The following is a 72,089-nucleotide window of genomic DNA, read 5'->3' on the forward strand; positions in this document are numbered from 1 at the left end:
GTAAAGGCTTGAAGAAGACGACTATCCCAGCATGAGAAACACCCAAAGCTTCTGAAAAAGAAAAACTCTGACCTGGAGCAGTTTGTCGCCCGATTTGAATCCAGTAGGACAACTTTGGGATGGGAGGAGGACACAGCAACACAACTGTCTGGGAGAGGATTGAGTCTGTCATCAAAAATCAAGATGGACACAAGATGTATTAAATTAAACATAAGAATCTCAGTGATTAAAGATTTACTGACTCTTTGAGTTCTTATTGTGGGGCCTGTGTTTTTGTTATAGCAATCGAAACCATTCATTTTTGATTCTATATAAGAACACATATCCTCCTGCTCAACTCAGAAGAAGTGTAACTACAGCGAGGTGACACAGTTTTGAATTATTTGACATTTAGGTGATGTTGCACTCTCTTCCGTTGCATGTATTTGTAACTCTGGGGACCATTTCACGAGTCTCCTGGCAGCTCCGATTTATACTCAGTTTTTATCTGCAAACATCTACCGCTGGAAAACAAACGCAGCTGCTGGAGGACCAGAGGCGAGCCGAGCTGATGGAGATGCTGCAGTGAGATAAAGTGATGCTGAGTTTGTCGCCTCGGTCTGGACGGCTGCCACAACCTCAGCTTCCCAAACTGTCGCTGTGTGCAGCGTTCAGCCAATCAGAGGCTCAGCGGCTGAAACATGAGCAGCCCCGACAAACATCTCATCCCCGCTGGAACACAGACTTCATGCTCTGCAGAACAATCCTGCTGAAAGTCCTTACCTCCTCTCCATTCGTCACTCTTTTGTGCGATACCTCTGTGTCTGTGCATTAAACTAAACAGTTGGAGTCGTTACCTAACAGGCTGCAGCAGTCATCAGTAACTCCAGCCATGACTGATGTTACATCTCTGCTATTTGTTCAAGTCATACCAAAGCAGTGACTCTATCTGGCGCCGATCTTCTGTTATTTATTTAATCAAGACCTGCATTTGACATTTTGCAGTAAAGCAAACAAGCACCTAATGATGGCATCATTATTTAAATCCATGTGATTACACAGCTAGGCCGAAGCACATCGACAACAGGCCCGAGAGCATCATTAATAACGATGCACGACTGCACCAATAGTGGCTCGTGGAACACATTTGGCCTTTTAGCAAAATATTTAACCTTCTATGAAACATAACTTGAGTTTCACTTTCTTATGCTGGTGGAGTTTTTTTCCACAAATGTACAGAAATGTCAACAGAAGACTCGTGTAAATACACAAAAGATGAGATTAAAACGTCTGACGCTGTTGACTGTGCGGTCTCAGAGCGATGCAGAAATGTTTTTTTTTACCAGAGAAACGGGTGTGTCGCTGCATCTCCATCAGTTCTCGTGCTAAAAATACAATCTGACGTCAGCGTTATGAATCTAATTTATTCTTTAATTAACCCTCTGAACTCCAAACCGTTCGAAAGCCATTTAGGCTCTAAAATACTGCCAAAGTTGGAGCAATTATGAGCGTCATAAACCATAAAAATAGAACAAATTATCGGATTTTTAGCTTTTCAGCAGCCTCTGAATGCATCAAGGACCTTCAGGAAACCATAAAAATAATAGAAAACCAGGTGAACAGTAGCATACAGGTATTAAAGAGGCAAATCAGTAGAATAGAAAATAAATGAATCAAGTGTAGATAAAGCAAATAAGTTAAAAACCGAGATTAAAAATGAGTCCAAGTGGACAAACATTAAAAGACGGAAATGGAGGCAAGTAAGGGGGTAAAAATTTAAAAAATCAACAGCAATGGCTTTCTAAATAAATCAAACATCATGTATTTCAGGCCTTCAGAGGGTCAGAGGGTCTCGTATTATAATATATAATCTTAAAGACTTTAGAGCCACAGCTGATGCATGTGTGTATAAAATGTCAGAACTGATAGAAAAGCTGCCGAAACCTTTTTTTTTTTTTTGTCTTAATTTGCTCACGTCTGCTTCTGAATCCAGTTAATCACATTACAGTTAGAGATCATCCTGAGACTGTTATGACCGCAAGAAAAGACAGATTGCATGTAAAACATTCCTTCTCTGCTTGTTTAATAAAAAATACAAGCGCGATATCTTGGTTTTTGTTGGATGACTTCCTCGTGGAGTCTGTAAATCCCACCTGACGTGATGCTGAGTTCTGTCAGAGAACCAGATAAAGACGACTCCGATAACGTGTGCTCCATGTCGAACCTCAGAAACTCAAATTATCAGCATTTAAAGGGAAAACAGCGTCAACTGACAAAGCCGGTTTCAATGAGCTGATAACTCTGAATGCAGAAAACAAACTGTTTTTACCTGCTTTTGTCATTCTGAGCACTAAAAAATATCATCATGCGTCATATTAAAGTTGATTTCTAGAAAGTGTTTCCAAAACGACGCTCCTTTAAAACTAAACCGCATTTTTACTTGTATTTAGAATATATGCATTAAAGTTTAGGATTTCAGCTTCATGTTTGAACTTGTTTGGTGTTTGTAATGTTCATTTTATTTCTCTACTGGAAAGCAGTTTAAATCTTTGTCTGTTGTTTTAGATGTCAAGACAGTTTTATTGATAAATTTAAAACAACAAGCTTTGAACCAAAGTGCTGAACGAGGATGAACAGCAACCAGGAAGACGAACCAGGTGTTATTTTATGTGTTGTTGGTTAGTTTATCCCCTTATATCTGTATTTCCTCTTTTCTCTGTTTCCAGTTTTTCATTTCATTTGACATAATAACACATAAAGCAGGTATTTGTATGTTGAATCTCATGAACTCAGCCGAGAGGTTTGAAGAAAGCATACTTTTTTTTTTTTAGTGCTTTTGTTAAAATTGCAAGAAATTGCCTTGACCTCGGTGGAGGATTTGCACCTTCCACCCAGAAAACAACTTTCTGACGTGATTTTTTTCAAGATATAATATTTGTTAAAAGGAAAATGATCTTGATTTGAAGGCAGACGTGTGAACCTGAATCAAACAGCAGTATAAATGGACACTGAATGAAAGAGTTCTTGCTGGTTTTTAGGAGCTGAAGGATCCTTTGTGCTGTTGTGGTTTGATTCTTTATTATGAGGAAGCTGTAGCAGGACTCTTTTCTGTCTTTTCTCTCTTTTTATGATCATTTTTTTCTCGTCCTGTTGACTTTTTCTTCATAATGTCACGGTTTAGTTTGACTTCAGCTTCCTGCAGATCTTTAACTTCACTGATGTCTGATAAATCCTGGACTTGTTTCCTCAGATTCACACCTTCAGTCCTGAGTGATGCTGCTCTCTGCTGGACGCAACAGAAAAACACACTCACAGATAGACGCTGAAGCTCACTTCAGCTTTGACTACAGCTGCAACTAAAACCATTGACTCACATGCTGCAGTGAAGCACAGTTTAAAAACTGCTTCACATTTCCTTGTTACGCCTCTTTATTCTTTAACTACGACATTTTAAAGGGAATCAATCTTCTTTTATTCCTCTTTATTTATTTGGAAGCGTTTTCCAAATTAAGACTTTTCTGTTGCTCGACAGTGAATCTGAGTAGAGCTGAAGCTGGATTGATAATTAAATGTTATTTTTCTTGCAAGAAGATCACAAATTTCAAAGTCCAGCATCAGTTTGTTCACTTTAACTTTAATTGATTTGATGGTTTTAAGAGATTGTTTGCTCTGAGAGAACGCCAGCAGAAAGTAGCATGAAATAGAGAAGTACAAGTACTTTTCTGTGGAGTAAAAGTACTTAATTACTCTCTGCTGCTGTCGTTAGAAGAGGAGTCATGGATAAATCTGTTTCTGTTGAGTTTGTTGATTGAATATTTAGCTCATAGGTTGATCTGTGAGCGTCTCTGTTGGTGTTTATAGGCAACAAAAATCCAGAGTCTTCATTTATTTGGAGATGAATTTTCACATTTTAAGTAGCAAAGTGCTTCAAAACGCAGCAAAAACAAAACACGAGGTTTTAAAAGGCAGATAAAAAAAAAAGACCAAAAACAGCCAGCAGAGTGGATTTTCAGTTGAAATCAAAACTGCGGAAGTGATGAGGAGTTTAATCAGCATCACGCAGAGGCCTCATTGATCCTGTAACGTACTCTCTGGTCCTAACGAGGCCTGAAGCTGTGAATAAATTACTCCCGTCACAGTGTCACGCACATCGGCTGAACTGGGTGAAACACTGACACACAAAAACCAAACTACTAAAGCTGGCAGACGCCCCCGATCAGAAAGAGCCGCGTAAACCCGCGATAACGACGATTGTTCTGCAAAAACAACGACTCAGATAACGTGTGCACGGTGTCAAACCTGAGAAACTTAAATAGAATAGAATAAAACTTTATTGATCCCTTTGGTATAAAACCTCAGAGAAATTGTTAAATAAATAAAATATCAGCATTTAAAGTGAAAACTGTGAACAGATGAAGCCGGTTTTAATCCACAACATTGACTGCAGGAAAAATTATTAGCACTTTAATTCTTGGCACTCAGCCAGTTTCACTCCTGTCACATTTCTCCTCACCGGCGGCTCGTTAGCATCATAAACCTCTGTGGAAACAGGACGACCACGAAGAAGGAGAGAGAACTCAGAAACGTCTTCACTGCAGTACAATCAAATTAAAATTCCATAAATCATTAAAAAAAAGTACTTGGATTGTTTGCTTTTGAAAAAATTGGGGGTAAAAAATGGACTCACCATGTACGACGTTCTCCTGAGTGTCCACAGGTGTTACCAACACTGGAATAAAAATGCTTTGGCTCTACATGTTAGAGATATTTTACTATTTCTTTTTCTATGCCTCTATAAATGTGATATTTTTCCTCTTTTCTCTGCACATCTCCTGTAGTGGGCTGCAGGGTGGTGCAGTTGGTAGCACTGTTGCCTCGCAGCAAGAAGGTCGCCGGTTCGCGTCCCGGTGAGGACACCTGGGAGTCTCCATGTTCTCCCCGTGCAGTGTGGGTTCTCTCCGGGTTCTCCGGCTTCCTCCCACAGTCCAGAAACATGTTGAGGTTAATTGGTGATTGTAAATTGTCCGTAGGTGTGAATGTGAGTGTGCTTGGTTGTCTGTCTCTAAGTGTAGCCCTGTGATAGACTGGTTACCTGTCCAGGTGAACCTGCCTTCACCCTGAGTCAGCTGGGATAGACTCCAGCCCCCCACGACCCTCGTGAGGATTAAGGTGTAGAGATGATGGATGGATGGATGGTTTGTGGAAACGGTTTGATTTTGGCGATTTTCTAAATGAGAAAAGTGATTTTAATGAAATATGATTATCAGCTCATTTCATAGGAACAGCTTGTCCCCGTGGTTAGTTCAAGGACTGTGTAAAAAGTGAAAAATCTGATGATTGTTTTACTTTTCACAGACACTGGCTGGGATGTTATTTTGGTGTTTTTTTGTTTTTAATGAAATCAGTGGAAATCAGGTCAATGATTTAAGCCACAAAAACTCATTTCTGTTGATCAAAGTAACATATTTAACCTGAAAATGTCTGTTGCTGCCTTCAGAACTTACAGATCTACGAAGTCCCCGCCTCGCTCTCTAAACCTGCCCGTCTTCACTCGCTGCAGCTCGAGCACACCAGCTCACCTACAGCTCCGTCCAAACATGATAAAACTAGTCTAATGGCAGGTTGGAATATTGGAGTAAATCAGCCTTTAAGATGTATTCCTAGAAGTTTCCTCCTTTTAGTCAATTGAATTTTCCTTTTTTTTTGACAAGACTTTACAAACACAGTCTTTCAGGTCAACATGAGACAGATTTCCTCAAAGTCATGTCAGTTTCTGACATTTAAAGGTACTGAACATGTTCAAACTGGGATCCAGAATAATGATAAATAAAGTCCCGACCTGCTCACTGACAGGATCGGTTCTTTATATTTGTTACTGATGAATGACAGAAGTCTGAATCTTTTCAGGCTGTTGCTGCAGTTTGAAGGTGGACATACTTGGTGTTGGCAGATCGTTTTGCTCATGTGTCACCCAGCATATAAAAAAACCAGCATATTTACATGTTGATGAGGTTCACGAGTTAAATAACTTCTTTATTTGATTGGATAAATTTGTCTGTTTCAAGCTTAAATGGATTAATTGTGAACACAGCTGAAGTTAATTAGAAAGGTTGGAAGCTTGTTGTTCCTCGAAGCATTTCAGGAAGAAAACATCTCCAGAAATGACGACGTTCTTCTTGTTTGACAAAGGAGCTGATAAGATGCCTCCAGTTTGTTTCTCAGAGGTCACTCACAGTTTTTCTTTTGTACTGTGAATTTCTCGCCTAAAAACCTGTGATTGGACCAAACGACAGTGTTTTTCCTCCTGAACATCCAGCTGCCGCCCTCCAGCCTCAGCTGTCGAGGCTCCCACAGGCTCCTCAGCGGATCAATGCCGCCCAGCCGGCTGATACCCTGGGATAGGAAAGTCAGGATCATGGAAATAACCTCGGCCTGTTTCCACCCACCGATCGATGGCGGTGGGCCGGATGTGGCGAGGAGAAGAATCTGTCCCACATTCAGACACCTCGTCGTCTGCAGAGAGGCAGCAGGATCCAGAGGCAGCAGGATCCAGAGGCAGCAGGCGAGATGCTGAAAGTGGCCGTTCGCGTTTGGATGCTGTTTGTGGCCGTGTGGCTTCAGCTGGAGGCTGCTGCTGCTGCTGCAGGTGAGTCAGCTGCAGACGCACCTGTAAAGAGAAAGCTTAGTGCATCTAAAGGGCTGATGCTAGCAGCGTTCAGAGGAGGGACTCTCCTAAAGAAATGTGATTAAAGAGGGAAGAAAGTGCCAGAAAAGGGAAAAGAAGGGAAGTTTTGCCCTTTTTCTTGACTGAAAGGAGGCTCGTTTACGTACATTTAAGTTTCTCTGCAGTGTATTTAAGACCTGCCCTCTTTTCTGTTCATCTGACGGCATCTAAACGTGTCGACTTCATCTCTGAATGAACATCCTGCTCACTTATCTGACCATGATCTTACAAAAGAGCATTTCCGTATCACTTTCAATACGACAGGAGGCGAAGCTGCGTGCTGCTGCAAGATAATGATGTACTTTGTGCAGCGTGAAGGGATTCATGGATTTGTCAGCATTTCACTGACATATCTATAAAAATGTCAGAGTCAGTAGCTGTAATTCGTTGCTTCCAGTTGTTCAGGAGTCTTTCCTCTGAGTTTATTAAATTCCCTTTGGCATCAGACAACCGGAGGATCCACATGAGAGGGAGCTGCTCACATTTATGCATCATTTTATGAATTCTTTCAAATCATAAACAATCCCTGACTTGGAGACTCTATGAGGCTCTATGAGGATCTACCAGCAGGTCACACTGTTGGTAAAGCAGATTATCATCACACATGGACAGACTGTCAGTGTTCTTAGTTATTTACACTGTTTAATAAGCAGCTTGTTTATTTGTGCGTTAATCTGCATGACTTGATGTTCTGTCCAGTATCGCATAAATTACGTCTAGTGCAACGTGTGCTACGCTACGTGAGACAGTAGTTACGTCATTTCAAATGGGTTTTATTATTTTCATTGAATTACCAGCTAACAGAAGCAAAATGTCAGTTTTAAAAAGAGAAAGTGGCAGAAATACTCAACAAATTGTTAAATTTGTGGCATCAGAAGCTACAGAGCAGCTAAAAAATTGAATCTTGTGGTTCAAAAGTGCAACACAATATTCAGTCATTTGTATACAGTTCTGAAGAAAGTGGCCGAGGCTTCATGTTCGCTGACAGACTGCTGCTGTTTGGTATAAAACTCACCAAACGCGTCTTCTTTGGACGACGTTTGGAGCCTCTGGACTGTTTTTCCTGCAGCTTGTTGACTGATTTAAGAGTTCACGTCGCTGTGTTTGCATCGGAGCTGGAAAGGAAGTGTCAAATATTTATGGAGAATCAAAAAAGAGGAAGTTTTCTGGTTTGAATCGAAGCTCACATCCCTGCCGTTACAGTAGCAGAGAGGAGGAGGAGGAGGAGGAGGAGGAGGAGGAAGCTTTAATTAAACATGACCCACAATCCCTCATTATCCAGACAGCAGCTGTTCTGATCAATGTCATGGATCTGCACCACGCTGCTCCTCTATCTGCCCCAGTAAACTCTCAGGCAACTCGGTTTTGTTTGTCTGCAGCGTTTCGGTTTATTCACTGAGATGCATTTTCAGTACACTGTAAAAAAAACAAAAAAAAAAACATGTTTTTTTTTTAACCAGTTTTTAACTGTAATTGTTTTGGTTTAGTTGGCAGTTTTCCAAAATTACAGATTATATTTACTAAAATCACAAAAAAATATTAGTTATGCATTGAACACATTTATATAAACACACACACACACACACACACACACACAAAAACAGGCCAAAACTGTAAATAAAGTCTAAAAAAAAATCTGTATTTTTTACAAATTTTAATTCTTTCTTTTACAACATTTGATCAGAAAATGAAACTATTTTTACAGGATATAAAACAGCAGAAATATCACAGTTTTACAGATTTTTGCTTGTTTTTAAAAATAGAAAATAAAGATGGTGTATATTTAAGATTTTAAAATACAAAACGAATTTTAATGATTATTTTACACATAAAAAAACATAAATGTACACATTGACTGAAAAAAACAGGTTTAAAAAAAGGTCACAGTAAAAATATGTATTTTTACAAATAGTAATTTGTTCGTTTAGAAAATTACAACAGTATAAAATATAATCATTTTACAGATATTTACCATTATTTAAAAAAAAAAAAAGTGTATTAAGGTTTTGTTTTTTTATATGTATTGTTAACATTTATTTTTCCAATTTTACTGTTTTGTTAGATTATAGGCAAGAACTAGAAATTATGTGCAAATAATGTGCATGTTAAAAAAAAAATAAAAAAATCAGTATTTACTTGTATTTACAACAGAAAATAAACACAATTTTACAGATATTGGACAAATTTTGAGAGAAATAACCAGGAAAAAAATTACATGTTAAATATTAAAATAAAAAGAATTTACATTGTGTTTTAAACATCACTGAATATTACAACAGTCCTTCTTTATTCAGGTGTTTTTGCTGCCACACATGCTTCCTGTTTATATATATATATATATATGTTTCCCTTTACAGTGTACGTGTGTCTTTATTTTAATTCTGATTATTTATTTATTATTTTATTTTTCCTTTATTTAACCAGGTAGGTTAATTGAGAACAGATTCTCATTTACAATAACGACCTGGCCATTCTGTATCCATTATTCTGTAGGCATGCTGAAGGTCGACGGGTCGCAGGACGGTGGCGGTGGCGGCAGCGACACCATCAGCCACTCCCTGATCCTGGTGCAGCGTCTGGAGGCTCTGCTGGCTCAAGGCAACGGCAGCGACGTGTCCCTGCGGGTGGAGACGCCCAACGCCGACGAGGTGAAGGTGATCCAGGTCCACTCGTTGGTTCTGTCCCTGCAGAGCTCCGTGTTCGAGGAGATGCTGCTGAACCGCAACACCAGCGTGATGGTGCTGAGGGAAAACTCCGACTGCGCCGCCGTGTTCGACAGGTTCATCAGGTGAGAAAATCAAGTTCATTGGGTGAGAAAATCCCTCCAGACTGAAGGGAACACACTGACGAGTCCATTAGACGGGCTGATGGACTCGTGATGCCCTCTAGAGGTTTGAACTGTGCAGCTGCAGCTTCACATCTGGGACAAACAATCAATGCAGAGTTCAACATGAAACACGCTGCCGGTGGCTCAATAGCAGCTCCTGTGGAGTTTCAGCAAAAACAGTGAGGAGCTGCAGCAGAAATCAATAACAAGCTCTATTTTTATCTCACATTCTAACAAGGTTAATCAAAAACTGAGCTGCAGCAGATAAACTGACAAACTGCTCAGGGCCTTTTCTCACAGTGACTTGTAAAGAGCTGCTTTGACATTAATTAAGACAAAATGTGTGTTTCCACCGAGGAACTGTATTTACCAAGCCGCCCCGAAGGTTACCTGGTATTAACAAAGATATTTTCTCTGCATATCCAGATCACAGACGCTGCAGTTTTATCATTAAATGTGTCACAGCTCGCTGTAGTAAATGAAGGGCTGTGGTGCTGCAGCTACAGTCATGTTGTCCAGATGAAGGGAAACATGCATGTTTGGTTCAGACTGCAGCTACAATCATCATTTCTATGTTTGTTTCAGAGGAAAAGACTGAAACTGAAATCAAACATTTGTAGTTTTTCTTTTGCATGTTGTTCAGCCGTTGGTGAAGATCCTCCACTTGGTTGTAGTTTGTGTTTGAACAGCAGCTGAAAGCACAAAACTCCACAAACTCCCTCTGAACGCTCACGTTGTTGTAAAACCTCTCAGATTGCTTCATCCTGATCATTGACGGCCTCAAACTACAAACACAAGGTTGTTGAAATGTCTCACAGCGCTGCAGAAAACATTTCAGTTCCTGAACCTTCACAAAGTGTTGAACCTGAAACTTAAGCGAGACTTTGTTTAGTCAGTCTAGACTTCAAACCGGCGGTTTCATGTTAATGAATCAACTCTGCAGCTCCACAGCAGCTTTTAGCTCCTGGGTTTGGTTTCTGTTTGGTCTCTGGTCACTTTGAGCTAATGTCAACACGAGCGCCTATCTGCTGAGCAGATATGAGCTGCAGCTATTGGTGGGTTTAGTCCACGTGTTCAGCCAATGACACAACACCAGAACCGTTTCTAACCTCTGACTGGGTGGACGGACTACAGCCGGCCTTCCAAGCTAAAGTCTGTCAGAGCAGTAGTTAGCGTTCTAAATGTTAGTTTACCTTTAGAAGAGCTTTTGTTTGTCAGAAATAATAATCATAGAAAAAAGAAGAAATCCCATCCTGTCTCTCTTGGACCTGTTTGCTAACATCAGAATGTAAATATTCTGTAAAATAAAGGTTGTTGCAGTTCCAAGGGGCCAAAAAACTGGTTTAGCAGCTTTAAAATGGGTCCGAATGTGGTTAAAATGAATGAAGATAGAAAAGTGTCATCTGTATTCCTGAGAGACGCCGAAAACGAAACACACAAGAAAAAAGAAAGACGACTACGAGGATTGTATCAGACCCAAAGAACCAGTCCCCATGTGTCAGACTGTCAGACAGGACATCAGGAAAACAGAAACGTAGATCCGTTTTCTGTTTGGTTGTTGTTGTTGGTTTAAAATGGAAAAACTGAAATGGACCCGTTTTCTCACTTTTGATATTTAACGTGAAAACAGGTTTTACTTCAACAGCTTTCTGTTTGCGTGGCGTACAGTCTGACAAATCTGACTTTAACTCCAGGTGCATCAAAACAACAACAAACTGTGGACCTGACTCAGGTTTTATGGAGGAAGTAGCGTCCTGGAGGTTTGTTCTGTGAGCGTATGTGGAGGATGTGACTCTGCTGAAGGTGATGTTAGAGGTCAGAGGACTGATCCTGGACCAAGACATCGACAGGCAGGAAAATGCTGCTTGTTGTGCTTATATCTAGTTCAATAGCATTCATCTTTCCGGCTTTAACTAATCAGCATAGCAGCGTTTCAAAAGTACCAGTCCTGGAATAAATTCTTTAAGAACTGGAATAAGTACTGAACCCAATCAGTCGTGCCGTGGAGCTGCAGAGTCTCCCCGAATGACCTCATTTGCTCAGACATTTGATTTGTTGTTAAAATGAAGGAGGTTCTACGGTTCTTGTGGTTGCTTTTGGTTCTGAGGCCGTACAGCATCTTGCAGCGTTCCGCCGTAGAACCAGCTTTGTGTTGTTGTTGTACGGAGATGAGTTCAGCTCCTACATTCAGTCTTCTCTGTGTGCAGGTATCTGTACTGTGGAGAGATCTCTCTGCGTCTGGATCAGGCCATCCCTCTGCACAAACTGGCCACTAAGTACCAGGTTCTGGGCCTGCAGCAGGGCATCACCCAGTACATGACCCAGAACCTGGCCAGGGACTCCCCGTCGGGCCACGTGGCGGGCTGGTACGAGTACGCCCTGCAGGCCGGCGACGTGACGCTGAGGGACAGCTGCCTGCAGTTCATGGCCTGGAACCTTTCGTCGGTTCTGCAGAGCGGCGAGTGGGTCGCCATCAGCAGCCAGCTGCTCATGTCGCTGCTGCAGCGGTCCGATCTCATCCTGCAGAGTGAAGCCGAGCTGTTCGCCGCCCTGGAGGCCTGGATCCTCCAGAACGAGCCGGACGGCCTGACGGCGGAGAACGCTTTGCGGGCGGTGCGCTACGCCATGATGACGCCTCGGGAGCTGTTCCGGCTGCAGACCCAGTCCTCGGTGTTGGCTCGGTACCAGGAGTCGGTGCGCGACCTGCTCTACATGTCCTACCAGTTCCACTCCGCCTCGCCGCTGCAGATGGCCAAATACTTCGACGTCAACTGCAGCCTCTTCGTGCCGAGGAACTACCTGTCGCCCATGTGGGGCTCGCCCTGGATCATCAACAACCCGACCCGGGACGACCGCAGCACCAGCTTCCAGACGCAGCTCGGGCCCAGCAGCCACGACGCCAGCAAGCGGGTCACCTGGAACGCCCTGTTCTCGCCGCGCTGGCTGCCGCTCAGCATGAGGCCCATGTACACCGAGACCGGCGCCATGCAGCCGACCCGGGTGGAGGGAGGGCGGCCTCGCATCATCATCACGCCGGCCACGTCCAGCGCCGACTTCGCCGGGGTGAACTTCCAGAAGACGGTGGTGGTGATGGCGCAGCAGCAGGGGAAGGTGGTGGTGAGGCACGTCTACAACTTCCACCAGAGCACCGAGGAGAACGGAGACTTCCTGGCCGAGGCCGACCTGTACCGCCGGACGTCCGAGTACCTGCTGGACAGCTCGCTGCTGCTCCACGTGGTGGTGAAGCCGCTCTACCAAACCCTGATCAGCACCAAGAACTGACCCTCATATCCCACCGTGGGGTCGAGGACGTGAATCCTCCTCGCTGTGACGTTCGGATCATCAACAACCAGAACTTCATTCATGAGGGTGAAAAATCAAATGTGGCACCTTTTTTCTTCTTGACAATAAACCCAAAGTCTGGATTCGTCCGCCACTGAAAATAGTCCCGAACAAATTCACTGTTTCCTCCAACTTTAGCTGAAACAACCACAATACCAGCTGCTGGAGGAGATTTGTGAGTTTTTTCATTGGGTTTATTGACAATAAGAAAAGTGTCGAGTGTCACCGGCTTTGTTCTTTATGTTTGAGGTTTTGTTCCTGCCACAGTTTTGTTGTTTTATTCTTTAATATTGGTGCTATTTCGCCCCATTTACACTAAAGGGGTCGCAGCTGTCTTTCATCACCCAGCGAGCGTTGATCTGAGGGTTTGTTAAAAAGCTTTCTGACATGTTTAAATTCATTTTAGCGATTATATTTAAAACATTGTCACTAGAATGTGTTCTGTGTAATTTTAGGCTCACGGCTGATCAATAGATCATCAAATCAAAGCTCGCTGGGCACCAAATGTTCATCCGACTGAACTTTTTACACTTTTCTTGTACTTTTATGTCATCATTTATTTACAAAGCTGTATTTACGTTTGCACCGCAGTAGAAATGACTGTTAGCTGATTCATTAGTGTGATTGTTGTTCCTGCCTGATCGATGTTACCTGATAATAAAGATTTTTACTGAAGTTTTAAAACTAAACTGAATTGTCCTGATTGACCTTTAAGAAAGTGTTGTTTTGCTCATTTAGTTCATTAAATTCATTATTTAGAGGAACAAAAAAAACAGTCTCACATAAAAATAAAAGCTTCATTTATGCAGACAAAAAACATTTAAAGTTTGTTAATTGACCACAGACAAGACCTTCAAACTTCAGACTGTTGATTTGGAAAAGAAAAAACATGGAACCCTCTGGAGCCCAAACTTGATTTGTTGTCCTCATAAAAATCGCCACAATTACACATTTATCAGAGCAAGAAATGACAAGAATCTTTGGATTTTTAGACTTCTAAGGGTCTGTAATGACATGGTTAAAACAAAAAGGCTTAAATTTGTGATATTTCATCTAAAACTAGACGTTTTTGTCTGGACTGCAGGCAGTGTTTCCACAGAGAGACTGGAAAATCAAACCTACTGGATCAATAAATAAATGCAGCACGTCTCAGAACCAGTGACCAGAGGAGCAGGTTGTTACATCCAACATGGTGGAACATCCATTTGTTCTATTATCGATAAAACTTGTGGACGCTCACAACATTGTTGAATTTTTTAATTTTCGTGGAATAAATAATCAACAAAATTCAACATTCAGTATTTATGACACTGTAACACTGAGCCCAGGATACATACAGGTGTTTAGTTTACTGCGTTTTGTCTATTTGTCATTTCAGTAACACTGTTTTTTCCCTGCTATGAAAACATTGCAAACATTCTGTATTTTTTATGGCTGTTGACGACGTTTTCTGACTTACGGAGAAAACTTTTGTTTTTAAATTGTCAATAACTTGCAAGATAACATGAGAATAAAGGTAACGCCTAATAGAAACAACTATAGTACATTATTCAAAATACAATAAATAAACTAAGACTGGAATAGAGAAGTAACACCGGCAATAATACTAAGGTAGTAAAGTTATACTGCACATGAAAACATAAATATTACTAATATCATTATTTATATTCATCCCAAAACCATGTAGCACCACTGATGTTATTCTGTAGAACTAGTGCTTGTGCATATTATATTATTAGACTCCATTCATTCAATCTTTTCTGCTGTAACATTGGAAATTTCCCCACAGGAGGATTAATAAAGGCTGATTTTATGATGCTGAAAGTGCACAATAAGAAAAAGGCCTCATTTGCATATTTTAACACAACATTCAGTGAACTTGTGATAAAATAAAACAGTCTTGTTGCGACTCACACACCGATAAAGTTTCCTGATCAGATCTGTCTGCTGAGCTGCAGCAGCGTTTCCTCTTAAACAGCTTTAAGTCTGCTCTAACGTACAGCCGCCTGCAGCACTACATTTCCCACAAGCCCCCGCGCTCCAAGCAGGAAGAACGTTCTCTCGCAGGGGCTCACACTGATCCAAGTTAGGAGCTTTCAGCTGCCAGCCTTGGCCCATCATGTAAGTGCTGCGGAGAATTCTTTGCAGCGCATTTGCAGAAATTAGCGCTTCTCCCGACGCCTGCGGGGGCCGTGCATCCGTCCCGGCGCTCCGTGCACGGACACGCACGCTTCGGACGCACGAAGCCTCCAAGTGCATGAAGATCGAGGCTCGTATTTTGCATCTTTGTTGCAGAAGCGAGCCGCTGAAGCTCCAGTGCGACGATGGAGGGAGGGAGCGAGAAAGAAGGCAAAGTCTTTTGTGCTTCCCCTCCCCCCCATCAGAGCAGAGGGGAAATGTCTCAGGCGAAGGGAGGTAAGAACACGGAGCCGAGCCGAGCCGAGCCGAGCCGAGCCGTGCAATCAGTGCTGCAGCGTGCAGCCTGCAGCGCTGCAGCTCGAGCACGGCGCAGCTCCTTTCAACTTAGCGGCTGCATTTCCTGGTTAACATGTTCCTCTTTGCACAGTTCCTGGTAAGACGATGCTGTGTGCGCGCGCGCGAGTGTGTGTCTGTGTGCGTGCACGCGCGCACTGACGCAGGGATGGTGAGCTGCAACAGTCACGAGACGAACAAGGACACTTTAGAATAAACTCTGCACGAGTTGATGCAGCTGATCGAGGCTGCAGATCTGCATGCTGCGGTGCATGGCGGGGGGGCGGGGGGCGCGTGGGGAGGGGGGGCAGCTGTCAGGGTTCACTATTGCTGCAGATTTGTGCTGGTGGGAGACAAGATGGGAATCTAAGAATAGACTCTGAGGTGCTGCTGAGTTCAGGAGCAGGAAGTCAAACCGCTGCTGCCTGATGTGCAGCCTTGACCCCTCTGCTGCCCCCCTGCAGCACTGTTGCCCCCCTGCAGGGCAGCAGCAGGTCTCTGACAGATCAGGCAGCTTCTTGCAGGATATAAAAGCCCAGCTGCAGTGAAAGCAGCTCTGTTTTTTTCTCCCTCTGCCTGTTTTCCAACAAGTCCAAAGTGAAGGCGCCTGGTTGCACAACATGCAGCTCAGAGCAGGTAGATCAGCGTGTTTCTGCTGCAGCTCGATCATCTGATGAATAATGCAGCGTTTTATTTCTGTTCTCTACATGAATGAGTCTCTTTGGGACTTTCCTGACAGCAGAAGGAGTTTCAGTCGTCGCCGGTGCAGAAACTGATCACAGGCAGTTTGACAAACCGTCGATTAATCGATTTTTCACTTTTTGTTGTCGGTCAAGCTGAAATAATTTTCTTTCGTCAGCTTTAAATCAAATATTTAGCAAATCTGCAGCCGTGTAGTTACACAATAATCACAATAATTAGTGAGTCCACTTCAAAAGTTTTGATTTTAGTCATTTAGCAAGAACAAAGCTTGTTGGTTGGATTTTCTGCGACTCGTTCAGCTGCTTGTGTTCTACTGAGCTGTTAGCATTTTGTTCTGCTTCATGTTTACGACATTTACAGGGAAATATTACGTGTTCTTTACATGAATGAGTCTCTTTGGGAGTTTCCCGACAGCAGAAGCAGGTTTCAGTCGTTGTTTGTTGAACAGTCGATTGATGGATCTTTGACTCTTCATTAGAACACAGCGGCTTCAGGTTGGATTTACCTCCATTTGTCACCATTAATCTCAACAATTAGCTCGTCTGCCGCTGTGTGAAAGCATATAAATCATAATTATCAATGAGTTCATGGACAAAGGTTTTAAAGTTGGTTATCAAACAATAATAGTAAAACGTTTGTTGGATTTTCTGCTTTTCAATGTTTCATGTGGCGGTTTTGGATTTCCAGCTGCTCACGCGTTGACGTTGTGTTTGGATTTGCAACAGAGAGGAATATTTTAGAAGGAAATATTGTGTTTTGCATTTATGTTCTTTACATGAATGAGTCTCTTTGGGAGTTTCCCGACAGCAGAAGCAGGTTTCAGTCGTTGTTCACTGCAGAAAATGATCACATTCAGGTTGATGAACAGACGGTTTAGACTTTTTGTGGAACACAAGAGGAAGTTTTTAATTGAAATTACTTTTGAGGGCGTCATCTGTGGAATTTTTAAAAACATTTACTTTATGCACATCGCCTCTGTGATGACGAACAATAAACTTCCATAAGCCCACTTTAAATCACAGAACCTGCTTGAGAATTTCACACCTTTACAGTTTTCTTCAGGTCCACGGCGATCCGTTGAGGTTCATCTGAGCATCCACATGTGCACCACAAACAGAAAAGTGCTGATGGACAATGTGGCTTCTTTTAACGGCACCATTTTACCAAAATCTACACGAATCCCGGCTGGAAACAGACAGAAGCTGCAGCTGACGTTCATTCGTTTCTGTCGTCTGTGACTAAAAACTCACTTTAAATTACAAAGTGGAGGACTGGGTTGAAATCCCAGCAGGAGCAGCGAGTTCACAAGAAAACAGGAGGTGATTTCAGCTGTAATTATTGCTGAGGGAGGACGAGGTGAGGAATTAGTCACATATGAGCTCTGGACTGGATTAAAATCACCGAGGAGGACAAGTAACATCAGCCAGGAGAGGAGACTCTTGTCCGAGATGTGAAATGTCGGCTAAAGAGAAGCACAGAAGCTCAGATACATGAAATAAAAATGGGAAAAGTTTAAATTGAATCAGGAAGTAGTGAGTCCAAAGGCAGCTAAATGTGCGTTTGTTTTAAATAAAACTACTGAAACATGCAGATCTACACTCAGCTCCCTTCATCCTGCTGCTCTCCTTCTATTCTCAGATGCATCATGAGTCTGTATCTATGCTGGCAGCGCCATGACGGCGGCTTTCAGCTGCACAGATCCTAAATTTGACGTTTCTTCAGGCCGGTTTTCAGGCCTGCAGCAGCTTTTTTTGTTTTAAGAGTCGCTCAGATGATCCCGACAGCAAATAATTCCTCTTTAGTCCAGCTCTGGTGAGACGCTCCTGTGAGAGCTGAAAACGAAGGCAGCAGGTCTCCAGATTTTGCAGCTGAGGTGGGGCGAGAACTAGGGCGAGGATGAGGGTGAAAATGAGGGTGAGGAGGAGGGTGATGATGAGGGTGAGGAGGAGGGTGATGATGAGGGTGAGGTTGGGGAGGTGTTGCGCTGTTGCACAGCCTTGCAGTGAAAAATGCTGCATGTTGATGAACTGGTTCCTGCAGCTGGTGGTTGGTCTTCGTTTTGACCTGAACTCTTCAATCTGAGCTGCTGAATTTAAAACTGTCTAAAGTTTGGTGCTAAAATTTGGTCTTTAAGTTTTTACATGAGCTCTATAAAATAACAAACACGCATTCAAAATCCTCCTTCAACCGTCAACAATTCAGACTGTGGGCCTGAAGATAATTCAATTACTCTCCGACATTTCGCTCCACGTTCAGACGGTGATGCAGCAGAGTGGATCCACTCGCAGCTATTTTCTCTGGCTCGAATTATAAAACTGTTATAATTGCATGAGAGCAGCCGGAAGGTTCTCTTAATGCTGACATTACCAGCAGTCAGCAGATTCTACACCTTTTTTTCCCTGCTGGTGTTGAATAAAATAACCCATCAGCAGCTCCAATTAGCACCTCAGCAGTTGCTGGAAAATGAAGAATTTCTGGGAAATTGTTGACTTTTATCTTTATATGTTCGTGTAGGAAGATAATAAATCCTCTTTGCAGTGACGAAATTTTAAAAAACAGCCAAATTAAACATGCGCATAACCAGTTAATCTCTTTATTTAACTTGTAATAAGTAAATAAATGACCTCCGAATGCCCAAAACCCCCAAAAATCCATTTGAAATGATATTCAGTGAAGACGTCGTCTTCGTGAGCAGATGTTGAAAATCCAACACGTGCGAAAACATATGCGTGCTTTACAGTGTTTGCATAAACGAGCACATTCTTCCATGTTGTCTGCATGGAAAGTTTGGTTTGTGATTTCTGCATCAGTGGCTTTTGCAGCTAAAGCTCCATTTGTTGACCTTTATGAGTGTAAAAGACATTTGGTTTTGCTTCTTTGTGGTGGATACAGGAATCAGAAATGAGCCTTTTGTGTTATGTTGCCCATCAGTTGCTGTTTTTGACCTCATTCATCGGCTGTTTGATCAAAAAGTGACGTCTGGTGATTGCTCAGATATGGACCGATGCGTTCGAATGTTGCTCAGAATTTCTAGGACCATGATTTTAGGGTTGGTCACAGAGCTGGTTTTTTAGCTCTGTCGTCAACCATGTTCATTTTCAGACGATCTCTCCCTTGAAACATCGATAGTATTTTATTGGATTGTTCCACAGGACTGACAGACTTGACGTAGGGGGGATGGAGGCTGATGCAGGAGCCACTGAACGAAGCTTTACAGTTGTGTAAACTATGTACACCGTTTTACGTCGGGAACCTCCGTGCATTCAGCTGATGTTTATATTTTTAAATGTTTGGTCGTTATTTGCTGCCCAGAACACAGGTTAGAAAACTCATCGGTCTCTTCGGGATGCAAACTTTGAATAGTTTTTGTAGCTGATTATAGGCAGCATTGGCAGTCAGCAATTGATTAATCATTAAAAGAAATGAAAGGCAGTGGACATGATTCCATGAATGGATAGTTACTGTTCATGCAGACATGTGATATTAACCACTGGTGTGGGTTGGTTATTTTTGCCACCTGTTCTGCTTGTCTTGAATAAATGAGCTCTGGCCTTGAGTCCATTAATGGCTGCATAAGTCTTTGTCATGGTGCCCGTTGCTAACTAAACTCCCACAATAATCTCCGCCTGCCAACATGGAGCTACCTGTGATTTAAGTGACCACCTCCTCCGGTATTAAACACAAAGATGCTCCACCAGGTGGCACAACCGGGTACTACTGCTGATCTGTGATACATTTTCTGATATGCATGTCCTTCGTCTTCTGCCTGGTCAATATACTTTTATTTGGCTAATTTATTAACGGTAACAATTAATTATTGATATCCCTCTGCTCAGTCAATAACCACAATCATTTTTAAATACTTTTTTTCACAATTCTCCATCATAACAACCTGTTGACGGAGACAGGCGGCATGTGATCGAATTATTTTGTGCAAAACTAGATCGAGGTCAGTCAAGCAGTGATTCAAACGCCCTTTTTATCGGCGCATGCTCAGAGTTTGAAGAAGAACTCCTGGTTAGTAAAGGAAGAAGATATCCATTATATTTGATTGGGGTTTCAGGTTTTGTTGAACCACCTAACACAAACAAAGCCTGAATATGTTAAACCTGCTTTGTAGTACAGCCCTCAGTTTATTACAAATATAAACAGCCAAACAAAGGCGTACTTACACATAAAAATACATCATATTTACATTTAAATGGGTGCTACCAGTGTCTTGTTAAAGGTATGCTAGCGGCTAATGTTGTCTTGTTTAGCTTAAGTGGAACTTGATGTTATTTTGATCAGGCTGAAGTAGCAGCTAATGTCATGTTTGCGCTATCATAGCAGCTAGCAGTATCTTGCTTAGGTTAACATAACTAGTAACGTCGTCTTGTTCATGTTAAAGTAGTTCCTAACATTCATTAATTTAGACTGAAGTAGCTGCTAATGTTTTGTTTAGGCTAAACTGTCTGCTAATGTGTTGTGTTTATGCTAAAGTAGCAACTTTTGCCATTTTGATTTGGCTAAATAAGCTGCTAGCTTTATTTTGTGTATGCTAACTCAGGAGCTAACGTTAACTCGTTTAGGTTAACAGAACAGTTCATGTTTGGGCTGAGTACCTCCTAACATGATTTTGTTGTGTTTAAAGTAGGAGGTTTTGTTGCTAGCATGGTTTAGGCTGAAGAAACTCCTTATGTTGTTTTGTTTAGGCAAAGGTAGCTTGTGATGCTAGTTTTGGTTAAAGTAGGGGGGCTAGTTGCTAACTTTGAATTGTTCAGGCTAAAGAAGCTGCTAATGTTGTCAGCTAACTCAACTGATGTATATTTATATATATGTGTGTGTGTATTTAAGGTCAGTAATTTTATATCATGACTGAAACTTTGGTGGTTGTCAGTCCAGAACGGTGGTCCTGGTTGGACCCAGTGAGAAACCTTCAGCTCCAAACCAACCAGCTGCAGTCTGGCATTAAAAGAAGCAGGTGAAGCTCAGTTCTGCTCTCAGGTGTTTGAGCTCTGAGTCGACCTGAAGCCGGCTGCTTTCTGCGAATTTCGTTCATGTTGAGGCGGGTGTGTCGGTGACGCAACGATTCCCAAAGGAGCGTCCAACAGCTGTAACCTAAAGGAGCTGCCATCTTTGGAAGTGTAGAGTATCTCGCAAACTGCCAGAGCGGTCGGAGGGGGGCGAACAGCCGAGGGCTCGGCCCGAGTTATTTTGAAATCCCTCTGTGCCACCAGCCGCCCTCCCTCCCTCTGTGCTGCTGTCTTTTCCTGTCCTTCCTTGTGTCGGTGCTCGCCGCCTCCCTCCCCCTGTGATTGATCTGTCTTCCTCTGGCTCTCTGGAATTCCATTGAGGAACTTTTGGGATTGTTGGAATTCCAGCCGGAGTGCATGTGTGGGTTAGCAGCTGGCACCGTGGGCTCATTATCGGCCGCCCAGGCTTTCTGCTCTCTGCATGCGCCCTGTTTCTGCAACACCGACCGACGGCCCTGCAAAGCCTCCCGTCAGCATTATTTTGCGTTTCCACTCCAGCAGACTGCCGTGCATGCACGGCCAGGCCGGCTGCGTGCTCACAGCGGGTGTGGCAGAAACTGTGAGCATTGTCTCCCTCAGCTGTCACTTCTTGAGAAAAAGAGATAATTGCGCACGATACAGCGAAGCCAGTCACTCGCCTTCCTTGTTCTCGCTGGTTTCACTGGGAACAAGGAGTGTCCCGGCTCAGACGCCCATCTCCTGTGGCCTCCCTCTGGCATTTCACCGCATACTTGAGCTCATGTGCTGCAAATCACTGGGAATGATATGTACTGCTGCTTTTAATTAACCCACACTGCGTACCAGAGTGTGTGCAAGTTTGATACTGAGCTCAGCAAGAATAAAGGAAGGAATTGTACATCTGAGTTATGCAACATAATCTGGAGAAAGTCTGAAATGGGATATTTTTAGATTACTCACCATGTTCCCTCGTCTGCACAGAAAAAAAAAAAACTTTAAGTAGCGCGTTGAAGTGCAGCCTGGAGGTATTGGTGCTTCCAGGTTATGCTTCTACTCTGCTGCTTTTCAGATGGAAATATTACACTCGGTTTGCCTCCATCTTGCAGCTGTAGTAAAAAAGAGTGTTTCAGTACCTGGCATCCAGAAATGGCACAATTCTCAAAACCAAATTCAATGCATAAATAAATGTATTCAATATAACCTGTTGTCTAACTGAAGTGCTGCACACACAGTGTTGTGTTTTGACAGTGAACAGATTCTGTCCACAGATCTGGACGTGTCAGTCGGCAGCACATTCTGAAGTTGTTCTGTTTAGGCTAAAGTAGCTGCTAATGTTATCTTGTTTAGGCCAAAGTAGCTGTTAACATTGTCTTGTTTAGGCTAAGCTAGCAGCAAATGTTGGGTAAAGTAGCTGCTATCATCTTGTTTAGGCTATCACAGCAGCTTAATATGTTGTTATCTTGGTTAGGTTAACACAACTGCAAATGTTACCTTGTTTAGACTGAAGTCGCGGCTAATTTTATTAGGTTTTGGCTAAAGTAGCTGCTGTTGTTTTTTTTTTGTTTAAGCGTAGCTGCTAAAGTTTTTTTTTTTTTAGGCTAAAGTAGCAGAAAATGTTTTCTTTAAGTTAAAGTAGCTCCTGAAGTGGTCATTTTTTGCATAAAGTTTTGGGTAATGCTATTTTGCTTAGGCTAAATTAGTGGCTAACGTTATCTTGCTTAGGCTATAGTAGCTGCTAATGGTATCGTTTGTTAGTCTGAAGCATTGGCTAATGTTGTTTCGAGTGATGTAGCAGCAAATATCTTGTTTAGGCTATCACGACAGCTAGCCTTAGCTTAGCTTAGCTTTGCTTAGCTCAACATGACCACAAATGTTGTCTTGTTTCAATTAGATTAGTTTTTACCATAATTTTGTTCAGGCTAAAGTAGCTGCTCATGTTATCTTGTTTAGGCCAAGAAAGCTGTAAACATTATCTTGTTTAGACGAGCTGCAAATGTTGCGTTGTTCAGGGTTGAGTAGCTGTTAGCATCTTGGCTATCATAGCAGCTAATATATTGTTGTTATCTTGGTTAGGTTAACATAATTGTAAATGTGGTCTTGTTTAGGCTTAGGTATTGTCTAATTTTATTATGTTTAGGCTAAAGTAGCTGCTAACTTTGTTTTGTTTAAGCTTAAATAGCTGCTAAATTTCTCTTTTCTAGGTTAAAGTAGCTGAAAATGTTGTTTCGTTTAGGCTAAAGTAGCTGCTGAAGTACATGTTTTGGCTAAAGTCATGGTTAATGTTATTTTGCTTAGGCTAAAGTAGTGGCTAACATTGTCTTGCTTCGGCTGTAGCAGATGCTAATGGTATGTTTTGTTAGTCTGAGGTATTGGATAAAGTTGTTTTGTTTAGAATCTTGTTAAGACTATCAAGACAGCTCGTGTTAACTTAGCGTAGCTTAAAATTACTGAAAATGTCTTGTTTCAATTAGAGTAGCTTTTAACATTATATTGTTCAGACTAAAGAAGCTGCTTAAATTTTGTTTTGGCTAAAATAGCTGCCTAGCTGCAATTGTGTTTTGTTTATGCTAAAGCAGCAACTTTTGCAGACAGCAGATTTCATTTTGTTGAGGCTAATGTCGGTTATCTTGTTTGTGTTAACATAACCGCTAATGTTACTTGTTTAGGTTAAGTAGCTTTTATTGTTATGTTGTTGTTAAAGGGTTTGTGACTAGCGTATTGTTTAGGCTAAAGAAGCTGCTAATGTTGTCATGGTGAGGGTAGCATAGCTAACGTTGTGTTGTTTAGGGTAACGTAGCAGCTAACGTTGGCCCGTTTAGCCTCGTTACCTCAGTATGTCAAAATGTAACGTTACTGTGTGCAGCAGTCTTGTTTAAATAAACATTTATGTTGTAATATATATTAATTTGATTGATTTTAATGAGGCTTGTGGACTTTCTGTGGTTTTGGCACCGACTACTAACCGTCAGTCAGTGTGACATCTTTAAGTGTAAATTCAGGATCTGAACACTTCTTCTATCATTGCTTCATATTGTGATCCAAAGCAGAACATGTGTATCCTTCCAGCCTCAGTTATTACATAACGCGCTGCCCCTGTGACCCTCCACCTCCTCTCGGCTTCGTTCCTGCACCTCTGTTCACTCTTCTTCTTCTTGTCATCACTCGTCAGGCAGCAGCAGCAGGTTCTGAGCGATGGATCCTGCAAACGCTGCATCCCTGACATGTCGCACAGGCAGCACTTTACATTCAGATCCGTCCTCTCTGTTCACGTCGCTGCGTGTCTTTGCTGAGGCGCGCTGTGCATGAAAACATGCGTGCAGAGGTTTGGAGAATAAATCTGAACTCTTGTCTCATGATCTCGGTGCAGCTGTGAGGCATTTCTCAGTTATTCAGCGTACGCACTCGTGGAGAAGCAGAAAGGACGCCGTCGCCTCGGCGTGATCGCACACTGAGCCTTTTGTTCCGACATTGTTTGAGGTCAATCATCTGACAGACTTCCAGGTCTGCTAAATGACAGCGCCGGTCCTTCCGTTCTCTACACGTGGAACTCGTCATTACTTCTGCTACGGAGGTTTTGTTTTCACCTCTAAAATCAGCCTCAACATGAACCGGTTAGTTCATGCTCAGCCACTGACGGAGCATAATGTGCACGTTTAACTTTCCTTTCATCACACTTAAAGCACTAAATAGACTAAATTACTAATTAATGATCTGCCCAGTGATCTGAGAAAAGCTTCCTGAAGCCATCTTCTAATGGTTGTGTTGCTCTGAAGGAGTTTGCAGCCTTGTGAAGAAAAGTGCATTTCAAATTAGGTTCAATATAATTTACATTAATTAGCCACAAATCTCAGCCAAAATCCGCATTGAACAGAGTTAAACGAGAGCCGCTCGTTGCATTTAAATCATCCGAGGCCTGTCGGCTTTCACTGTTTATTTTTCTCTCGGTTTCAAGTTACTGCAGCAGCAGGAACTGGAGTTTTTCGAGGCTGTGGCAGGTTAGCAGCTGTGTTTTAGTTTCCAGGTGTCCACAAATACTGAATTCTCGGCCTGGTATTAATATGATTTCGCCGTTTCCTTAAAGAGATTTGTCCTCGTCTGTGCGGCGCTGCAGGCCGATGTGAACTCTCTGAACCTCAAGCTGTTTCTGTTTGTTTTCTTTGTTCCTGTCACTGTTTTACTCACTGTGGGCTCGTGTTGTACTGCAGCATAAAAACCTACACGACTGTGAAAGCAGCACCACCACGGCTACAAGTGCAGAGAATTCAGAACCATCTATTGTGCAGAAGACCACACGTATATTGTCATGAGTCAAAAATAAAGACAAAACAACAGCTGAATTTCTTTATTTGTTGTACAAAACTGTAAATAACCTGTAGTTAGTGTGTACAACAAGATAACACAGGAAAACTGAACTATTTGCATTTTTGCATCTGTAGTTTTCTGTCTTCTCTGCTCATCAGCTGTAGAAGATGTTTCACCAGACTGGATGTATCTCTCAACAACGTGATCCTCTGGTCACAATTTTTAAGCCATGTTGCATTTATCTTATTGATCCAGTGGGTTTTTATTTCCCTACACAGCCTGCAGTTCAACCACAAACTCTGAATTTTTGCCATGTTGTTCACAGCTGAGTGAATAACGGCTTCTCAAGAGCGCTGAGGAGTGCAGGTTTTTAAAGTTTTATTTTTATTTTTGCATTATCTCATCAGAGCAAACAAATTTTTTAAATGACACATGTAGAATAAAGAGATTATCGATGTAATAACAGGATTGTAACATTGCACGTGATGCGTTCAAGGGCCATCGGAAGGTGAAACTTCGATTTTTTAACATTTTTTTTGCAGTTTCTTGCTCTGATAAATGTTGTAATCTTCAGTGTGGACAGAGACACGAGAACTAGACTGAACCAATAAAGTGAATAAATAGTGTAAAGAAAATAAAACAACCCATGAAGGGATATTTACTAAAATGTGTTTCTGTAAATCACGGCTGTCAGATTCTTTGCTGTCGTTGTTGAGCGCTGAAGCAAAACAAACTGATCTCATCTCGTATCAATGCATTTTGCTTTTAATGAAAACATCACAAGAACACAATTTATTAACTTTTTTTTGCGCAAAAAAGGTTTTGTTTTTCCCCACATTGCTATCTGCTGGTCACCGTACGTTAGCACCACCATGTGGCCACTCTGGAAATGTTGTGGCTGAATATTTTTTAAAAAAATAAAAAATATTTACACAATAAAAACTGAAAATGTAGAAGCTTCGTTACACTAGAGTGCTCAGTGAATTTGTATATTTAAAAAAAAAATGTACAAAACATTGAGGCTGCTCTGAATATTGAATTGATATATTATGTTTAATTATATCAGAAACTGTGGGAAAAACAACAAATGGAGCTTCTGTTTCGCTTCAATTTACAGTGATTTTAAAGGAATATGTCACATTTAATTACCACCAACGTCATAGCTTAGTTTAAATAATAACAATCTTAATTTAGATTTCATTTATTTGAGGTTTAACAGCAGTTTAACCCCTAAACACCATTTACATTCACTGGAGACAAAGGAGGATGGCAGCTAACGAGAAATGCTAAGCTAGCTACCTCTAGCAGGAGTTAAACTGCCTTTTCTTGCACTTTATGACCTGATTTAGTGGCTCCTTTATTTAATTATATAACATAACAACGTAAATCATCGGAAATACTATTTATAATAGTAATTTAATCTAATGTAACTGCTGATATGACAAAGCATTGCTCTTAAATGTGCTAAATTCTTGCAGGTGGTTCATGCAGACCACAACATGTTTCACATTTGTACCCACATGTCGGCTAAATTTTAAATCTGTGAAACTCGCTCATTGGTGTGATTTATCACCATAAATGCTTTTTGCAAAGTTAAAGGACAAGAATGACGTTTCATTCAAAACAAATATGGCCGCCACGAACCACAGCCGCCTGTTGTTGCCCATTAAAACCAGTCAGAGGAGCCTCACTCAGACGGCTGTGCACACTGGCTGCAGGTGTTGTTTCTCTGAGTGTTTTCCAGTGCGAGTTGTTCGCACAGCGCTGGTTTCCAGTTACTATTGTTGTCTGTGTAAATGCATGTAGGAGGGGCTCAGACTGACATTTTAGTGCAACAAAGCTGCTTTGGAAAGTGGAGACCAGCAAGAGGCCACCGGTGGAGGGCCGCATAGCACAGCAGCGTCACGCCCAGCGCTGTTTGCACAAACCAGGACACACTGCAGCCAGTGTGTGTGTGTCTGTGTGTGTGTGTGTGTGTGTGTGTGTTCATGATATACCAGTAGGAAGCTTTTTTAGCGACCGATCCGTCCATACCGACTTCTGCTTGCTGCTTCACTAAGAGCAGCACTGTGAGAAATTCCAGTTATTCCTCCGGCGCCGCTGCTCGCCCTTTGAAGAGACACACCTTCAGTTTTACTTTAAATAGCGGCTGTGACGTGAGCGGGCGGTGGGCTCTGTGGTCACCTTAAATGTGACTGTAAAGCATGCATCAGCTGCTCAGAGCGTGACACGTTTACAGCCTTTCACAGGCTCATAAAGACGCTGCTGCTGCTGCTGCTGCTGCTGCTCACCTGCAGCAGTGTTCACGGCAAAAACTCTGATTTATTCCGTTTTATCGAGGTTTATATATTTAGATTACTGACTCATTTATTACAAAAGTGCACCGCTGAAGTGGAATATAGAGTTAATCAAATTCCGTGCCAAGTAATAAACACACAGATGCCTCGAGCAAGGCGGTGTTATTACACGGCAGAAATGCTGTCAGCTGACAGCCGCCATTTATCATCAATATTAACACATCTGACAGTTAATTTAATTAATAATTGTTTGGTCGTTCAGTGCGTAAATCCAACAGTCTTATGAAATAGACCTGTTGATATTTCCCAGGGCTCCAGAAAACATATTTAGATGGATTTTCTCTCTGACTAGCAGTTTAACTGCCAAATCACACGAGTCACATAATAAGCTATCAGCTACTGAGCTCTGCTAAGCTAACTACCATTAGCAGGAGTTTAGCTGCTTTTGTCTTGTACCTTATGAACTGATTTAGCTGCTGCCTTGTTCAATCATGTAGAATAACAAACTTAACAACCATTAAATCATCTCATTAAATGGATATTTTTTATTTTCAAAGAGAAACCAGAGAAACTCCTGTTGTTAGCCAAACTTTGTTTAGGTTTCACCACAGCTAGTTACTTTTAGCATTAGCTAAGGCTAGCTTTGGCTATATCAGAAGCTAGCTTTACCTTGTTGTAGCTCTACAACTTTAGCTGTGTAGTTCGCATCTTCTGTGACTTTAGCTATGTAGTTAGCATCTTCTATAATTTTTGCTGTGTAGTTAGCATCTTCTGTGTCTTTAGCTGTGTTTTTTTTGTTTGTTTTTGTTTTTACTGTAGCTGTGTAGTTAGCATCTTCTATAATTTTTGCTGTGCAGTTAGCATTTTCTGTGTCTTTAGCTGTGTTTTTTTGTTTGTTTTTGTTTTTACTTTAGCTACGCAGTTAGCATCCTCTATGAATGTAGCAGTGTAGTTGGCGTCTTCTGTATCTTTAGCTGTTATTTTATTTATTTATTTTACTTCAGCTGTGAAGCAAACATCTTCTGTTACTTTATCTGTTTTTTAAACTTTAGTTGTGTAGTTAGCATCTTCGGTGACTTTGGTTGTGTAGTTAGCTCCTTCTATGCCTTTAGTTGTGTAATTGTAGCTGTCCTGTGATTTTTAGCTGTGCAGTTACAGCAGTTTATGACTTTAGCAGTGTAGTTAAATGTTAACGTGACTTTAGCTGCAGCTAGCTGTCTTTCTATGACTCCAGCTGTGTAGTTAGCTCATTTTATGACTTGCTAAGTTACCTTTCTACGACCTTATCTGTATAAAGTACACACACTGCATTTGGCTCCTGGTTGCAGCAAATGTACCAATCAGTTTTCTTTCAGACACATTTCTATGGCTCTATATTTTTATGCAGTATAAATGCACTGGGTTCTGCCTTTGTGGACCAGTATCGGGGGTCGCTGGGGGCCAGCGTCAGGTTTTAATCTGGCCATGAACAAACTGTGAGCGGGTTGAACTGCCGTGAGCCGGTCTGAGGAGGCTGGAGCCAGATTTTACCTGCAGACCAGGAAACACAGTCGCTGAGGTGAACGAAGCGTCAGTGCAGCATCTCCACATGGAGCGAGCACACCTGGGCTGCATCACCTCCTCCTCCTCCTCTTCTTCATCTTCTTCTTTTTGCACTGAGCACCTGTTTCATTCAGTTAGGATCTGGAGTCACTCACTGCATCCAGCCGTGAGTACGGATGCTGCTGCTGCTGCTGCATGAGGGTGAATGTAGGAATGTGGAGCGGGTGGGATGCACATGAAGCCTGCTGTGTTGTCGTTTTTGTGTCCTGGGACTGGCGGCTGCAGGACGGTTTGCTGTTGGCTGCTGCGGTGGAGAAGCAGCAGGTCATCGGGGCTGTGATTTGTAATCCTGCTGCGGTTCAGCTGCATGTGGTCGGCTGTTCAGCTCCGACTGCTGCTACGGTTGGAGTGAAGCTTCAGTCAGAGCTGCTAAATGGATAGAAAAATACACATAATCAGGTTTGCAGCAGCGTGTTCGCTGTGCTGCTGCACAGAATGAAAGGAGCCACTGATCTGTCATCCGGAGCTGTGTTAAGAAGTTAAGTATGCTTTCATCTGGTGGTGCTCTGCTGCAACCATCGTCTGGAGTCTCGTCAGTCGCCTCTCAGACTCACATATTACACAAGTTTGCACAAGCAGAGAGAGGAGCTGCTTTCAATAGATTACCAGCAGATACTGGATTAATTAACTTTTAGCACCAGTTTGAGGTTTTCGCTTCTCAAATGTGACGACGAGCTGCTTTTCTCTGCTGTCTGAGCTGTTCATTGTGATTTTGGGAACATGCGATGCACATTTTACTGTAATCATAATACAGAGCAGATGATTTAACACTGAAAATTGACATAAGTTGCAGCATTTTCAGGAAATCCACGGCTTGGCCTCGCCGTCACACATTTGGTTCATTATGCAGAAAATCTATCAAATCTGTGGCTGCAGCTCACAAGTGCATCAATTATTCTGCAGAAAATGATCTTAATTGTCCATGAAGCATAAAAATTAGCGTCTAAATCCGTCTGAAGCTCAAAGATGTTCAGTTTGTAACCAGAAAATAACTCAAGTATTTATCTTTGTGTTTAAATATCAAAACATTCTTTGCTTTTTTAAGTTGAAAAAGGTGCATTGTTAGAAATCTGAGTCCATTTAAATGCCAACAAACTCCATCTGGTGCTGATTCTAGAAAGCAATTTATGCTCAGCCAATAGAAATCTGTGACAATCTGAATCATTGATACGACTTTAATCAAGTACTTCCTGGTTCTGTCTCGTCCACTGTTGGGCAGATTTAACGTCTCTCTAAACTAAATATGTGAGACAGTTTTTCACAAGACAGAAAGAAAGAATAAGAAGATTCTAAAACAAAATAAAAGAAAAAAACAAAACACCTGTAAGCTGATGGAAAACTTTGCACAGAATCATAATCCCAGATGAGTGGATGAATGATTCACAGTGACGTGATGAGTGTTTGTGTAAAACCAACCAGAGAACCGTTTATCGATCAAACAACCGACATATGAAGAAAACCTGCAGCTTACAGCAGAAACTATGACGTCATCTTTATACATTTTCACACATTAAATAACAGAGTAATGGAATAAGCTCCAGCTGAAGCCATCATAGGCAGAAAAACGAATGAACAGTCCACAGCGACGGTGTTTTGACAGTTCCATGTTGTTTTTATGCAGTCGTGTCGGTTATTTGTCCCGTTTTCAGTCTAAACCTGAAGATGTTTGTGTTGTTTGTGTTTCCAGGTAAGAGGAAGCCGGTGCTCAAGCTCCCCCCGGAGGTGTTTGAGCAGCGAACTCCCGCCGCAGTGTGAGTTTCTTTACCTCGTCCAGCCGCATATTCTGCTGCAGGTTGTTTTTATTGATCCTGGTTCATGTGATCACTTTAAATCAGAACGCTGACTGTGTGAAATGAAAGTCTGAAGAACAAACAGGAGGAGAAAGTTCCTGCTTATATCAAATCAAGACTTTATCAGTGAATACGTGCATGAACGTCTTGTTTCCTTCACGTCTTTCTTAATTTATTTACACAATTTCAGTTCGTTAAAACTGCCTGCAGAATTATTTCTGTATTTTTCTTCTCAGTTTTGTTAACGTGAAGCTCAGACGGCAGCAGCAGCACCGCTTCGCTTAAAAACAGCAGCAATGTTTCATGTGTTTAAACTGAATCATCCTCATTAATAAAAAAAAACAAAACAGGATCTTTCTTTTATTTCAAGTAATTTAATGTATTTTTAATTTAAATGTCAATATTGTATTTTTATTTATTTATTTGGATCTATGCAATTACATTCTTATCATATAGTTTTTTAAAAATATTTTTTAAAATTATTTTAAATTTTTAATTTCAATAATATTTTAGTTTTGAGTTTTTCATAATTAAAGATTAGATTTTAATCATATTGTGCATTTTTGTGCTATTTTGTAAATAGTTAAGTTTTATTTAACTGTAGTGATTCTATTAGTTTTTATTCATTTAGTTCCTAGATTATTTTCTCTCAGTGTTTTGTCGGTATTTAGATATTTTTTTATATTTTTATTTATTTAATTATGGTTATAATGTTAGTCTATTTATTTTTTTAATCATAAAACATTTATGTTATTTAGTTATATGTGTGTTATCTGTTATTGTTGTTATTGTATTTATTTTAGTTCAGTTTGACATGAATATTTGTGTTTTTTAAATTTTATTTTTAAAATTAGATTTTTTTTTTAGCATGTTATTGTTAATTTTCTATTTAATTGACTAACTAATGATTTTTTTTGTTGTTGTTTCTTTCTCCTGTTTTATTCTGTGATGGTGTTATCCTGTTGATCATATTTAATTATTGTCCTAAAATCGTTCTCGTTTATCTCCTGATAATCCCTGAACGGATCCATTCATGCTGTTCACATGCAGCGAATAGATGAAAACCATGTGAAGCTCCAGAACTGTCTCCCACATTTTATCTTTAATTACTGTTGTCAGTGTTCAGGCCAACGTTGGTCCGATGAAGTTCAACAGGAATGATGTACTTGTTGATCTTATTCTGGTTTTTATGTGTGTTTGTGTTTCAGACCCCCCAGAGATCTGGACTCCAAAGCTTGCGTAACAATCGGAGAAAAGGTAAATCCATTTCTTCAGGACGTCTTTACAGCCGATTTCATCCCATTCATGTTTTTTCCTCTCTTACATAACTCTGGCCCGTTCTCCTGCTGGCTCTGTGTGTTCGGCTGATCCGCAGAGCTTGGCTTCGTGTTCGCAGTAAAGAACGCGCCGCTGAACATTACGGCCGGATTGAGCACTTCTGATTGTGGGGAGGCTGGAATGCTCTTTATTGCCCATCAGGCAGTAAAAATATTTATTTTAAACTCATCAAATAAGTGGAATTTTCCATTGGCAGAGCTTCCTGCTGTTCCTCTGCTCCAGTTGGCCTCGAGTCAGAGAGAATGTTTTATTTTTTTTTTCCCTTCTTGAATCGTGTAGAAAGTGGAGGGGCAGCTGCAGAGTCTTTAAAGCAGAGATGACACATTCAGTCCCGTCTTCTTCTTCTTCTTCTTCTTCTTCTTGTCGGAGCAGAACTTCGAGGTGAAGGCCGATGACCTGGAGCAGATCTGCGAGCTGGGCCGAGGAGCGTACGGCGTCGTGGACAAGATGAGGCACGTGCCCAGCGGACTGATCATGGCGGTGAAGGTGGGCGAAGGCTGCTGTCCGACCCGTTGTTGTGGCTCATTATTGTGCATTCAGAGTAAAATGAGGACGGTTCCTCGTTCCGCTGCTTTGAAGGAATCAGCGTCTCCACTGGCTGGACTTTTATTAGACCTGTCGTTTCTTTTCCTTTTTAGTTTTAGGATGAGACAAACCTTTGATTAATCCCACAGCGAGGACGTTTGCAGTGTTTCAGCAGCAAAAGGAGCAAACGTGTAGAAAACATTTAAATAAAAAAAACAATAATCTTTTTCAGCTTTTTTACTCAATCAGTTGAAATGTTGGTATTAGTTATTACACTTTATTCAGCTTAATTGATTTATGTTTTATTTGATTTAATTTTTTTTAACCTTTGAATGACCTTGTGAAGGACGAGGTGACGATCAGCCTGCTGACTTATGCAACTGCTGCTCCTATACAGAGAAAACATCAATTTTTCTTTAAATATTCACTTCAGGAGGAACATATGATTTAAAAAACGACCATCTCTTATTCAGCAGCCTCGGCTGGAGGAGTCATCGGTGTCTTGGTGTCCTCCTTCCAGCTACACGAGTCTTTATGCGACCATCACTAAACTCAGATGTTGTGTAGCTCCGAACACCAACTGGCTGCACTTGAGTTGAATTAAATGAGTCACTTTAAAGGTGGTGCATACTTATGCAATCACTTATTCTACAATTTATATCTTTAGTTAACTTTGACAAGCAATAACGAGTCTTTTTAATAGAAATTCTTCTCAAAAAAGCAAAATTAAATGGAGCATTATTGAATAAAAAGGAAAAAAATGGGGTGGAAGTTGTGAGATGTGGTGTGAACCCACGCATGGCTTTGACTGAAGTCATGTCCAGACTTGAGTTGTAGGTGAAGAACTGTGTTGACGTAGAAGTAATAGGCTACAGCTCACCTTAGCTGCTGGTAGCCTAACAGCGCTGTCTGGCATCAAGGTGCATTGTGGGTGATCGTGTGTTTCCTGTCGTTGTGTCTCAGCGGATTCGGGCCACAGTGAACACTCAGGAGCAGAAGAGGCTGCTCATGGACCTGGACATCTCCATGAGGACGGTGGACTGTTTCTACACCGTCACCTTCTACGGCGCTCTGTTCAGAGAGGTAACGGAAACACCGACGCGCTTCTTGTTCTCGTACGTTCATGACCGAGAGGTGAACAAAAAGCCAAAGTCTGTTAAATGAGGAAAAGCTGAACACAGGCGCTGCAGAAACATTCAGTTCTGTGTTAATTAATTGAATAAACTTTATTTGTGTAGGTCAGAGAATTTCAGAGACAAAAAGACAAAAAGAGTAAAAGGATTTGAGATCAAAACAAATGAAGTTAGTGGAAAATTCTATTTTATTATAATGAAACCAACATAATAATAATAATAATAATAATAATAATAATAAAGACAGCAAATATACGTTTGATGGAAAATGTCCAATACAACCAATAAAATGATAATAAACATTTAAAACAACGACTAAACAAATTCATTAATATGAAAATTGGTTTAAAAAAATTCATGAAATTAATAAAATGATAATAATAAAAGCAAATATAAAATGAATTCAGCAAAAAAAATCATTATTTATAATAATTATTATTGTCTTTATAGTAATAATAATAAAAATAATTAATTAAATAAATTCATTTAGTTAATATAGTCGCATTAGTAATAATGACAAAAGCACGTCTAAAACAAAATAGATGCAAAACTCTAAATAATAATTCTACCAATATGATAATGATCACAGTCGTAGAAGCAGAGATGAAATGCTGTCGGTGTAAAATAAGTAATAAATCAAATATTCACAGTAGAACAATAAATAAATGACAAACAATAATGTTTATTAAAAAACTGAATGAAATACAACAACATTGGTATAAAAGACAGAAAAAAAATCTGTCAACAAGAAAAAAAATGCAATTTACATGAAAGAAATCAGTGATAAAAGTAAAACTAATATCCATTAAACTATTTTATTTTTTATAAAAACTGGATAAATCTGCAGCAGTTCAAAGCATAAAAACTTAAAGCTGCTGCTGTGAAAACACTGAAACTTATCGTTTGATCGTCTGTGTTTAATTCTAAACCAGATTTAACTTGTTTTACGTCATGAGGACTTAATTCCACATTTTGCTTTTTAAACTTGTTGCAGCGTTCAGACATGAAAAGAGCAAAAAACAACTAATCTTGATGACAGTTTGGTTAAATTGGTCAAACAAGAATGAGATGTGCAGTCAGAGCAGTTAACCCTGACGGTCCTGCATCAGTGCACGGCTGATCAAACCCTCTGGATGCAGACGGCTTCCTGCAGCAGCGACTGCATGTTCAGGATTTCCTCGCCGTGACTCAAACGATGGGAAATCTGTCTCTTCCCGTCTGTTTGGAATCCGGCCGCTTTGTTTTGCCGCTCTCGTCCAAAACCCTGCCTGTCTGTTGCCAGGGCGACGTGTGGATCTGCATGGAGCTGATGGACACGTCCCTCGACAAGTTCTACAAGCAGGTGATCGAGAAAGGCCTGACCATCCCCGAGGACATCCTGGGCAAGATCGCCGTCTCAGTGGGTTCACGCTCAGCCTGCACGACCGATGTCTGTTGTGAACTCTCACTTGCTTATTGACGGCCTTTGTTATTACAGATAGTAAAAGCTCTGGAGCATCTGCACAGCAATCTGCAAGTCATCCACAGAGGTAAGAGCCTGAGCCGAGACCCGTTCAGCTCTCAGTGTCGGTGTCCACTCAGCTGCTTCTCACTCGTTCCTTCAAACCCTTTCCACGTCCTGCTGAAGGATCGTGACGCTGAAATGTGCCTCTTGTCTGGAGAACAGTGCAGGCTGGAAGTGAGTTACTGCTCCGTGAGATGGAGCTTAAAGGTTTGTGTTGACAGCGAGAGGAAGTGGAGCGGCAGATTGATGCAGCATCAGCAGTAATTAGAGCGCTGAGCTGGGGTTCAGAAGGAGCTGCAAAGGTTCATTAGTCGATCTACTTTCCATCTCTGATCATTAACAAAATAATGAGACAATAAAATTAGCTCGTTTGTATTGATGGAGCCCAAACACAGCAGGAAGATCTCTCTCTCTGTCCTCCATAACGTAATTTCTGCACGTTTTAAGGTCTTAAAAAGTGTCTAGAAACTGGTAAATTAGAGAAACGTCCACGCTTTCCTCACGTCTCTAACGTCCTGCACCATGTACACTTTTTCAAGTCTGCAAAGCTCGTAGTGAGATTCTCCATCATGCACACATCCATCCATCATCTATACACCGCTTAATCCTCACTAGGGTCATGGGGGGCTGGAGCCTATCCCAGCTGACTCAGGGGGAAGGCAGGTTCACCTGGACAGGTAACCAGTCTATCACAGGGCTACACTTAGAGACAGACAACCAAGCACACTCACATTCACACCTACGGACAATTTACAATCACCAATTAACCTCAACATGTTTCTGGACTGTGGGAGGAAGCCAGAGAACCCGGAGAGAACCCACGCTGCACGGGGAGAACACACGGGGAGAACACACAGAAAGATCCCGGGTGTCCTCACCTGGATGCGAACCAGCAACCTTCTTGCTGCGAGGCAACAGTGCTAACCACTGCGCCACCCTGCAGCCCTCATGCACACATTTATACCGTAATTTCCAGACTATTGAGGCACCTGAATATAAGCCCACCCACTAACTTTAAATAGAAAATGTACATATACAGGCTGCACTTGTCTATAAGCTGCAGATGTCCACGTCGTAACATGAGAGATTTACACAGAAAGATTTTTAAAACTTTTAATTAAATCCGTACCGGTGACGTACACAAATACATAAATGCTTTTTTTCTGAACAGTGCCTGGTTAAGAAAATAAAAACTACAGCAGCCTACCAGGAAAAGTCATTGATCGCTATCTTCATCTTCCTCCTGCACTAAAACCACTAAAGTCTTCAGTGTCTTCAGGAGTTGAACAGCCTCAGAGTTATTTTGTCACACACTTCCTCAGTCTCTCGTGTGAAAAAAGTAGCGGCTTATAGTCCAGACATTACGGTAACTCACTGTGACGTTGTAGTTGAAGTCGTCGCTGCTGGACGTTGTATGTGTCTTCCATCGACGGAGCCCAAACACAGTGGAAAGATCTAAAACCTCAGGAATATTTGCCGTAGCCGTATTTCCAGAAAGTAATTTCTATGTGCGTTTAAAGTCTTACATCAGATAAAGTTAAGAAAAACTGCAAAATTTTAAAAAAAAACATCCACGTTTTCCACATTTCTGTAACAGTACGTGACGTGCTTTTTCTCAGGAATGAAAGGTTTTTGCGGCTGTGTGAGGAGATTCTCCATCATGCACATCTTTACAATTAGCTGTCATTGACGTAGTGGCTCCTGAGGTGCATTGATTTGTCCGTGCTTTGCATCGACGGAGCTCAAACTCAGTGGGAAGTTCTAAAATCTCCACAAACCCTGAGCTGTTTCCACCCACTGTGTTCGACACTCCTCAGAAATATCTACAGCAATTTCTATGCACGTTTTGAAGTTTTACATCAGGTTAAGTGAATAGAAACGGCAAAATCTGTAAAAATGTCCAGACTTTCCATGAGTGTGCAACAGCTCACGTGACGTAAATTGACAGGTCTTAAAGGTTTGTGTCTTCGTGAGGAGATTCCACACCTTAATCCTAATAATTCATGATTTAAAAAGCTGAAGCAGTCGCTGTCGGACGTTGCAGGTGCTTCAATCTGTTAACCCTAACCCGACACAGTGGAAAGACCTAAAATCTCCAGAAACCCTGAGCTGTGTCGACCCGCTGTGCTGGATTCATTCAAATATGCAGCGTGTGATCAATATTGGCAGCAGGAATGTTAACTGTACATAAACTGTGGCCACAAAGGTGAAGTTTAAAACCACGTGCTGATGATTTATGAGACGATCCTTCCTGTGTCAAACCTCGGTGACCGCCGTCGCATCAAACCTCCGTGTCGTCATTAGAACGACCACAAGAGACGAGAATAGAGCCGCACAGCTGCTCTGACAATAAACCAGAACCAGTACAGCGACTGTAACCGAGGCTGCTTTGTTTTTCTGTCCAGATGTGAAGCCCTCCAACGTGCTGATCAACACGCAGGGTCAGGTGAAGATGTGCGACTTCGGCATCAGCGGCTACCTGGTCGACTCCGTGGCTAAGACCATGGACGCCGGCTGCAAACCCTACATGGCGGTAAGCAGGACAATCAGCCGGTTTATTTTATCAGTGATATGATGAAATAGAGGCCAAAACAAAAGAAAAGAAAAAGACAATATTAACTAATAAGAAGCTTCTAAAGTGGATTTGAGGCTTCCAGGGTTTATTAGCTGTAACAAATCAAAGCTAATTTTACCAATAATATTACCAAAGTCCGTCTATAAATCTGTTTCTTTCTGACATTTAACACTGAAAACTAGACTTTTGCTCAGCATGTTTGTTGTAAACATTTAACAGCGCTTTGATTTACGCTGCTGAAGGGATTCATGCTGTAAAGAACACAGCAAGAATCTGCAGCCTTGAAATGAAACTGAAACTGAAAAATTGAAAATGTGGCTCATCAACACCTACAGCTGGCTGTTGTGATGTTTGATAATATCATAAAATGTTCTGCTGTGATGTTGCTTAATATCTTAATTGTATACTAAGTGTTGTTTATGTATCTTGTATTATATTGTACATGTACTGTGTGCTTTTTCTTTTCTTTTCTCTTTTATTTTCTTCTTTTTTAAATTATAGTTTTACTTCCTGTTTCACATCATGGCCAGGGGACTACAGATGAAAACTAGCCTTCTGGCTAATTCTGGCTTTTTTAATCATGTGCAATCATGTGTTTTATGAAATTGCGCTGTCCCCTTTTAAATAAACTAAAGAATAGAATAGAATAAAGTGATGGTGACGAGTCTGTAACCGCTAATAAGTCATCCGCACGACCAAAACGAAGCTTCAGATAAAGTTCAGTCAGCAGATGTTTAGTTACGAGTAACGTGTGATTAATCCTCTAAATATTCTAGTTTTTTCTGAAATGTGACATTCAGGATCAGCTGTGATTCTGGTTTTAATGTGACTAATCGTGTATTGAAACGCAGAATGTTCTCATGAAACCGTTTGACAAACACGTATTTCTGTTCAAATAACTATTCAGTGTGATTTGTTTGTTAAGTAGCTTCTTGACTCAGAGACTCGGACTGGGTTCAGACGACGCATGCGTTCGCTGCGATGCGGCTAATTAGCCGATTAGCTGTCAAGTCGTTTCTTGTGTAACTCATTCAGCAAGTTTACAGCCTGTCTAACGACACGCATCACAAAGCCTGAGTGGCTTTACGTGTGTGTTCGCTCCAGAAACTGTTCGCGCTGAAGGCGTCACGAGAACGAATCCAGATTTAGACGTTACAACTTACGCATGTTGAGTCTAATTGGCTGCGGTGGTTTTTCATTTTCCCACAATTATGCGTGACGAATGATGTGTGCAGTTGGGCTTTAATAACCCTCTGACTTGCTGCAGTTATTCATTTCATTGTGCTCTGTGTGTAGCTTTATTTGTAAAGTCGTTGTGGACAAACCGCTTCCAGTCACAGCTTCAGATCGGATCATGAGACACTTGCAGCCTCTGAAATTAAATTAAACAACTGACAGACCTAATTCAGCTTTTATTGTTGTTTATAAGTCGACCTGATTGAAGCCTCGTCTCCCTGAAAATGAGTTTCTAACCTCAGTGAGATTCACCGTATTAACTATCGAACAGCCGCCTTGTTTTGACTAAAAATGACGTTTTGAGCATTTTGTCTTTTTTAGACTCAACATGTTTGTGGTGATTTATTCCATCTCAATTTTTTACAACAATTTCTGCTCGATAAGATATTTATTAGGATAATTTTAGCTTAACATACCTACTTAATCAGTTTTATAAGGTTTCATTTTTGTAATCAAGTATTTCAGATTAAAAGTATTCTTCATGTTTAGTTTAGTATTATTGTTACCTGCAGCTACATACAGAAGAGATCACTTGTTGACCTCTGCATTTTTTTTTGTTACTGTGCTCACAGATGAGGCTTTTCATTAGAGATTCTTTTTTTTTTCATTTCATATTTCAACTCAGCCATAACCAGAGTTTATTTGATCCACATGGCAGATTCTAAATCATGATGAGATAAAACTTTTTATCTTTAATAGTTTCTCAAATATTGTTTCTCAAACAGCCTCAGATTTTAATCTGCAAAAACAAGTTAGTCAATGCACAATTTTGTGAACTTATTGTTGAAAGTATTTGACGCATCGAGCTAAAGTTTCACAGATACTCTCGTAAACATCCAGCGTTGACGATACTAAAGTTTCAGGTAAATCGGAGAAGAACCCTGATGATCTGAGGTGGAATAATCCTGCTTCTACAAACGGCAGAATCGTTGTCGTTTACACTGTTTGAGGTTTTGTGCTTGTAAAATACTGCAGCAGAATTTTCTCTCAGCCTGTATTTAGACTAGTGACACCTAAAAATATAAAAATACTCGTACAGGACACCTGGATACTATCTCTGGACCATAAACAACGATGTTTTAACTTTGAGCAGCAGGAACTCTCGACCACGAGCACAAACTTGGGCCACTAAAAGCCTTTTTATAACTGAGACCTCGTTATTATCAACACATTTAATGAGCCGGTTGCTCTTTAACCAGCCGGCTGCTGATTGGCCGAGAGGCTTTTAGGGCCAGTTTCGCTGCTCGGGGAACATGGCGATCTGTAGAAGTGTAGGACGGCGGGAGATTGAGCTGGTCGTCCTTGACAACCGCTGCCATAATAACCATGCGACCTCGTGTCCTGCAGCCGGAGAGGATCAACCCCGAGACCAACCAGAAAGGCTACAACGTCAAGTCGGACATCTGGAGTTTAGGAATCACGATGGTAAGCCGGCTTCACTTTGCTCGTCTCACCTTTTCCAAATGTCTTCATTACTGCAAAATACATAAAAGTATCTCAAGGGTGAAAATGACTAACAATGAGATGTTAAATATTCATAACTCTGCAGCTCAGACCTGAGAGGATTTCAGCATCAAGGATTCGGTGTTTAACCCTGACTCGTCTTTGTCTCTGGCCATTAGATCCAACAGCTAACGCTCTGAATCTTAATCAGGCTGCTCGCGTATCAGAGGAACATTATGAATTCTGAGGTTTTTATTTTTTGTCTTTTCAAAGCCAGCAATCAGTGTGTGAAGTCCAGCAGAGTTTGATTTTTGGAGAACTCCTCGAGAACTGTCCTTATGAGCCACCTGAACAAGAAAAACTAACTGAAGTGAAGCAGATGACGAGATTTTGTTTTAAATAAGTTGTTCTGAGGGCTGTGAAACATGCAGCGCTGCAGGAACACTGATGAAAATATGAATTATAATAAAAACAGCAAAAGACATTCAGGACACTAAAGCAAATCTGGACACATATAAATCAAATGTTGATACCGTTCAGGGTGACTTCCATTCAGTAGGTAGCATGTGTATGCAGTAGAGGAGGCTGTATTTGTAGGACTGCAGCTGTAGGACCCTTGTTCACCATTAGCCCTTTTTCTTGGGGCCAGAAAACATGGCGATCGCTTGTTTACTTTAAACAAGAGCTAGCTTTTTAATGACAGTGGTCAAAAAAAAAGAACTATGTACAGTTTTGATTGGAATAAACCTTTAGAAGAAAAAACAATTGATTACTAAGTAATTATTATGCAAATATTTTGGTGGAATAAACCTTTGAAGCTACAAATTCTTGGACAGAAAATAGCATTTTTCGGTGGTTTAAACCTGTAAAACTGTAATTACTTGGACAGGAAGTAGTATTTTTACTGGAATAAGCCTTTAAAATTATAGGTACTTCAACAAAAATAGTAATATGGGTCAAATAAACCTTGAAATTTTAAGTTCTTGAACAGAAAACAGTATTTTGGGTCGAATAGACATTTAAAACTGTAAATTCTTGGACAGGAAGTTGTATCTTGGGTCGACTACATCTTTAAAACTATAAATTCTTGGACAGGAAATCGTATTTTGGGTGGAGTAAACCTTTAAAAGTATAAGTACTTGGACAGGAAGTAGTATTTTAAGTGGAATAAACCTTTAAAATGATAGGCACTTCAACAAAAACAATATTGTGGGTCAAATAAACCTTCAAACTTTAAGTTCTTGGACAGAAAACAGCATTTTGGGTCCAACAGACATGTGAAACTATACATTCTTGGACAGGAAGTTGTATATTGAGTGGAATAAATCTTTAAAACTATAAATTCTCGGACAGGAAGTAGTATCTTGGGTCGACTACATCTTTAAAATCATAAATACTTGGACAGGAAGTAGTATTTTGGGTGGAGTATACCTTTAAAATGATAGGTACTTCAACAAAAACAATATTGTGGGTCAAATAAACCTTCAAACTTTAAGTTCTTGGACAGAAAACAGCATTTTGGGTCAAACAGACATGTGAAACTATACATTCTTGGACAGGAAGTTGTATATTGGGTGGAATAAATCTTTAAAACTATAAATTCTCGGACAGGAAGTCGTATTTTGGGTGGAATAAACCTTCTAAACTTGAAGTACTTTGACAGAAACTAGTATTTTGGATCGAATAGACCTTTCATACTATAAATACTTGTAATAAACCTTTAAAGCCATAAGTTGTGCACTTTACCAATCATCCAATTCGGGAACGTGCCGCTGTTACGACAAGCAGTTCTTTGTTGACAAGAGAGAGTGTTGTGGGGGTTTAGCGAGCAACGGACACCATGAGAAAGACTAATGTGATGGCTAATGGTCTCTGAGTTTGGATCTGCTAGTCTTGCAGTCCAGTGAGACGTGTAATGTGTCCGTCAAGAAAAACAGAAATAAAAGCATCATGTTAAGTCTCTGCAATTAATTGATGGGGTAAGAAAACTGTTAGAAATGTGCATCCCTGGAGACGTCATGTTTGTGCACATTTCTCTGTTGGTGTTTCCAGATAAATGCAGCAGTGTTCTGTTATGTTTGTGTCTTTCTTTGTCGTTCTCAGTTTCAGTTCGTGTGACACTGTGTACGTTGGCCGAGTCCGGATTCTGGTGCTGTAAACGCTGTGTTTTTTTCTGTTTGGCTCAGATCGAGCTCGCCATCCTGCGCTTCCCGTACGACTCGTGGGGAACGCCTTTCCAGCAGCTGAAGCAGGTGGTGGAAGAACCTTCGCCCCAGCTTCCTGCCGACCAGTTCTCCCCCGAGTTTGTGGATTTCACCTCTCAGTGGTACGTCGCTCTCCGTGACACTTCTCAGACGAGAAACCGACAAGTCAGACAGTAATTCCCCTTCATCAGGCCGGGTTTATTGCTGCATTGTTTTGTTGTAGTGAGGATGGAACAGGAATGCAGCGTCTATAAACAGTGTTCACCTCGGCTGGAAGCTTTTCCCTTTTTGCTGCTTTGCAACGTGGAATCATGCTCCAATTTGGCTTTTTTTGACAAGAATTCAGAAAAGGCGAGAACGTATTTCTACAGAGTAACGTCAGTTAATTAAAAATATTAAATGTGGGGCACCCGTAGAGCTCACCTGGCTGAGCGGGCGACCCATGAACAGGAGCTATAGTTCGTGAGTTCGACTCCCGCTCATGACAGTTTGCTGTAAGGTCTCTCCCCATTCTTCTCCCCCCTTTCCTGTCTCACCCTCTCACTGTCCTGACTAATAAAGGCAAAAACGCCAGAAAAATAATCTAAAAAAAAAATTAAAAATTCAATGTGAGATAAGTCATCGTCAGCCTTCCAGGGCCTGTTGCCGAAAAGCGTCCCCACATCATGATGCTGCCACCGCCGTGCTGCACAGTGGCATCCATCAAACATAACATCTAGCTTAATGGTTATAAATGCTCAGTTTTGGTCTCCTCAGACCAAAGAACCTTCTTCCTGTTGACTTCAGTCTCCCACATGCCTTCCAGTGAATTCTAGTCGAGCTTTAATTTGAGCTTTTCGCAGCAGTTTCCTCATAAGAATGTTTTTAGCTGTAATTGAGTTCAGTGCCGACTGGTTTTAATTGTGAGGGGAATTGAAGAAGTGATTAAGTGTCCGTGTGTTACATTTCAGTTTTTGAGAAGATAATTAAGAAATTACGTAAGAAATAAATGGAAAATGGTTCATAAGCTGGAGACAGTATCCGTTAGAGTTTCTTAGACGAGTCCTGGAGCGATTTATTGGAACATATGTTTTACTGAGTCACTTTCTTTCCGAGGATCTTGGGTGATAACCTTTTTTTTTTAATGTATAAATACAATATGGGACGTATTTAGAGTACAACGCTGAAACTGACAATGAATTGAATTCTGATTGGTGCTGTGATGAGTTTGGAGCAAAAACAGATGAAGAGAAGGTAAATAAACAGCATAAAGATGGGACGGGCAACAAGTCCTTGGATGTGAGAAGCAAAAACTGGCAAATATTTAAAGTTTTTGAAGGTTAATTATCAGAAACGGTTAAATAATGATGATAATAATAATCTGTTTTTGACTGCTGGATCAGCTGTGTCGTCATCTCCAATCCTTTACGGTGTCTGACAGCGTAAAAGCAGAGCGTAGACACATCCAGATGTTATGAATGAGTGAACGTATATGTAGTGTTAGTCAGAGCAGGTGTAACTACAGCTGAGATCAGAACGTGTGTGAGGATGGAAGCAGCTCGTACGGTCGGCGAACAGTTCGCTGGACGAGGCAGCAGCCAGCGAAGACGATGATCATGACTCATCTGTGTGTTTGTGCGAATGTGTGTTTGAACTGCTGAAGTGCAGAAGTTGTTCTTCTTCTTCTGGTGTTTCTGGCAGCTGCCGAACAGCTTTGTGTTTGGACTCGACGGAAACTGAGTCAAACCTGATTTCCTTTTTCGCTGAGAAAACCAGGATGAATCAGCGGCGTGATCGCGCCAAGTGCATGCTTCTGACTGCGTGTTAAAAGTGTAATAATAATCCCATCTGGATGTCGTTTGAGCTGGAGTTGTAGTGTCCTGGTCAACCGGTTGATCGGTTTGTTGACTCACTCGCATCTGTGCTGCCTTCGTGAGGAGAAGAGTTCTACATCAGCAGCTTTTCAGGATTAATCCGTTGTTTCTGGGAGGAACAGACCTGAGTTTTTACAGGTTTTACTCATAAATAAATAAGAATAGAAGAATGATCTTACCCTGATGGGCATCAAATAAAGAAAGGAGTGAAGCCTGGAGGGTGGCCAGGGTGAAGACCTCAAATCGGCCTTCATGATAATATTAAGAATGAAGTCCGTCAGTCCTCAGAGCAGGACAGCTGGAGGAGGTGGTGGAGACAAGTACGGTTCTGGTGGCAGTGGACTGGCATGACTCGGGAAACCTGCAGAGAAGCTGAAGTGTGAACGGAGTCCATTACCAACAGATGCGATGGACTGTTAAGGTCCAGGGAGGACCACGTTGGAGCTTGTTTGGCGGTTTTGTTTCGTGCCGTCGTGGCGGTTTGCGTCTCGTGGATTTGGGTGAAACTGTCGAACATTTGATTAAACATCCGAACAACAACCTTCTATCACCCCGGTCCAGCCTACCCTCCACTGGCTACCTGTCCAGTTTAGAAGGAATTTTATTGAGTACATTTAAAGCTCCACAAGCTGTATATCAGAAACACTGACCCCCATATGAGCCGGTCTGCAGCCTCAGATCCTCAGATGACTGCTACAGAGTCGAGGTTTAAATCTAAAGGTGAACCCTCGGCTTTGAAATGACTGATGAATCAATATTTCCTCATAATTCACTTCCTCAAACACATTTTTATCCACTTATTTTTAATGACACGACCACTTTTAGTCTCTTTACTCTTTTACTTTGTGCTTTTTATTATTTTTTTTCTTTCTATCGGTTGATGTTAGTTCTGTTTATTTATTCATTATTTTGCATTTTTTCCATGTTTAACTCTGTTTTTCCATCTTTTTTTAATTGATTTAATGTGCTGTTAATAACTTTCTGAGCTGCTTCAGGCTTCATTCAGGCTAGTAAGGCCGCACATTTAGTTTTTGTTTCTGCATCAATCAGCTGATTGAGGAGCTGCTACGATTTCTTTACTCTGACATTTTATTGAGCCGTTTATTTGGCTGCCGTCACCTCGTCAGCGCTGATCATTGCTGTAAAATCCTCCCGTCTGGCTGCAGGTGTTTAAATCTGTGCATCAGTGTGTCTTTGTGTTTCCACCTGTGTGTCTCTTTTTCTTCTTCTTCTTCCCTGTGAGACACGAACGCTGTGAACATTTGCTTCTGTGGATGTTTCCTGCTGCTGGGTTTTGTTTTCTACTTTCTGGGTTGCCTGGTTACACATGCAGGTATCCATGTAGTGGGAAGACACCAGCATTTAACTCTGTATGAGCTGTGGAGGGGCTTTTTTTATTATTTCTGTTCAGCTGCAGGTCGACACATCTGTCCAGCTGTTCCTGCTGACTTCATATTGACCTGTTTTACTCACAATGTCTGATAAAGTGTTGGTTTGTTGGAGCTGCAGGTTATAAACTCAGTAGCTGAGGACTCAGTTCAGTGGTAACTGTGCTGATTGCCTGATCAGCTGATTAACATTTATTGATTCATTGTTTTGTTTTTTTATGTTCCTGCAGCTTAAAGAAAGTTTCCAAAGAGCGGCCGACGTACACAGAACTCATGGTGAGTGTTTGTTTACTGCTGCTGGTTGTGTTTCTGCCACACAAACACATCAGATGGATGAATCACCTGTAATGCTGCTGATCAGACACTGGAGGGCAGAATAAGACTGTTGTTCACAAACCTACAGCGTTCACATCCAGAGACGGATTATTAAAATGAACAAAGAGTAACGGGACAAGTGTTGATGTTTGTAGTTGGAAAACCAATTAAACAAGCAAAAAGAGACACAAACCCAAACGGAGCACAGACTGAAGAGATGTGAAATGACCACCAGGAGATGCAAATGATCACGAACAGATACAAAATCAATGCAAATGGGGCCCTAAGTGACTGCTGTAAATAAGCAAAACACCCAGGAAGAGATGAAAACAGAGCCGATATAGACTAAAGTGACCACTGTAAGGTGCAAAGTGAACACAAACAGATATAAAATGACCACTAAGAGGTGCACACAGACAAACAGATGCTCCGTAACAACAAATAGATGCAAAATGACCATGAAAAGATGTAGAATGACCACAAATAGGTGCAAGGTGACCACGAAAAAATGCAGCATGACTATAAAAATGTGCAAAATGACGGCAAAAAAAAGAAAAATGCCCTGCAAAAAGATTTACCACAATTACAAAAAGATGTAAAATGACGGCAAATAGATGCAGCATGACTGCAAAACGAGCAAAATGGCCACACAAGATGCAACATCACAACAAAATGATCCAAAATGAACACAAAAAGATGCAACAAGACCACAGAACAGATGAAAAACCACCATAAAGAGGTGCTAAATGACAAGAAAAGATGCAACGTGACGGCAAAACACGCAAAATAACTTTTACAAGATGCAACATGACCAAAAAAAGACGAGAAATTATCACAAAAAGTGCAAAATTAACCTGAGAAGTTAAAAAATCAATGCAAAAGGTGCAAAATTCACACAAAGAGATGCAACAAGACCATAAATAGTTGTAACATCACCACAAAAAGAATCAGGATGACCGCAATGGATTGAAAAATGACCACAAGACATGCAAAATGAGCACAATCAATTTAAAACCTCTGCAGAGACACAGTGATGGTTCAAGGTGTAAAACGACCACAAACCACTTCAGCTGCTCCGTATCGGGACTGTTTGTGTCTCATCGTGTGACCTGTTGTCAGACCTGATGTTGTCATGATTTCTCCTCCTCAGCAACATCCCTTCTTCACCTCCCACGAGGCCAAAGAAACCGACGTGGCCAGCTTCGTGAAGGTCATCCTGGGGGACTGAGCTCCGGAGGAGGGAGGATCTGCTCAAAACGAGAAAAAAAAACCAAGCCTGACAAAGAAAAAGCCCCGACGCAGCCCCCGTTACCTGCAGGACTCCTCCCACCCGTCGTCCCGCCTGCCGCCTCCACGTCCTCCCTGCATCACCTGACGTGGTGGGCGGAGCCTCACGTAATCCGGAATCATTTTCTGTATGCAAAAAGCTCCCTGTGATTAGATCCGCAAACCTGCCGGACTCGAGCCAAGTCCTTTGACGCTGAGGCGGTGCAGGCGATGTAAAGATGATATAGTGCTCTCTGTGTATAATCTAAATGTCTGCATACTCGACGCAACGTGTTGCATCAGATTATTAATTGACTGCATGTACAGAGTTTGTCTGTGGGTAGGAAGACGGCCAGTGAGGAGCAGCTATAGACTTCAGGGCCCCCCGGTGGTCGCACACAGGTACTGCACTTCACCTGCTTCGTCCCCCGATTACAGCCGAGGTCGACTCCACGTTTGGGCTCTTTGTGCTGCCTGTGAGTGTGTTCAGGTGTGTGTGTGTGAGCTGCTGCGTGATCTCCGTGTGTTTGTGTGTTTGTAGGGCTGCTGCAGAGGCGGCCCTGCAGCTCTGAGCCGAGACTTTTTGAGGAAATTTTTGCAAGACTGACACTGAATTCCCAACAGATTCTGGTTATTTTTTTAGCTCCTGTCACAAAGTCCTGCACCTCTCTGGAAACAGAACAACAACAAAGAAGGAGAGAGAACTCAGAGATATATTCTGTGCAGAATAACAGTCAGAGTGACAAAAACTTTTGAATTTATTTTGCAAAACATGAAAAAGCCTGGAATCACGTGTCTGCAGGTAATGATTCTGCCTCCACATGCTTTAGATATTTAACCATTTACCATCTACTGCAGCATATCAGCTCCAGACAGATTCCATCTCAATGTGCTGAATGCATCGTCCAACAACTTGCTCCTCTGCTCACTGTTCTTGAGCCGTGCTGCATTTATTTTATTGATCTGATTTGCTTGATTTAAATTTTTAAACGCTGCCTGCACGTCAAAAACTTTGAATTTTTATCCTTTAACTGTCGGTCACAGCTGAGTCGATCATGGCTTCACATTTGCCCCAACAGCAGCAGAATTTTTAGTTTTTTACAGAATCTAGTTGGAGGAAACGGTTTATTTTTAGCAGATTTTTTTTTAAAAAAAGGACATGTAGAATAAAGTGATTTTTATTCAATATTTATGATTTTCAGCTTAGAATTTTTTGCCATGATCAGTTTGACTATCATGTGAAACTTTCAAATTCAATAATTCTCTCAGTTTGTGCAGCTTCTGCCTCTAAAATGTGTGATTTTGGCCGTTTAAAAATAAAAAAGATTACAACAGGTGGTCGGGTTAAACAGGTTAAACTAATACATCTCCGTCTGTTTATGAATGTTTTGTGAGGTACTGTGTTGGATTCTTTAATCGCCTTGACTCTAGTTGTTTTATTTCACTCTAACGAGGCTGTGCGACCACAACACATTTAAAAGTGGTGCGTTTGTATTTTTGGCTGCTTCGCTCCGGATGCAGGTTTGGCTCTAAGAAGTGAGAAAAGATTTTTCTTCCTGGCACAATTTTTTTAAAAATTTATTTTCCTCTTGAGCGTCGTGGCGCCTCTGAGCGCGTGTCGAGTTTATAGCATCACATTAAACACACGCGTCTCTTTGTTGTGTCCACATCTGCAAAGTTCAGGTCAGAAATTGTGTCGGATTCACTGATTTAATGAATTCTTGCACGAACACGTAAATCACTCGAGGATGAAGCTGCAGAGGAGCAACAGGACAAAGTTGCACTTTTTGAAATCTGCATCAGCTTCAACACGTGCATCTCCTCCTCTGGTCCAAATCTGCAAACTTTAAGTCAGAGATCATGTTGAACTCCTTGATTTCTTTGATTCTTACTCAACTTTTTTGACGTTGGAGTTGCAAAAAACACATGAGAGGAGCTGCAGGCAGAACCGTGCTGCAGCCCTGTGAACCACAAACACACGTCTAAGTGATGCGTGAGTGTGTGTGTGTGTGAGTGTGTGTGAGTGTGTGTGAGTGTGTGTGTGAGTGTGTGTGTGAGTGTGTGTGTTGTCGCGGGAGAAGGTTCTCCTCGTCGTCTGTACTGAGCCAATCACAACCCTCTCCACTCCACGTTCGACACGACAGGAACTGGACGTTGTTGCTATTATTATTCTTAATATTATATTAATTATTGTTGTTATTATTTAGCTCCCCGGACGTATTTACTGCAGTTTCTCTTATTTATTACCAAACTGCTGTTCCTCCCTCTGGAAACTTGACCGATCCATTAGAGACTTTTCTCTCGTGTGTGTGTTTGTGTGTGTGTGTGTGTGTGTGTGCGCGTGTTTTTTGTCGTGTTCTTCTTCTTCTTCTTCTTCTTCTTCTTCTTGGCTCGAAATGCTTTGAAACTGTAACTTGCAAGCCTTCTATGTGCCTCTATATAGAAACGGAAAATACTATGTTGTACTAAGGATGACGCAGGGATCAGCTCCCTCCCTCTTCTCGCTGCATGGCATCACCACATCACTACCTGTTTGCTTTCTCGTCGCTCCGGTGTTGTTGTTTTTTTTGTTCGTCTGTCGTTGCCTTTTGGTTCTTGTCTTTTTTTTCTCACGATGGTTTCTGAGGGCAGAACGTGTCCAGCCTTTCGTCTTTATGCAAGTACTCTAATGTCAAAAAAACGGGAAACTTGAAGCGCTGTTACGTGGCAGAACGGCGGGTTGATGTCACACACGGACATTTAAATCATCCTCTTGCCTTTTGAATGTTCTGTTGCTGGTTTGTCTCTTAATATTTCTGCTTTTTTTGTCAGTCTGCAGCCGGTTTATGCAGAGTTCTGGTTACTTAAGCTGGAGTTCCTTAAATGCTCAATCTGTGATCTAGACATGGATCAGAAAAAAGGAATGTAGATCCCAAAAAGAAGCTAAGTTAGTACAAAGAGAAGCAAAACCAGTTCAGAAAGACACTAACCTCTTCGTAGGACGTGCAGACACGCCTCAACGACCTCGACCTGCTAAAATTAGACACAAAATGGGCCTTTGAAGGTGCAAAATGTCCACGTCTTTGCACAAAAATGACAACAAATGGATGCAAAACTAATGCAGAGGCATGAAATCACCACAACAAGGTGAGAGAGGACAACTAGGAGACATAAACGTACCATAGAGATGTTATACAACCACAGATGTTGCGTAAGACTGTAAGAAAACCTTGAAAACTTTACATCCAAATTCATCACAGGAGTTAAACAATCGTTTACTGAGTCCATCAGCTGCATGTAAAGCTGCAGGATTTCTTATTTTTGCCTTTGACTGAATGTTGATGGCAACAGAACACGTCACTGACAGTTTATCGCCTCAGAAAATCATTATTTTTTGCCCATTTTTGCATCCTGGAAGCAAGATTTAGCCTTTTTTTTTTCACACAGCTGGAATTTTCAGGCCGAGGTTCTGAAAACTCTTTGAATGTTTGTCTCGTGTCTGTTGGTCACAGCTGAGCCGCTCGTGGCTTCATGTTTGCATCAAAAGGTGCAGAATCGTCTGTTTTTGAGAGAACGGTTTGTTATTTATCAATCTTTGAAATGAGACGAGTGCAGCAGAACGATTTGGTTGAAGTGTCACCGTGTTCAGTGTAGTTAATCCGACTGAACAGAACTTCTACAACCATAAGTCCAGGAACCAGCACAAAGTTTTCACAGGTTTTAAAGTTTCAAACTCCCTCACAGTGTCCGCTTAAGGTCACTCAGTCACTGGACGTATTGAACCAAAACCTGATTAAACCTGAATGATCAAATCCAGTTCGACAGCTCAGCGCTTTCAAACCTGCACTAAAAGCAGCCGTAATAATAAGAACCTTCACAGATTGAGCCTTTAACGACTCCACAGCAGGTTCAGCGCTTTCGTTTACTGAGAACGACTCTGTGACTCTTCAAGCGAAGCCTGAGTCCAGATCGGTTTGCCGTCAGTTGATCAGGATGTTTCCTGTTTTGTGGCAGACGAAGCAGCTTCCTTCCACCTTCACCTCCTGCTGGGCTCGACTCCCACAACCTGCAGCTCCAGTCACGTCTGCAAACGCATGTTTTCACTCTTGATTCTCATTTTCGCTTGAAGGCGAGTCAGAGGTTTGAGGCAGGAACAGCGAGGACGCCTTCATCAGCACGGTTCTGTGCCAGACGTGGGGTTTTTCCTCTTGAGAAGTTGCCTTTTCGTTTGTCATTGCAAGAAGAAATGATCAAAATTCACAGTTTGAACCAGAATCATCGTTCACCGATCAGGAGAGTCTCTGATCGGACCTCTGACCGGCTCTCATGGCGGCGTTGAGGCGTGTTTAGTGTTTGTTGGTGTTTTAAGTGCCTGACGAAGCTCCTCTGGTGCACATTTACACTAAAACACTGCCGGCTCTCCGTGACGCTGGACCGAGGAGACGCATCCCAGAGTGTTTTACTGAGGTTTGACTCCTAACGTCTGAAAAATCACAAATAATATCTTCATTTTCTTCCCCTTGAGGTTTAAGAAGCAAAGTCTCCTAACTGCCCACAGAGGCAGTTTTTGGAATATTTAAACCCGGTTTTGTTTAGATCCATGTTAACCCTCTGAACCTGGAGCAGTTTTTTGATATTTTTCTTCATTTTTGGTTCATTTTTCCATCGATGTTTGGAGACATCTCAACCATGACACCGTTAAAATGCCATAAATCACAAATTCTAAACTTTTTTCTTAACAAATTGAAAAAAAAACAACTCGTTTGACTTTTGTCCGAGTTACTGACGGGTGTTACCGATACTGTCAAGAAAACAAAATTATTGTACTTCATTATTTACATTTTTGAACCTCTAGAAAGATGCTCCACCATGTTGGATGGATCGTCCAACATCCTGCTCCTCTGGTCACTGATTCTGAGCCGTGCTGCGTTTATTTTATTGATCCAGTAGGTTTGATTTTCCTTTCTCGTCGTCTCCTCTCTGCTCTGTGGAGCCGAGTCAGTCAAGGTTTCACATTTGCACCAAAAATTTATTTATTTATTATTATTTTTTGGATCTTGTCAGAGAAATCAGTCCAGTTTTGGCAAGTTTAAACGCTTTTAATGGCGATAATGTCACGATTTTAAGCTTAGATTGGTTAATTTTCCCGACGGAGCCAAACGTCTCACATGAGTAGTTCGAGGAAAGTCTGAAACTCTGATGATTTTTTCAGTTTTGACGGTTTCTGGTTCTGATGCACGCTGTCATTTTGGTGATTTTTTTTTTCTTTCTATGCTTTTTTAAACCTGCTTGTGGGGTTCAGAGGACTCATGTTGTGTTTGTGCGACTCCTGCTGCAGGTGGAGAGTTCAAACTTAAAACACACCATGAGGAGGTTGAAATGAACCGGACTCGGCCTTCAGCGGTCTCACAGAGCCTCTTGAGTTTGTTTCTGCTGACACTTCAGGTCACGTCCACATTTCAATGGGCTTCGATGAGAGGAGAGTGTTTCCTGTGTCCGTCTGTCTTTGTCCCGGCAGATAAACCATCGCCCAGTAAAAGGGGGCTTTTTATTTCTGTCTCTGAGCGTTCGTACATGTCTGCCTGCATGTAGGGATTTCCCGTCCGCCAGTCTATTTGTGTCTTTTTCTCACCTGCTGAGTAAAGCTCCGTCGCCGGGGGTTACCAGGGGCAGGACGTCCGAGTGGAAGCTGTCCGGTTGTTTTCGCATCCCATCACGGTTCCTCCTCTGAGCACACGATGCGGCTTTTACTGGATTTTACCGGAGAGAGTCGGAGGAAGCTTCGCTCGCCTCCTCGTCCTCGGAGGGTTTGAGGAGGCCGAGGGGAGCTTCGGAGGTTTTCGGACTGGTTCTCTTTTTGTTTGTTTGTTTTTCTGTCGCGCAACACTTCTCGAAAACATGACTTGTGACTCCGTGGAGCTTCGTGTTTCTCTGTCGCAGGTGGTAAACTGCTGGTACACTCAGCTGTATGTGATTCTGATGTTGCGGTGTTGTGTTCTTCTTTAATTCAGGGCGGGGAGGGGGGCAGCGCCACAATAACCCAGAGATGCTACTGTACGTGGACGAGAGTTCTTATCGTCGCTGTCGGGGGGGTGGGGGGGTGGTGGGCGTTTTGGGGAGGGTTGCCGCGGCTACAGCGCCGTGCCCCATGGGAAGTGAAGTTCTCAGTATATTTACACGTCTCTTTAAGCCTCTGCTAAAGACTGATGACTGTTCATTTAGAGCTCAATGAATTTCTATAAATATTTTAGATTGCTCAGACTGATTGTGTGCAATTGTAATGATGGAAATTCAAATTAAAAAAAAGAGGTATTTTTACACAATAAGCTCCTCGTGTGATCTGTCGCCTGTGTGTGTGTCTTAATGTGGGAGTGCAACTACTGGAACTTTGCACGTTTCTGTAGGTGCACGCTGGTTGTTTTTTTTGCACTAAAAGTGGCGGAAACGAACAAACAAATAAGGTTTGTATCGTCCGTCAGCTGCAGCAGGATTTCTATGAAGAGGAAGGCGTCAGATATTTGGGGGAAGGTGCACTACATTCAAATAAGTACCCCCAGAAATCATCTTCAACAAACGGAAATGGAAAAGATTTCTACAGAGCGACACTTTCATCCATGAAAAAATGAGCAGAAGCACTTGTGTTGTGTGCAGAACACTGCTCTTATACTTTCTGCAAGTATACAAGGTGGTCTACGGTCTGAGAGGTCAATTCTGTCATTTTTTAAAGTTTGCAAGAATGTGAGCAGTCCTCATGGTGCAGACGCTACAAAAGGCAATCGTGCACATGTGCAGAATATGTAGATAAGAAAGAAAGTAATTTAATTTAAACAAGTAGTCTTCCTGTCTGCAACTATCCACACATCCAATATGCTAGTTATCCATGTGACGTAAACTTTGTCAGGTCTAATCCTGCAACAGTTTGCTCGTCTGCAAACGTAAGAACAGTCGTGTTCCTGCTCGAAATACATATGCAGTCATCCTCAAATGTGTTCATCCACTTCCATTAAAGAAAAGGCAAAATTCACAACAGTCACTTAAATAACTAGAAACTGGAAAAAGTAATAATAAATAAAAATTTGTTAAATCATATTTTAGTGAAATAAGACGCTGCTTTTGAATTGTGATTGAAAAGAATAATAATAATAAAAAAAAACTAAACAAACTGTCCCGGACAAATGAGAGCACTTTGCTGATGAGCAGTGAAATCTAAACACCTGTCAGCAGGTAAAGAAGTCTGAGTTACAGGAAACACCTGATGATGGCAGTGATTGGCCCAAAGGGTTGTTCAATTACATATTAGTTTATGGGTCCCATCATGCTGGGTGCTTGTGTGTTTTGTTTGTTTTTAATATTTCTGTTGAACCACAATTCAAAAGCAGCGTCATGATTTTCATAAATGTTTTATTTATCATTACTTTTGTCAATTTCAACTTATTTCAGTGACTGATGTGTTTGTCCTTCTTTAATGGGAGGACATGAATACATCTGAGGACGACTGTACGTACGACCTGCTGCATGTGGACTAGAAAGCAGCACAACAGCAGCTAAACATCCACGTGAGTCCATCAGGGAGCATGTTTAGGATTCTGCAGTGAGCGTAACGGCACGAGTCCACCGGATCCATCACTTCAACACGTTCACCGTCAAGAGCAAGTGGCGATGCAGTTTGTTCTGGTAGAGATGGAGCACCGTGTGGACAAGTTCCTCAGCTACTTTATGTAAACCTGGAGCATCCGGTTGTTCCTCTGTGCTGCTGGATCGTCCAACGAACCTTTAAGCTAACCGTAGTTAATCTGAAACGAAGACAGATTCTGCAACTGCACAGTTTGTTTCTCTCCCCGAGTGCTTTCTCAAACAACAGTTTTCATAACGCATGTAAGAGTCGTATGAAGTTTAATCTCCTCACTGCAGACGTCCACCTCCTATGAGCCTGTTTCTTCTCATCACGCCTTCTCGTGCAAAATCCTCGCTTTAATTGGTTTTTGCATGTCTAACAGTGAATCATGAAGCTTAACCTTCATTTGTAAATCAGTCAGGTGATACGTTAGAGTGTAGCTGCAGGTTTTTAGGTTTAACATTGAAGTTCTGCAGGTAAAGTTGTTCTGCATGTAGTATAATGTTAGATAAAGGGTTTTGGAGTCAGCGTGGCTCGATGTCTTCTAACCTGTAAATCATCAAATCTCTGCCTCATTGTTCCTTTTTTAGTTGTGCATCTAAAGAAGATCAAAAGTCTCATGTGATTTTTCTAACATGTTGATCTAAAGGCTGCTGCCACGTCCAGGTTTCTTGCTTTGACATCTACAAACACCTCTGAGGTCTAATTTTACCCGAGGTGTGTAAACACTGTTTGATCCCATGTACTTGGCTGTGAACCGTCCTGTGGAGGCCGGGGAGGCGTCACGTAGCAGCAGCACCAGCAGCAGCTCCCGGTCCTGAGCTGCACCTCTGGGAACTGCACCCGCTGAACTTCCCCGCCGTACAGGGCGAGGATATGGCGCTCAGAAACAACACGAAATAAAAACACGGTATCTCCCGCAAACAGCCGCCAGATGAGAGAGCGAGCGGCTCTGCGCAGCGAAAACAAAGGCGGGCAGAAGCCAAACAGAGCCGAGGAGGCCGAGCGGCAGCGATCGCCACCTGCTACTGCTTCCACTGCGATCTGACGCACATCCCTCCACCTCCACCCGGCCGCTCCACTTTTAAGAAGGTATTTTTGGCTCTTCCTTCCCTTCACGAGCATCTCCCAGACGTCGGGGAGCAAAGTTCAGCCCGCAGTTTGGAAAACTCCGTCCTCCGTTCGTAGAAAGCAAAAGAAAAGCGGCACACGTGACTCTTGTGTTTATTATTTAGCGGACTGGAGGTTTGTGCGTCGCTCGGCCTCGTGGCCTCTGAACCCGAGGCCAGAGGTCAGAGGTCAGCACAAGCCTGATCAGCGCTGGTTTCTCTGGATTGTTGCATTTTAACAAACTGGTTGATCGTCCGACATCGACGGAGCTCCTCTGAGACTCTGAAGCTGAGGTTCGTGTTTCTTGAAGAGCCTTTAAGCTGAATTACGGACGTCACGGCGCAGTTACATGAGATCATTATTAACGAGACAGCAGGGAAGTGTACAGAGTTACAGCAGCAACGGGGATGATACACAATTATAGGAGCATCAGTAGAATAATAAAAAACAATAAATATACATCAGTAGTGTTGATATCACACAGATTCTTCCATGTGTAGAAATTCAACACATAATGTACAAGTTTATTCTATATAGAGAAGAATATTGACATGAGACAGATTTTTGTTTCATTGCATATTCACGAAAATATAGAATTAAAATTTTTGTAGCCTCCGTTTTACACAGAATTGTGTATTTTCTTAATGACTCTTCAGGATATTTACACAAACAATAATATGACTCACAATAATAATATTTATGTTAATCAAAATTTTTTTTTGCTGATTTAAATATAGTAAAATATTAATGTAATTTTCTGGTTATATTTTGCAAGAAAGAACAAATTATTAATATTAATTTGTGATTTTTGAGGTGGATGTTTGTTTTGTTTGTTTTTCAGAACTTACCTGTAAATTAATATTTTTTTAACTTTGATTTTATCAGATATCAGAAATTAACAAAACAAACTTTTTTCTAATTCCAATTTTTTCTAATAAAATTTTTTTGAAATTGTTTTTCTACCAATTTTTTAAAATCCTTATTATCCATAACTTTTCTCTAAAAATACGGGCAGAAGCATAAAAAATGGTTCTATTTTGCTGATTTAAATACAGTAAAAAAAAAAAAAAAAAAGTTTAAAAAAAGAACAATTTTCCATCTATAAAAAACAACAACAATATAATACAGATTTTTGATGTGGCTGTTTTTGTTTTTGTTTTGTTTTTTTTACCAATATTATTGTTAATTTATTAAAATGGGGAAAATCTGTAAAATAACAGTTTTAAAAATGATTTGTAATTTTTTAGAAACCTCAATATACCTAATTTTTCTTTTTAAAAAACAACTCATATCTAATTTTTAAAAAACAAAACTTAAGTACAGTTAGAATGTTGTCACTTTACAGTCGGACGTTGTAAAAGAATTAATTATTGTTTTCGTAAAAATGCAGAATTTTGATGTGGATGATTTTTACTATTCTGCTTTTCTATGGTTAACTCATAATAATTTTTTTTTTTTAGTTATTATCTATAAATTTATGAAAACAGAAATTCTGTAAAATAAAATCTAATTGTTGAAGAAAACTAAAGTTACATTTTTTATTTTTTACAGTGTTCTGGATCATTGATGCTGCTGATCCTGACCTCCGACCCGTGACGTGCAGCGCTGCATTCCTGCATGCAGCAGCTCTGTGGCTGCAGGTCTGCTGCTGCTGCTGCTGCTGCTGCTGCCCTGGTTTGAATTTCTGAATATAAGCGACTGGCTTCCCATACCGACAGCTGATGATGTCATGGAAACTCTTCTGAGCAGCGCACTTAAAAACTGGAGAATGATTTATAATGAAACGCAGCCCCTGCAGAGGTTTTTTTGTTTTTTTTTTCAGGGAGGGGATGTGAGGTTGGAGCTTGGACTCGAGGGAAGAGTTTTTATGTTCATTAAACTTTCAACATTTATGCTTCGACGTAACCAAAAGCAGCCTTTACATCCTGTCATGTCCAGCCGGCAGACATGTGGGGCCTTAATGGACGTTTTACCTCCGGAGCCCCGCGGCTTCGAGCTGTAAATACGACTCAACAAAGCCTCACTTGACCCTTTTCAGTCTTTCTTTTTCTTTCTCAAGCCTCTGGAGCACAACAGCAGTCCCCCGAGGCGTCCAGCTTTTCAACCTGACTGACAAATGCATGTTTTCACTCTTGATGCGGGGTGAAAATAAGCGTTACATAAGACAAAAAGTCCTCACGAAAATCCCTGAACCTCGAGTCCTCCTTAATCTCCTCGGGCTGCAGATGGGTCGGTCGTGCCAACTGGTCCAATAAAAGGCTTCGCTGCCACCAGAAAAGGGGAAGGACTGCACTTATTTGGTTTGAGGGCGGCGCTGGAGGTGGAGCGGCTGATTGTGCACCTGCGTTAGCGTAGCTTCTTGGGAAAAACAGGATCTGAAGCTCAAACAACATCCTGCGACCCTCCTCCCGCCTCCTCACCCCGTCCCAGAACTCTTTATGCTGTTTTTCCTGCTTCTTGCGGCAGAACTTGAGAAAGAGATGAATCAGTGCGAGGACGGGTGAGGAAGCTTCCTTCTCGCTGCTCATCTGCTGACACATCCCATTCATTCATCTTTTTTAATTCAGGAAAGATAACTTTATCAGATCCTGTTGTGGGGAATGAAAACGTGACGTCCTCTGGTCCCAAAACACAACCGACTGTGACGCAGCGCCTCCCGTAGTAAAACTGCTGCCTTTTGGGAAGTCTTGAAAGTGAGGGAATTCCCGTGAACAACATCCCAGATTATGGCGTGGGGAATCACAGACAGAAGTGCTTCCTGCTCCACAAACGTCGCTCTATTACTTCCTTTATGTCGTATTTTTGTGTACGTGGACGAGCGAGGGGAAGGTAGAAGCAGTGATGAGGCAGAAACAGCTCACTGTGATACGTGCATGAAGTCATTCATGGTTTCAAACACGTTTATTCTTAGAAAAAATACTTAAATAGAATAATCAGTTATCAAAACAGTTGAGAATTAACGTCATAGTTGTCATCAAGGCAATTAATCCTTGCAGCTGTTTATATAATCACACATTCTAGGGATGAAACGATCAAGGTTCCTGATCTGAAATATTTTTATCTATCGAGTCCCAGTCTGATGCCATTTTTAGAGACAAAACGAACCTCAAGTGCATTAAAGTACGGAACCCCGGAAGGGACATGGAGAAAGGAAAAATACAGGGAGAGGGAAAAAAAATAAAAAAAATCTTTTGTGAGAGCTCGCAAAACTTTCTCAGGATCTCGCAAAACTATTGGTAGCTCCAGTCCACTAGGTGGCGGTAATGCACCTGGACGTTGGATGCCAACCACCAAATCAGTAGAAGAAGAAGAAAACCACAGGATTTTATACTTCAGGGTCTTTTTTGGCAGTACAGAGAAACAACAGTGGAGGACACCCACCCATATGAGAGTTATATTTTGAAATCGACCTAAAATACAACGACATTCAGGCAGTGCTTAGCAAGACGAACAATTCTCACAAAACATTCAGGAAGATTGATGTGACTTTTGAGAGATCCCAAGAAAGTTTTGACAGATCTTGTGAAAGTTTGCCAACATTAACTGCTGGCAGGTGGAATGACGCCTCCTCTGGTCTCTACAGTATTAAACTTTAAGAGGCTCCACCTGGTGGAACAACCAGGTACTACAGCTGATGCACAACACATGTTCTGAAATGCACGTGGCGTAAAACAGGTTCTCCGTCTTTCTGAGCTCGTAGAACCACCGTACGCTGATTTGTGACTTCCTATGTCCCATTAAGGAACAGCTTGGATGTAGAAATGTGACTTTATTCCTCATTGGACTGATTTTTATAACTTTAAGGTACTTGAAGAGTGTATTATCTAATAAAATGGAATCAGATTGGGACCCAGTGCTGGCAAATATTTAGTCTTACTCGGGTTGGATTGCTTGAATGAGACATTCCTGTTCTTGGTCTTGACTTTAATATTTAAACTTGCTTGTGACGCTAACCTCATTTCTGAAAAGCACTTTGGCTCAACAGCTGTTCTTTGACTTGACTGTTGATAATGAACTTAACTGCTTTTGTGTTTTCTGTCAAACCGGATCTTTAAAAGCGCCGCATAAATGAAGTTAATAATAACTACTTGTTGCCTAGAAGCAAACTCCTACAACCTCTAGTTACATAAATGGAGCGAATGATAGTTTAAGTCTTTTTTGAAATTGTAAATTTCCGATAGAAAAAAACAAAACAGCAGCAACATAGCTGGCCGGTCCTCGGGGAGATGCAGCTTGCATAAGACAGTGTTGCTGAACTCGGCTGGTGTGACTAAACTCTGGCCACAGAGGAAGTGACTGCCAGGGAGGAAGCCAGCATGTCCCGTTTGTACGAAGGGGAAGAAGAAGTGTTAAAGTTATTAGCCGAGTGGGAACGGTGCGTTTACGGGGCATCCTGTGCACAACAAATGCTTCCTGCTGCTGCCTCCGAAGCCACAAAACAGCCTCAGAGGGAGGGCAGGGAGAGGCGGCGAGGTTATGGAGGGAAATTCAGCCTCCCGACATGTGAACCTGCCAACAGCTGCTCACAGGTGGAAACTATACGGTGCCCACAGGAAAGCTTGCTTTCTCGCTTTTCTATACAGTGAGCTCCTATAGAGGTCCTCAAAGTCCCGAGTGGAAAATTTATGTTTTTCATTTCGGCGGCCACATTCCTGCGCTCACACTGGATGGGGCCCGTCCTGCCGTGCAGCCTGAAGTCTTATTAAACTCCAGAGAACATCAGATTACTGCACGTTATGAAATTATTGACGGGAATCTGTGATGCAACGAGGCAGCGGCATCGACAAAGCCGAGTTCTTGGCTCGCAGGTTCGTCCGGCGGCGTACCTGAACCGACAGTGATCTGATGAGGCTCATCGCAATCGAGATAATAGGAGCAGGATGTTTTCATCCAGGCGCACCTCAGATCGGGCTGCTGCTTCGGTTTTGTCTTAGGACCTGACTTCAGTGAGGTTTTGAAGATTAAACTCACGACACAACAGGAGAAAAAAGTTCTTTGTTGCCCATCAAGTGCAGAAGTAACTCTGAAGAGCAGCTCATTAGATGTCGGAGCTGCAAAAGTGAAAAAATCCAGCTAATAAAGAAAGAAATAAAAACAGCTAAACGAGAATAACATCCAAAAGTAAGAAGTTTATGTATATATACACACACACATGTAAAAAGAATCCATTAAAAACTGTGGTTGAACACTTTAACGTTCAAAACATACAGGGAATGTTTTTTTAACTTAACAAAACACAGACCATCTGTAAACAAACAATAACTGTAAAAAAAAAAAAATGCAAATAGGGAAGCCACTGTAGCTCACCTGGTGACCCAGGTACAGGAGCTGTAGTCTCTGATGCAGCGGCCATGGGTTCGCATCCCGCTCATGGCCCTTTGCTGCAACCCATTCTCCTGTCTCTGTTTCGACTGTCCTATGAAATAAAAGCAAAAAGCCCCAAAAAAGAAAATAACACTGTTAATAAAAAACGTTATTTTTACGGTGTATCACATTTTCGTGTTGTACATATTAGAACACAAGCAGCAACAAAAATACCTGCAAAAAAAGTAAATCAAATAAAAGCCAGAAAACAGAACAACTACAAAGACACACAACATGACAACAAATCTGAGGAGTTTTGTCCCAAAGTCCACAGATCTGTGACCCTGACCCCTGATGCTGATCTATTCCTGTCCTCTCAGACGTGTCCAGTCCGGTCCTACATGATGGACCAACTCGTCCAAACATGTGCCACCAAAGGCCACGTCCCCTGAAAGCACCTCTCTGACTTTTGTTTGGGGAGTTGGCAGAGACGGCTTCAGCTGTTTTAAGCCGTCTCACCTCTGGAGCTGCCGGCCTCTGCGGCTGAAAACAGAATACCAGGTTACCCCCCTCTGTCAGCAGGCTCTGCTTCACATGTTAATGTCCGCGGGTGTAGCTGGATGCTGCAGCTGCCTGAAATCACAGCGAGGGCAGCATGAACTCTGGCTGCACCCGCTTCACTTTGCTGGTTCCCTCTGAATAAATCTCATTATCAGCTGTCATAAAAACAAACAGAAATCATGAAGCTGTCCTGCAGACTGTCGCTCCTCCTCTGTGGCCAAGAACACGACCTGGACAAGCTGCCACAGATCTGAATTTTAAACACCTGAAGGCCACAATATCTCCCCTGGATTTGCTCCACATGTTACCCTGCAAAGAAGAAATGATGCACAACGTCTTCACTCTCCTCCACTGAGAACAGAAAACTCTGCACTGACTATTTTCAGACTTAAAGAAGACGATTAGTGCTTTAAGTTTTGGAAGAAGTGAAGCCTCGAGATTCTGCAGATACGAATCAATGTCAGGTTTACATGGTGGATTCAAACAGCAGCTGTCAACCCAGTTAAAGAGGAGAAGAACAAAACAAAATGCAACCTAGATTAGTTTTCTTATTATTGTCCAAAAAAAACAATTCATGGATTTTTGTTAATATAACACCCCTTTATCTGATATGAATAATGACATATTTTCTATTTCATGGCTGGAAGCTCACAGGTAGTCTCTCCTAAAGTGGCAGATTATCTGATCAGTCGATCACCAGAAAATTAATCACTTAATTATCAAAACATTTGCACGTTTTGATCATTTTTCAAACAATAATCTAAAGTTTACACTGGTTACTGCTTATTAAATATTAATAATTTGCCGATTTTCCTGTGATTTTCTGTCATGTAAAGCAAGTAAACTCAATTCTTTTTAACTTTAGATCATGTATTGGAATTTTTCAGAATATGTTTTTCCAAGATTAACCTATTAGGCAGGTTATTTGGAAAACAATCGGTATACTAATCAATAAGGACAGTAATCATTATTGTCGTGGGCCAAGGGGTCAGGAGAGCCTAGTTTCTACCAGCAGGAAGACACAAAACTGCCAAATGAGACACTAAACAACCAAAACAAAACACAAAATGTCCACAAAAAGACACGAAATAATCAAAACAAAATGTAAACTGACCACAAAGACACACAAAATAATCAAAATGAAACACTGAACTACAACAAAAAGAAATAAAACAACAAAATGAGGTACAAAATGATCACAAATCTCTGTTGATCACACATATATCTCACTGACAATATGTTATGTTTTCTAGCTCATACAATAGGAAAGGAATTATTTTTGATTATGTTGGCAGATGACTTGAGGAATCTGATTCTCTCTCACATATTCTGATAAATTATATATATATATGTTTTATTAGATGTTTTAATAGCTGCACATTATTAGTCGTTATTTACACTCATCAATAATTGTAGCGGTGGTGTAAAAAGACAAAACAACCCTAAAGAGACACACAAAAATCAACAAATGAGACGCAAAATGACCGCAAAGAAATTCTAATCACCACAAAGAGACGATAAATAACCAAAACAAAACACTGAAAAAACCCCAAAGCGTCATTAAACAGCTAAAATAAGACACAAAACAATCAAACAGAAACATAAAATGACCAAAAATGGTGCAAATTGAGACACACAAATCTCAACAGATAAGCAGGAATGGACAATACCGAGTTATTTTTTGTTTATTATGTTTTATTTGTTACAGAGAAGTAAAGGCAGTTAGTCTCCATTATGTTGGCAGAATAAACTGATTTCATCTTATATATTCTAATAAATTACATATTTAAATAAAAAGGTTGCTTGAGTTCTATTTTTAAAGGACACTTAAAAAAAAAAGAAGAAATGATTAAAAAAGAAAAGAAGAAGCTAATTACGAATATTGCTGATCGAACCAATAAACTACAGGTAAAGCATCACGTGACACTCGGTGTTCGCTGTGATTTAAATCAAACGCACCTTCACCAATCAGGCGGGTTATTTAACTCCGCCCACCCAGGATCGATCTTTATTTCCGCTCCGGTTGGCCGCTGAACGTTTCTCGCTTTTTAACGGTAAGTTAGCCGGTTGACTGTTTATTTTTTCGTCTTCATGTCGGTTTTACGGAGGAAATAAAGCCGTTTGGAGCTTCCGGCCGCCGCCATTACGGACAGACGGATTCACCTGCTGGAGTTCAATCAGGAGGATATTCTGGATTTTATCCGTTTTCAAAGAAATCACCTCAGCAAGGTACGAACTCGCTGCTGAAGCTGATTTAACGTGTTTGTGTTGATATTTTACCCTTTTATCGTGTTTAGTTTGTGTGTTTTTTTGTCTTTGACAACTAGCTAAGAGGCTGGTTGTTGTGTTAGCATCTGCTAGCTAATAGCTGCTACTTCTGCTGCTGCTACAATCCTTTAAACCATGTTTTTACCCAATTTTTCTGTTTTTTTTCTCTTTAAAATAATTTTTAATATTTTTCTAGCAATTTCTCGTTAAAGTATGATGCCTATTGTGTGTTTTCTGGTGTTTTTGTACACTCGGGTTTGCTCAGTCCCTCACCAAGGTGAAATCAAAGCACTGAAGCTGGACAAAAATACAGGAAATACAACGTTTTTAAAACATTTAAACTTTCCTTCATTGGTTCTTAAAGTTGTGAACCAGTATACTGAACGTTTCATATCTGTTCCTGCAGCTACAGGAGCTCAGGGGAACACCTAGTTTTGTGTAGAAAGTGTTTTGTGACAGCTATTTTGCCTTGAACTTCATTTTACCTGCATGTTATGATTTATTATGACTGCAGTGCGACCAGCTACTGCCCCACATCCTCACTCAATGGAGGGTCATGTTAGCAATAGGCCGTACACTTAACAGACAGTTATCTCTAATATTTGAATCAGCTTTGAGGCTCATCAAATGCCAGTCATGATTGTTGTAGAACACTAAAATTTGATTAATATGCAGTTGCATGTAAATCGAGTTTGCCCTTACATGTGGTTTTGTTTTTGGTGATGATGTTATTTCCTGGGTCTCTATTGATGATGTTTTTCTGGTGCTTTGCTGTTGAAATATTGTGTGTACTGTTGGCTGCTATTGTTGTTGTTGTTGATTAATATGACACTTTACTGCTAATTCTATGCAAACCTTTAGTAATATTTATTGACCAGTGGTGGAAGAAATATTTAGATCCTGTACTTAACAGAAAAGTACTAATACCACTCTGTTAAAACACTCAAGTATGAAAGTACAACCAGGTCACAGACTGTATATAAAAATGGATGAACCCTCTGTGATGTCGGCCATAAAACAACATCAGTTTGGTGAAAGCGAAACCACATGTACAGGATGTCAGACTGTCCACAGTCAACAGGTCAAACTCTGTCTACTTGCAGCTGCGTTTGACACAGTACATTTGATGCTTCAGATCTGTCTTTATGGTTGTCCAGAATGTCTTCTAATTACATTGACGTGCTGGATAATGATTCCAGGAAACGTTATCAGTGCAAACTGGATGCTGCGGGTTTGGTCCCTGCACAGATTCCCTGCTGATGCCTGGAAAGATGTGTCCAGTTTGTTGATGTTTGTTTTTACATGATTAGCTGCCATATTAAGTAATCGTATGCAAATATATATTTAGATGAAGTTAGGACTTTCCACACAAAACTAGTTGTCCCCTGAGCTCCAGTGGCTTGATGATGGCACGCAGTCAAAGATGCCTTCATTGTGGACGTCATTTGTGTGAAAACAAGATCTTTTCCTCCTGCATGTTGTGAAACGTGCAGTAAACTGCGTCACGACTTTTAGATGCGATGATAACCAGTTTAAGAATACAAAGCGATACATTTCCCCCATTTCTGGCCAGCGTCGGTGAATCTGAATGGTTTGTTTTACCGTATTTCCAAGCAGTGCATTTGATTTGTTGACAAAAATTGTACTTTTGTAAAGTAAATAAAGCTGTTGGATAACTGTAGTGGAGTAGAAGTATAAAGAGGTATGAAAATAAATTGTCAAGCCAAGTACAAGAAGCTCTAAGTATTCCTTACTTGATTAATGTACTTGGTTATTTTCCATCAGTGTTTTTGGCTGTGTGGGTGTCAACATCGTTATTGCTTAAAGCTCATTCATGGTGTTCTGTTTCTGTCGTATTGGCTTCATGAATGAACTGAAGTCTCCTTTTTCTTACACAACATAAGTTGCCACATTCACAACTATGTGCTGTAGTTCCTTTGGATCCCAACAATGACTCTTTCTGTTGCTTAAAAGGAGGAATTTAGAGGTTAGTCAACATGCTATGAACAAAAAGTCTGTCGTAGAAAATGTTCTTAACATTGTGTAAATCACTCTGGTTGGGCTGTCACCATGCAAATCAGTTTCATGAGTGAAATGTGTAATTATTTTAGAAACTGTTTGGTTTGGTTCCGTAAGTGGTGTAAAAAAAATTCTGTCAACATATGTTTCAGAAAGATTTGAGTCCTGCGGGATGCAAAGAAAAGTTTGTTGCTGTGGAATATTACATGTAATTAGGTACAAGATTGTACATGGGAGATTTTGAACAGTAATATTACATTAATATAGCAGCATAACTATAGCACTGCTGTAGCAGCAAACAACTATCTGCTCTGTAAAGGTTCAGCTGAGTAATGAGAACAAAGGCACACTCACTCTGTATGTGTTGTGATCCAGGTTACTCTGGATTACAGTGGCTGTGCCGGCATGTTGGTTGATGTGAGTGCATGTGAGTCCCGCCCTTTGAAACGTCCGTCTTTGCGTTCATAAGAAAACTGAGAGTGACTTCTCACACCTCATTGTAGAAGTGCAGCTTGTGCCCCAATAATTCGAACAAAGTCTTTTATTCATGTTGTCTATGTGCACTCATTTCATCTCAGCTCGGTGTGTTTCCACTGATGTGTGTCATGCTGAAATAAACACACACAGCTGAAGTAAACGAGTTAACAACAACTTCTTATGGACATTCAGGGTATTTTATTTCTTTTTTATTTGTGGGCTAATAGTTGTGTCTTGATTATTTTTAGCTGTCTCTCATGAAGGTAACTTTTCTGGTTGTAAGTGAAACGTGAAGGAAACCGTGAAGGTGTGCAGGTGGATGTCAGTGACTCTGGATGTTGCATGCAGCACCTTTATTCAGAACACCTGCATTGTTACACCTGGCTGTTGAGCTATGTGGTGTGTCTTAGTGGTGTAGTGTTGTTTAAAGTCATGTAGTACGTTGCTTCTTGTCATGCAGTAGCATTAGTGTCATGCAATATGTTCCTTTTGTTTGTGCAGTATGGTTTAAGTCATGTGTTGCATTACTAAGTATACTAAAACAAATGGTGCTTGAATGAGTGTACACTGGTACAGAGGTATGTGGATGACTGTCACATCTCTGTGGACTCTGAATGTAAAATGTGTCTTAAATGCAGTTCTGTACATTACATCCTGTGATGAAGTGCACGAGCTCCAGGTGAGATTTGCTTTAGTGTCTTTTCATTCTGATTAAAACAATGAGACTGAGGAAATCTGAACATAATTTAAAAATGTATAAATGGATGCATAGACTCCCAGACTTTAGGGAGTTTCAGTCAACTGTTTGAAACGTCAACAACCAGCCTGCATTTGTTTAGGTGGTTTTTGTTTTGCCTCCAGGCATGTAGACAAAAAAATATAGATAAACAAACAACTAAGCTCTGCTCTGAGTAACAAAATGCAGCTAATGTGACTTTTTCATAAAAACTACCTGGATATTAATTATTCACATGACAAATCCACACCTCCATCCTCATTGAAAATCCAAAATCTGTGGTGAATCTGCAGATATATTTAGTTTGAGAAGCTCCTAAACTGGATGCAAGATGTGTCCCACTTCTTTTTAAAGCAGCCTTTTAGTGTCAAATTCTGTAAAGCTAATATTATACAGTGAACTTTTCAGGTTGTTTGAGTTGATAAGCTCCAGATAAACGTGTTGGGAGGGCGTTCTACTATATTTGAGCTGCGGTTGTATTATTAATAGATGGTAAATATCAAATATGCACAAACTTTCTGTCACATAATAAATTCCTCCTCGTGTGTAGGGCATCAGTGCTGTGTCTGAATATCACGGATGCTCTTTAATACTGTATGTGTGGTCAACGGCCTGCATCAGCACTGACCTTCACACAGACGATTTACAGGCCAGCGAGTGTGACCAACCCGATACCGTCCACTCCGAGGTTGTGCCGGTTCAGGGCCGCCGCCGGAGGAACTGGGGATTAACTCCAGCGTCCAACAATTCAGCACAATGCGGCCGTGCTATGTTTTGACTAAGAAACTCTACCCGGTAACAACGTGGCATCTCCGTGCCTGAAGCAGCAATGCAGAGGTCGGGCTGAGCGACCCGCCGGAGCTCAGAGATCACAGTCGCTGCTTGAAGTAGGTCAGTGGCCTCCATAAAACTATGAAGCTTTAAAGTGTAAACAACTTATAGAGCCGTCACGTGCTAACAACACCAACACAGGACTCCCTTAAAGGCAGCGTCTTCATATAGAAACATGACCGCGCAGGACCCCGAGCACACGGGGGACGCCCGGCCAGTGTTTACGTTTACACTCTGACTTTTATTTTGCTAAAATGTAAAATGAAACATCACAGTAACCAAGAATAGCAGCACATATTAGGCTGTTTATCAATCATAGAAGATAAAACATCCTCACAAATACAAAAAACATACGTTGATTAAGACTGAAATTAATTACATTTGACAAAACTGTCGACTGCAAGGCCTGATGTCTGTTACGAAGCTTTTAGTTGCATCTTCCTATGCAGAGAGTAAGAAACATTAACACAAAGAAAACATAACAAAACTAAACATTATAGTTTTAAAAATTGTCTGACATTTTAATCAATAATGTTTAATTCAAAAAATGTGTTTTTAGCAATGACAACTTCTAATGAAATTATGTTAAACCGACGAACTATAATGAATTCAATTAAAGAAGTTCTTCAAGCTGGTATTTTCATGTTATTTAAAAATAAATTTGAAGTGTTTATATACTTAATATAGTTATAAACACAAGTTTTTAAGTTGACAAATTAAATAAATCAAGTTGCTCCACTATGAAGTAGTTCAACTAATGCAGAAATTTGACTTTAAATTACACACTATGCTAAGTAGACGCAACATTATGTGACTACAACCCATCAAAATAATGTTCAATCAGTCAATTAGACTTTAACTTGCAACTGTGGTTTATTTTAGTGTTGGGAACAGGTCCCTTTAATTACTATTCAAAATGTAGACGAAGAATGAAAGCTATTGCTAAAATGAAAATGCCTGTTGAAGCTTGTTAAATCTGAATAATATCTGGTTCCTTTCCTCCTCTGTAACCTTAAACTAAATCTCTTTGGACAAAACAAGAAATTTGTCGTCCTTCTGACGTGTTATAGACCAAAAAACAAATTAATTAATCGAGAAACACTCGTGCAAATAATCATGAGTTGCAGCACGACTCTGCAGTGACATGCCACAAAAATAAAAAATAAAAAAAAAGTTACGGCGAGGTGTGAAAGCAAGTTTAGTCTTCACACATGTGAATAACAGTTTTCTTAACCGTCTGCGGAGCCTTGTTGCTTCTGGATCGGTGCTGCCTTTAAGGTCTTGGATTATTTACTCGGTGTTTTGTAGCGCGTGGGCTACGTGCTAGCATACGAGTGTTGACACATTCCATGGTGACAAGTGAGAAGTGGCTAACAGATAATGTTGCAGGTTTTCACCGTGGGCCCTTCAGGACGTCGTAACGGCTCCATAAGTCAGTACCCGGGCATCATAAATAGAGTTGTGCAGAAAGGTGAAGGGTAAACCGCTCTCAGGTGTACATGCCAGGTTGGTTGTATATAACAGGAACTCTTCACGTCAAATACTGACATGTCACTTCTGTTTGTTTCAATAAAGACTTTAATTACTGACAATCCAAGTTATAAAAAGATAAAATATGACTTTATGCTCTTAGCTCCTGCAGCATGCACTCTAACAAGTAATTCAGGGAACCTAAACCCACCAAATGCACGGTTTAAATTAATGTCTCGTTGTCAAATTGAAGCAGAAACATCAGTTTTACTGCACTGTTGGCATGCGTTAGGAGAAGAAAAAGCAAAAATCTCAGGTTTCAGTTTATTAGGGACACTTCATGCAAACTCAGATCAGTTGTTTGGTGAAAAATGTCCCAAAGCTCAAGATGACAAATGTCTTGTTTTCTCCACAACCCAAAGATATTTGGTTTACTGTCACAGAGGAGCAAAAAAGTATAAAAAAAAAAAAAAAGCAAAATTAAAAAAAAAAAATTAAAACCTTTTTTTAAAAAAATTACTCAAACCAGTTATCAATGATTGAAGTAGATGATTGATTTAATAGTTGACAGCTCATCAATTAATAACTCGAGCCTTTACTGTTAAACGAAACCCTGCAACAAAACTTACTTTAATAATATTTTTTATATTCTTGTGTTAATGTTTTTCCATGATGTTCACTTTCTCTGCTTGGACAGATAAAAGCTTCAGAACGGCTCACTGACCTCGATGTTCGGTTTACTGTCATGAAGGAGGAAAGAAATCATAGAATCAGAAAAGTCAGAAATAAAACGATTCAAATCGATTATCAATACAGCTGGCAATCGACTGAACAGTTGACAGCTAATCAGTTAAAGGCCACAGCTCTGGTATTTTGTCCCCTCGTGTACCTCAGTGAATGTAGGTTACTGTTGTTGTTGTTGTTGTTGTTGTGGTCATCGTCCTCGTCCCGTTGTACTCTGTTGCTGTTGCTGCAGAACAAATTTCCTCCGCTGGGACAATAAGAACAACCTTGACCCTTGAAGCTCGGCTAAACAGCTTTAACACCTGTCGTCTGTAATAGCGGCGATGAATTAAAGCGTCGTGAACGCCTCGCTGAGACCATCTCACAAGGATCAGCTTCTTTAACTTACGGTTGTTGAAAACCAAAATAGGTCCTGTTGTATTCACCTTTTTTTTTTTTTTTAAACAATTTGAAATCAGTATCCAGATTCTGCCACCTTTCTGTGTTTTATATAATCTGAATATCTTTGGGTCTTTTTGGGTGTTTTTCAGATAAAACCGATGATTGAAAGACGTTCTGTTGGGTTCTGCTCATTGTGACGGTTCTTTACAATTTACAGGCTAAAAATGCAAAAATATTCCTTGTATTAAAGTTTTTTAACAGTTTTGACCTTGATTAAATAATTATTACTTTTACTAGATCTAATCTATAAGTTACCAAAACAATCTGAAAAATAACTGTAAAAAAACAATGTTGACCAATTTTCAGTTCTTAGAATCTGTAATTTTTCTTTCAAACGACTGCAAATATCTGTGAAATAACGATATTATTTGCTGATCTAAATGCAAATTTTGACGCTATGTACGGTTTGGACTTTTTTTTTTAGGTTAAGTCGTACTTTTTTCTGTAACATAATTAGTTATCTGTAATTTAACGATACAGGGAAAATATGACAAATGAGTTAAAACAACATTTAAAAAAATTCTTTAATATGTATGTTTGTTTCAAATAAAAGATAATATTGTAGAATAATAATATTTTGCTAAGTACAGTAAAAATAGTGTAATTTTAAGGTCTAATGTTGTGAAAAATGTACAATAGTAAAAAAATTAACTCCAAAAAAATCGTTTTGAAATATTACAATAAAAACTTTTAATTTCTTACAGCGTGATCATAAATGGGCATTTTAATATTTCATCACAAAAT

The 72,089-nt window shown here is 41.0% G+C and overlaps 2 protein-coding genes across 2 annotated transcripts; both read left to right on the plus strand.

Annotated features, from left to right (window-relative positions):
* Nucleotides 1-6,546: 6,546 nt before the first annotated feature.
* On the plus strand, nucleotides 6,547-12,812 carry btbd17a (BTB (POZ) domain containing 17a). Its single transcript, XM_008296136.1, has 3 exons — nucleotides 6,547-6,625; nucleotides 9,197-9,491; nucleotides 11,738-12,812. The coding sequence occupies exons 1-3, from the start codon at nucleotides 6,547-6,549 to the stop codon at nucleotides 12,810-12,812; spliced, it is 1,449 nt and encodes a 482-aa protein (XP_008294358.1).
* A 2,136-nt stretch (nucleotides 12,813-14,948) lies between these two features.
* On the plus strand, nucleotides 14,949-48,886 carry map2k6 (mitogen-activated protein kinase kinase 6). Its single transcript, XM_008296137.1, is given in 13 exon segments — nucleotides 14,949-15,168; nucleotides 15,170-15,287; nucleotides 30,908-30,971; nucleotides 32,219-32,267; nucleotides 32,721-32,834; nucleotides 33,837-33,956; nucleotides 35,289-35,405; nucleotides 35,484-35,535; nucleotides 37,916-38,043; nucleotides 40,669-40,746; nucleotides 42,951-43,090; nucleotides 46,440-46,485; nucleotides 47,675-48,886. Coding segments are annotated over 13 exon segments (1,143 nt in total). The 5' UTR covers nucleotides 14,949-15,129; the 3' UTR covers nucleotides 47,753-48,886.
* Nucleotides 48,887-72,089: the final 23,203 nt, after the last annotated feature.

The sequence above is a fragment of the Stegastes partitus genome, unplaced genomic scaffold (assembly GCF_000690725.1).
Source record: "Stegastes partitus isolate 25-593 unplaced genomic scaffold, Stegastes_partitus-1.0.2 Scaffold1102, whole genome shotgun sequence".
Taxonomy (NCBI): domain Eukaryota; kingdom Metazoa; phylum Chordata; class Actinopteri; family Pomacentridae; genus Stegastes; species Stegastes partitus.

Coding starts and splice junctions, on each gene's coding strand:
- btbd17a (XM_008296136.1), top strand. CDS start 6,547: ATGCTGAAAGTGGCCGTTCGCGTTTGGATGCTGTTTGTGGCCGTGTGG. Junction 6,626..9,196: donor GGCTGCTGCTGCTGCTGCAG/GTGAGTCAGCTG, acceptor ATTATTCTGTAG/GCATGCTGAAGGTCGACGGG. Junction 9,492..11,737: donor GTGTTCGACAGGTTCATCAG/GTGAGAAAATCA, acceptor CTCTGTGTGCAG/GTATCTGTACTGTGGAGAGA.